This window comes from Erythrolamprus reginae, chromosome 7, assembly GCF_031021105.1.
Source record: "Erythrolamprus reginae isolate rEryReg1 chromosome 7, rEryReg1.hap1, whole genome shotgun sequence".
In the NCBI taxonomy this organism is placed as follows: domain Eukaryota; kingdom Metazoa; phylum Chordata; class Lepidosauria; order Squamata; family Dipsadidae; genus Erythrolamprus; species Erythrolamprus reginae.
The window spans coordinates 80,078,562-80,139,509 of NC_091956.1; the positions used below are offsets into that span (position 1 = coordinate 80,078,562).

The window sequence follows — 60,948 nt, forward strand, 5'->3', positions numbered from 1 at the left end:
TACATTATCTACGCTATAAACTGTATGTGTATGTACACGCACGCACGCACAACTCTTCTAAAATTATACACAGTCAACCTCATTTACTATGATAGGAAAAACATACGCAGAGTCCAGAAGAGGAAAAAAGAAGAAAAATTCATTTTTTTTCTACCAGTTCTGCATACCTGACCGTACCTGTAGGAGCCTATCACTAATTAACTACCATGTCACCTGCTATTTAAAAAATGAAAAATACAGAGCAATAAATGAAGGAATATTGGGGGAAAGGAATCCTCAATCTGAGTATTGTATTGGCAGTTCTGTGCTAGCAAAAACTTCAGAAGAGAAGGATTTAGGGGTAGTGATTTCCAACAGTCTCAAAATGGGTGAGTAGTGTGGTCGGGCGGTAGGAAAAGCAGGTAGGATGCTTGGCTGCATAACTAGAGGTATAACAAGCAGGAAGAGGGAGATTTTGATCCCCTTATATAGAGCGCTGGTGAGACCACATTTGGAATAATGTGTTCAGTTCTGGAGACCTCACCTACAAAAAGATATTGACAAAATTGAACGGGTCCAAAGACAGGCTACAAGAATGATGGAAGGTCTTAAGCATAAAACGTATCAGGAAAGACTTCATGAACTCAATCTGTATAGTCTGGAGGACAGAAAGAAAAGGGGGGACATGATCGAAACATTTAAATATGTTAAAGGGTTAAATAAGGTTCAGACGGGAAGTGTTTTTAACAGGAAAGTGAACACAAGAACAAGGGGACACAATCTGAAGTTAGTCGGGGGAAAGATCAAAAGCAACATGAGAAAATATTATTTTACTGAAAGAGTAGTAGATCCTTGGAACAAACTTCTAGCAGACGTGGTCAGTAAATCCACACTAACTGAATTTAAACATGCCTGGGATAAACATATATCCATTGTAAGATAAAATACAGGAAATAGTATAAGGGCAGACTAGATGGACCATGAGGTCTTTTTCTGCCGTCAGACTTCTATGTTTCTACGTAATATCATTTTGCTCTTTATACATCACCTTCTGTGTTGCTATGTTTCTAAAACATTTTTTCCCAATAAATCCAGAAAAGAAGAAAAGGATAGGCAAAGCCGGTTTTCCCCAATGAAGACTACTGAACTGGGGTGAAAATAATAATAAACTTGTGCATCCTGCCTTTGGATACTATCAGATTTAAGTTCCAGACTGCCTCATCTGAGCCACTATTGCTACTAATTGCTTTGTATTAGAACCGTTGGTTCTAATGAGGTTGAATGCTCTCCAACCCTCTAAGGATGCGGTTGTGCTTGAAAACAAAACTCTTGTGTTTCCTGGGTGGCCTTTTCTGGCTGATTATTAAAAGAGCTTTCCAAGTAATTCGTGTATTGCAGACTCTTAGTGAATACCCCCTTTGTGAGCAAATTTGGCAATGTTAGAAGACCCACGATATGGGCAGTAGTTGTTTTTCATTAGTTTTACAATTTATCGTTTGCTTCTTTGTTTACTTACTTATTTGCTTGCAGAATTTCTTTGCCAATCTTGCCCTTTCGCTGAAGTCAGCAAGTAGCAAAACAAATCTGGCCAACCTATTATTTATGCTGAATCAGGTCAGAATCCACTCCAAATTAAGCACTTTTCCAACTGACCAATGAGAGATTCCAGCCTGCAATTCATCCTTCTGCGATATGTTTACAGGTATTGTGATTTCATCATACCCGCATGGTGTTATACCATATTTTGAAGTATAAGACGCACCTTAATTTTTGGGGAGGAAAATAGGGAAAAGAATCTGCTTACCAGGTATTCATCTGGCTAGCATCCTTAGTCTGGTCAGTTTCAGCACATTTTATTTATCCCTTGGTTAGGGCTTTAAAAAAATTATTTGGAGAGAGTAACAATGAAAGAGCTTGCAAGCCAGTAAGAGCTGGGAACATTGTTAAAACCTGGTTAGGGCTGGAAAGAAACATTTGGAGCAAGTAGTGCAATGAAAAAAACCTGCAAAGACTTAGGGCTTGGAAAATGTTCTTAGCAGACAGTAACAATGAAAGACCTTGCAAGCCGGCAAGAGCTGGGAACATTGTTAGCACCTGGTTAAGGCTGGAAAGAAACATTTGGAGCAAGTTAGAACAATGAAAAAAAAACCCTGAAAAGACAGGGCTTGGAAAACATTCTTAGCAGAGAATAATAATGAAAGGGCTTGCAAGCAGTAAGAGCTGGGAACATCATTATCACCTGGTTAGGGCTGGAAAGAAACTTACTTGGAGCAAGTTAAAGTAATGAAAAAAAAACTCTGCAAAGACAGAGCTTGAAAAGTATTCTTAGCAGAGAATAATAATGAAAGGGCTTGCAAGCAGTAAGAGCTGGGAACATCATTGTCACCTGGTTAGGGCTGGAAAGAAACTTACTTGGAGCAAGCTAGAGTAATGAAAAAAAACTCCGCAAAGACAGAGCTTGAAAAGTATTCTTAGCAGAGAATAATAATGAAAGGGCTTGCAAGCAGTAAGAGCTGGGAACATCATTGTCACCTGGTTAGGGCTGGAAAGAAACTTACTTGGAGCAAGCTAGAGTAATGAAAAAAACTCCGCAAAGGCCTAGAGCTTGAAAAACATTCTTTGCAGACAGTAACAATGAAAGAACCTGCAAGATAAGCGCTGGGAAGACCATTAGCACCTATTAAGGGCAGGGGGGAAGTTTAAACAAAAGCTGCACTCAGAGTATAAGATGCACCTGAATTTTCAGCCTCCTTTAGGGAGAAAATAGGTGTGTCTTATACTCCGAAAAATATGGTAGGTTTTACTACAAAATTTGGTATGGAATCGAAGTCACGAAGCAAAGAAGCAGTTGTTTTCAAATCATCAGCTTCATCTTCCAAGCTCTGTTCCAGTGTTTCTCAACCATTAGCCATTTTAAGATGTGTGGACTTCAATTCCCAGAATTCCCAGTATGCTTTGTACCCTGGAAATTGTATCTTTCCACATCAAAGGATTGAGGCAACCTGAGTCTTGCACCACAAGCCGGTTTTCAGCACATGAAAGAGTTTCTGCAATTCTGCTGACTTCACTAACTTCCTCGTTTAGCTGCAAAGATCGTTTTACACTATTTCCTTTGCAGCTGTGGGTGAGTTGGTTTCCCACTGGCAAACACTCCTGCTTTTTCCTGTCTCCCAGTGTGTGGGATTCCCTCTCCCCTTCCGATGTTGTGGTGTCAGAATAATTTGGCACGGTTTTTTGCCAGTCAGTCCAAAAGGTGATGCGGAGGTTGTGAATGCTCCAATGCTAGAGGTTTTTAAGAAGATGTTGGATAATCATCTGTCTGAAATTTATTTATTTTTATTTATTTATTTACTTTGTCCAAAACACAATGAGAGTTTTAGTGGGTATATATCTATATACACATAGTAAAATACATGATGAAGGTTATAGAGGAGATACTCATAGTAAAATATATCTAAGAAAGAATAGAAAAGAAGATATAGGAATAGAATATATCAATGAAAGAATAGAAGAAGAGATATAGGAATAGAGGAAAGGTATAGGAGATATAGGAGAGCAATAGGACAGGGGACGGAAGGCACTCTAGTGCACTTGTACTCGCCCCTTACTGACCTCTTAGGAATCTGGATAGGTCAACCGTAGATAATCTAAGGGCAAAGTGTTGGGGGTTTGGGGATGACACTATGGAGTCCGGTAATGAGTTCCACTCTTCGACAACTCGGTTGCTGAAGTCATATTTTTTACAGTCAAGTTTGGAGCGGTTAATATTAAGTTTAAATCTGTTGTGTGCTCTTGTGTTGTTGTGGTTGAAGCTGAAGTAGTCGCCGACAGGCAGGACGTTGCAGCATATGATCTTGTGGGCAATACTTAGATCTTGTTTATGGCGTCTTAGTTCTAAACTTTCTAGGCCCAGGATTGAAAGTCTAGTCTCATAGGGTATTCTGTTTCGAGTGGAGGAGTGAAGGGCTCTTCTGGTGAAGTATCTTTGGACATGTTCAAGGGTGTTAATGTCTGAGATGCGATATGGGTTCCAAACAGATGAGCTGTATTCGAGGATGGGTCTGGCAAAAGTTTTGTAAGCTCTGGTAAGTAGAGATTGCCAGAGCAGAAGCTATGTAGGATTAGGTTTACAACTCTTGAAGCCTTCTTGGCTATATTGTTGCAGTGGGCTTTGGCACTTAAATCTTTTGTTATTAGTATTCCAAGGTCTTTAACCGAGTGGGGATTATCTGTGATAATTTGATTATTCAGTTCGTATTTGGAGTTCAGATTCTTCTTCCCAATGTGTAGGACAGAGCATTTGCTACTTGAGATTTGGAGTTGCCATGTGTTGGACCACTCAGAAAAAGCGTCAAGGTCTTTTTGGAGAGTAGTTGTGTTATCGGTGTGTAAATAGTGTAAGGTTTCCTGCCTAAGCAGGGGGTTGGACTAGAAGACCTCCAAGGTCCCTTCCAACTCTGTTATTTGTTGTTATTTGTTACTATTATTTATTTAGGGATGGGGGGAACCCTTAGCAAGGGGTGGGAGAGGGTTGAGGACAAGGGCTGGCTGTATGAAAATTTTTAAAAAGAAAATAAATAGAAAATTAAAAATATGTATATAAATAATTTTTTTTAAAGGAAGTGTGACTGTGTGGAAGTGCCTCGAGCAAACACTGCTGGCTCAGGAAAAAATTGTGACCGGTTTCCGGTCACAATTCAAAGTGTTGGTAATGACCTTTAAAGCCCTACATGGCATTGGGCCAGAATACATCCGGAACCGCCTTCTACCGCACGAATCCCAGCGGCCGATAAGGTCCCACAGAGTTGGCCTTCTCCGGGTCCCGTCGACCAAACAATGTCGTTTGGCGGGCCCCAGAGAAGAGCCTTCTCTGTGACGGCCCCGGCCCTCTGGAACCAACGCCCCCCAGAGATTAGAACGGCCCCCACCCTCCTTGTCTTTCGCGAATTACTTAAGACCCACCTTTGTCGCCAGGCATGGGGGAGTTAGGTTATCCTTTCCCCCTAGGCTACTACAAGTTATGCATGTTATGTTTGTGTGTATGTTTGGTTTTTTTATATAATAAGGGTTTTTTTAGTTGTTTTTATTAATTGGATTGTTCGTGTTGTTTTACCACTGTTGTTAGCCGCCCCGAGTCTGCGGAGAGGGGCGGCATACAAATCCAATTAATAATAATAATAATAATAATAATAATAATAATAATAATAATAATAATAACAATAATAATTTTTAAAAAAATCCGGGAAGGATGTTTCATTCTCAGTTTGCTAAAACAAAAATTAATTTTCGTGATGTTGCCTTGCTAGACCAGGTTAGAGAGAAAGAAAGAATAGGAGTAGGAGGAATAGAAATGCCCGGCAGAAAGTCCTCTCCATTCTGCCCAAACACACAAAGCAGATTTTAAAACAAAATAGTACAAAAATACGAGACAAGCTTTCACCCTCCTGAAATACTAATTAGAACTAATTAGATACTTCACCAGAAGAGCCCTTCACTCCTCCACTCGAAACAGAAGACCCTACGAGACTAGACTTTCAATCCTGGGCCTAGAAAGCTTAGAACTAAGACGCCTTAAACAAGATCTAAGTATTGCCCACAAGATCATATGCTGCAACGTCCTGCCTGTCGGCGACTACTTCAGCTTCAACCACAACAGCACAAGAGCACACAACCGATTTAAACTTAATATTAACCGCTCCAAACTTGACTGTAAAAAATATGACTTCGGTAACTGAGTTGTCGAAGCGTGGAACTCATTACCGGACTCCATAGTGTCATCCCCAAACCCCCAACACTTTACCCTTAGATTATCTACAGTTGACCTATCCAGATTCCTAAGAGGTCAGTAAGGGGCGAGTACAAGTGCACTAGAGTGCCTTCCGTCCCCTGTCCTATTGCTCTCCTATATCTCCTATACCTTTCCTCTATTCTTATATCTCTTCTTCTATTCTTTCATTGATATATTTTATTCCTATATCTTCTATTATTTCTTAGATGTATTTTACTATGAGTATCTCCTCTATAACCTTTTTCATGTATTTTACTATGTGTATATAGATATATACCCACTAAAACCCTCATTGTGTATTGGACAAAATAAATAAATAAATAAATAAAATAAATAAATACAAATACAAGTGCACTAGAGTGCCTTCCATCCCCTGTCCTATTGCTCTCCTATATCTCCTATAGCTTTCTTCTATTCCTATATCTCTTCTTCTATTCTTTCATTGATATGTTCTATCACTATACCTTCTTTTCTATTATTTCTTAGATATATTTTACTATGAGTATCTCCTCTATAACCTTCATCATGTATTTTACTATGTGCATATAGATATATACCCACTAAAACCCTCATTGTGTATTGGACAAAATAAATAAATAAAATAAATAGTGCTCTCCTTATTTGCAGTATAAAACATTTGAGGTCATTTACTGCAGAAAAAAAACCCAGCACTGTAGTCTTTTGTGGCCGGAGCCTCCCAGACAACCTTGTATCTGAACACACAAATGAAAGAGATACATCTTTAGGCAGGGCAGCATATGCTCATAGAACATTGTATATTGTACTAAGCTAAAACGAATAGATCAAGGACAAGGACAAGATTTTTTCCCCCTGCAAATATATACAGAGAGGATGAACCGTTGATATATCTCTTAACCCTGGATTATGAAAAGTTTCCATAATAATAAAAAGGGCACAAAAAGACAGAGGTGTGCAGCCGTTGTTTGTTAAAACAGGAAAGTGTTTTTCACATAACAATTTGCAGGGATTCATTTTTCTAAGTACAGTGGCACCTCTACCTAAGAACGCCTCTACTTATGAACTTTCCTATTGTGGTTAGCTCTGGCCCAGCTCCTGCCCCAAGGACTGTGGATGTGGGGGAGACATCCACATGCTGCAGGCCTGCTTTGCTCCCGGTGGAATCTGCCGATGAAGGCTCCTCTGACCAAGAAGACATGAGTGACAGGGAGGAGGAGAGCGTGGCAGACAGCTCAGAAGGAGATCAATTATCTAGCTCCTCCTTGGATTCAGAACAAGAGTTAATGATACAGCCACGCATGCGGAGAGCGATGCATAGGCAGCAACAACTGAGAGATTATTATCAAAGAAAATGAGGCCACCTGTGGTTGGGTGGGGCTGTGGTAATTAGTGAGGCTGCTATAAATAGCAGCCTGTGGGTTTGGCCATTGTGGAGGATTATCTGATCGTTGTGTTTCGTGCCTGCTTTGCCGACTTTGACCTTTGTGTGCTGATTTTTCCCCACTTTGAAACTAAACCAGAGCAAAGTGTGTTTCACTTTGTGAAAGAAGAAGGACTGTGAATTGCCTCACATCTGCAAGCTAAGTATCACAGAACTGATAAGGGACTTGTACAAATTACCAGTTTGTTTGGAGACGAGTGTTCTTTGCTATACAAAAAGAGTGCTCTGTTTATTTGCATTTTAGGTATAAAGAACATTGTTTTGAATTGTCAAAGGTGTGTGTGTCTGAAATTGTATCTGTGCATTTTCGGGAGGATTCTACCAGAGAGCTCGACAGAACATTTCCTAGATAAGAACCGGGTGTTCAAAAAAAAAAATTGCCTCTTCTCAATAACCCTTTTCTACTTACAAACCCGAGCCTCTGAAACTGTAACCTGAAAAAGGCAGGGAGAAGCCTCCGTGGGGCCTCTCTAGGAATCTCCTGGGAGGAAACAGGGCCAGAAAAGGTGGGAAGAAGTCTCCATGGGGCCTCTCTAGGAATCTCCTGGAAGGAAATAGGGCCAGAAAGGGCGGGGAGAATCCTCTGTGGGGCCTCTCTAGGAATCTCCTGGGAGGAAACAGGGCCGGAAAAGGCGGGGATAAGCCTCCGTGGGGCCTCTCTAGGAATCTCCTGGGAGGACACAGGGCAGGAAAAGGTGGGGAGAAGCCTCCATGGGGCCTCTCTAGGAATCTCCTGGGAGGAAACAGGGCCTCTACCCTCCCTGTGGTTTCCCAAATCGCATGCATATTTGCTTTTACATTGATTCCTATGGGAAAAATTGCTTCTTCTTACAAACTTTTCTACTTAAGAATGAATTAAGTTTAATAAGTAGAGGTACCACTGTACAAGGGTTAGAATTGGAGTCTTGGGAGAGTGTGATGAACACTTGGGTCCTTTAGGATCATATATTACCAATTATGCATTTGTCTTCTGAGATGCTGTGCTAAGTTCCCTTTTCAAGGACTGCTCACTCATTTCCAGGGAGAAATTTTTGGGGGGAGATGTTAAAAAATATAAGCTGCAAGATGTAAATGGAAGTGATTCAGTGATTAAAAATAAAATCCCTATGGGCTCTTTTCGCGTGGCAAAGTTAAAATTCTATCCAGTAGTCCTTAAACCACCAGAATGTATCCCTGCGTAAAATTTATCGTCTCTCTTTTGATGATTCTCATCTTATCTTAGATACAACGGCACCAAATAGTGCTTTTCTTATCTACAGTGTAAAAATGACATTAAGAAAATAAACTGGTAGATTTTCGTCAGCTATATTTTTCTTTCTCTACTTGTGATGGACTCCTAGGTATAATCGGATACGCAGAACCGGTAGAAATATTTTTTTTTCCCCCTTCTGGGCTCTGGGTATGTTTTTCCTATCACAATAAATGAGGTTAAATGTGTATAATTTTAGAAGAGCTGCGCGTGTGTGTGTGTAAACATACACATACAGTTTATCTAGTAGATAATGTATATTTTTGTGTACCTGTGTGTAGTATATATGTACACATATGGCATATATACATAGAATTAAATAGTATATTTTGGATGTTCAGTAATAGTAAATAGATGGGGATACAGTGTTCCCTCAATTTTTGCGGGGGATGCGTTCCGAGACCGCCCGCGAAAGTTGAATTTCCGTGAAGTAGAGATGCGGAAGTAAATACACTATTTTTGGCTATGAACAGGATCACAAGCCTTCCCTTAACACTTCAAACCCCTAAATTGCAATTTCCCATTCCCTTAGCAACCATTTAGATTATTAAAGTTTATTAAAAAAATATTTATTAAAGGTGGACGAAAGTTTGGTGATGATATATGACGTCATCGGGTGGGAAAAACCGTGGTATGGGGGGAAAACCGCAAAGTATTTTTTAATTAATATTTTTGAAAAACCGTGGTATAGACTTTTCGCGAAGTTTGAACCCGCGAAAATCGAGGGACCACTGTATTGTATCTCTTTGAGGTGAGGAAAGGCCAGGCACCCTAACCCAAACCCAAACCCTTGATGTGAGTGACGTCAAGTTGGCCAGTCACATGACATTTAAGCCACCCCTGGTCACATGATCATCAGTATTCCAAATGTGGTCTCACCAGCACTCTATATAGCGGGATCACAATCTCCCTCTTCCTGCTTGTTATACCTCTAGCTATGCAGCCAAGCATCCTACCTGCTTTTCCTACCTTTTTTTGTTTTGTTTTAATGTGTGCGAAAGATGGGCGCACAGGCTGCTGACTGCCGAAGTCAAACTCACTCTTGCTACAGTGCCCAGATTGGTAGATTATTTTGTTTTTCCTGCTAAAGCTGAAAGAGCAATAAATCCCAAGGAAAACATCAGTCACTTTACCTGTAATGAGTGGTACGCTCACAAATCAGGACATCATTTTTCACAGGAACTCAGAAAAGAAATAATAAGAGCAGGGCAGACACTGGAGACAGAAAATGTTATACTCGTGTTTGTTGTGCCAGCCAAAGGAAAAGTAGGTAGCACTTTAATATAAGACACTTCACCAGAAGAGCCCTTCACTCCTCCACTCGAAACAGAAGACCCTACGAGACTAGACTTTCAATCCTGGGCCTAGAAAGTTTAGAACTAAGATGCCTAAAACAAGATCTAAGTATTGCCCACAAGATCATATGCTGCAACGTCCTGCCTATCGGCGACTACTTCAGCTTCAACCACAACAACACAAGAGCACACAACAGATTTAAACTTAATATTAACCGCTCCAAACTTGACTGTAAAAAAGATGACTTCAGTAACTGAGTTGTCGAAGCATGGAACTCATTACCGGACTCCGTAGTGTCATCCCCAAACCCCCAACACTTTACCCTTAGATTATCTCCAGATTCCTAAGAGGTCAGTAAGGGGCGAGTACAAGTGCACTAGAGTGCCTTCCGTCCCCTGTCCCATTGCTCTCCTATATCTCCTATACCTTTCTTCTATTCCTATATCTCTTCTTCTATTCTTTCATTGATATGTTCTATTACTATATCTTCTTTTCTATTCTTTCTTACATCTATTTTACTATGAGTATCTCCTCTATAACCTTCATCATGTATTTTACTATGTGTATATAAATATATACCCACTAAAACCCTCTCCGAGACCGCCTTCTGCCACACGAATCCCAGCGACCGATTAGGTCCCACAGAGTGGGCCTTTTCCGGGTCCCGTCAACTAAACAATGTCGGTTGGCGGGCCCCAGGGGAAGAGCCTTCTCTGTGGCGGCCCCAACTCTCCGGAACCAACTCCCCCCTGAGATTAGAACTGCCCCTACTCTCCCTGCCTTCCGTAAACTCCTTAAAACCCACCTTTGCCGTCAGGCATGGGCGAACTGAAACACCTCCCCCGGGCATGTTCAATTTATGCATGGTATGTTTGTTTGTGTGTGTGTTTGTTTGTTAGTAAATGGGGTTCTTTTTAAATCTTTTTAAATCTTTTAAATTTATTTGGATTTGTCATGATTTGCTGTATCTTGCTGTGAGCCGCCCCGAGTCTGCGGAGAGGGGCGGCATACAAATCTAAATAATAAATAAATAAATAAAATAAATTGTGTATTGGACAAAATAAATAAATAAATAAAATAATTTGTGTATTGGACAAAATAAATAAATAAATAAAATAAAAATAAACAGTGGGGAAGGGCTTAAATCAGGGATTCTCAGCCTTGACAATTTTAAGATGTATGGACTGCAATTCCCAGAATTCCTCAGCCAGTATGTAAGAGAAACGAGTTCATTAAAAGGGGAAAAAACCTCTATTTATTTATTTTATTTATTTATTTAATTGGATTTATATGCCGCCCCTCTTCGAGGACTATTTCTATGGAAATACCGTGAAAGCAATGTATATATTTTTGAGCTATTCTAAACATGTGATTATTGCTAAATAGTCAAGGTCACCACTGCAACAGGGTGTAAGTAGATTAGTGTCAATCACATCCATTGAAATCTAATGACTATAACCAGTGAAGGGCTGTTGAATTTTGCAAAATTAAAATATCCACCCATGTCAAACGATCGTATGGATAAAATATATCAGCCTAGGGGAAAAAATGTCCGCAAATTATTTTTTTTCTGGAAGAACAGTCTACAGCTGAAGTATTAGATGAGCATTAATTTATATTAATTGTATCAGTGGAACAAAAACGTAAAGGTTGCATTGCATTGCATGTGTACAACCAGTTCTGTCCTAGAACAAGAATTGTTCAGACAGTGTGCTGGAGACCCCTAGTGTCCATTAAAAGAAATGCCTTGGCCTTAATCAGTAATAGTGTACAGTATTTCTCTTAGGCTCAAATAATTGCCAACGGATCCCCAGGTTAAAAGCAAGAATTTTATTTATTTATTCATTTGTCCAATACACAATACATATGGAAGAGAATAGACATGAAGTAATATATATAAAGATAATATGTAAAAATAGAAGAGAAGATAAATGAAAGGAAGAAAATATATATGATATATGAAATAAAAGAGAGACAATTGGCAGGGGACGAAAGGCACACTGGTGCACTTATGTACGCCCCTTACTGACCTCTTAGGAACCTAGAGAGGTCAATCGTGGATAGTCTAAGGGAGAAATGTTGGGGGTTAGGGGTTGACACTATTGAGTCTGGTAATGAGTTCCACGCTTCGACAACTCGATTGTTAAAGTCATATTTTTTACAGTCAAGTTTGGAGCGGTTAATATTAAGTTTGAATCTGTTGTGTGCTCTTGTGTTGTTGCGGTTGAAGCTGAAGTAGTCATTGACCGGTAGGACGTTGCAGCATATGATCTTGTGGGCAATACTTAAATCGTGTTTTAGGCGACGTAGTTCTAAGCTTTCAAGACCAAGGATTGTTAGTCTATTTTCGTAGGGTCTTCTGTTTCGAGTGGAGGAGTGAAGGGCTCTTCTGGTGAAATATCTTTGGACGTTTTCAAGGGTGTTGATGTCCGAGATGTGGTATGGGTTCCCGACAGATGAGCTGTATTCCAGGATGGGTCTGGGAAAAGTTTTGTAAGCTCTTGTGAGTAGTGTGAGATTGCCGGAGCAGAAGCTGCGTAGGATCAGGTTAACAACTCTAGAAGCCTTTTTGGCAATATTGTTGCCGTGGGCTTTAGCACTTAGGTCATTCCTTCCTTCTTTTAAGTGTAACGATGTTTTTTCTAACAGTGTAACCTAATGGCATAAAATTATTTTTGGGTTTTTAATGTATGTTGAGTTTCTTTGTTAGCTCATTTGCTTCTGACATTTTTTAACCATAAAAGCAGATCTTATTTTCTCAAGAGCAAAACGATCCCTTTCCCCTCTTCTTCCCACAGATTCTGTTCACTAGGAATACAGGGTATGTTGGCCTTTTGTCTCATCAAGCAAGACTCTGGTAGACAAATTAGAAGACTTAGACTTAAAATAACTTTATTGTCACTTTGAATGTACACTAATCGGTGTCTCCTGTGATGTACATTGTGATAGTTATGATGGTTAACCAATGGTGGATGCTAAATACGGGCAATGTCCATTATGAAATGTATGGTAAAGATGTATCATGTTTACTTCTGGCACATTCAATTATTGAAATGCATTGTTCAAACATTAGTCTTGAGTCCTGAAATACTTCATTGGTCCTATTTTAATACCAACGCTTGGTACATTAAGTAGCATAAATGGAGATACGGCTGGATATTTATTAATTTTTGTTTCTTTTTGTCCTCTACAATAAACTATGCCAAGTCGTATCAAATAAAAAATTCCACAAGCAAATAATATAACGGGGGAACAAGAACAAGAAAATGCACTTGAAACCATGTCCCTAAATAATTCTTGTCTTCAAGGTAGCTGTCTATTCCTGATGTGGTCCAGGAGATTTTGAGCTTCTTGGACCCCGTGATCAGCTGCGACATTTAGGAGTTTTTCGACATCCCTGGAAGAGATTAAATTAGTTGTGCAGAGAATATCAGAGAATGAGCAATTCTGTCCTGATGTAGCTTCTTTATTATTTCTCATACTAGAACCCGTCTCTATTCTCTTATGGAGCTGTCTCTTTGCTGTGTCTCCATTATGTACTGAATTGCTATATTTTGAGAAGCATCACTTGACATTCAGAGAAAAGCAGTACTGTGGTTGAGTCATACAAAGCTATATATGTTTGTTTCTCAAAATCTCTCTTTTACATGAGATGCATTGATACATCGGATGTTATATAAACACATGTCAAACTGAGGCTTGATATTCTAGAAGTATCAGCTCGACTACTGCAATGCTCTCTACATGGGGCTACCTTTGAAAAGTGTTCGGAAACTTCAGATTGTGCAGAATGCAGCTGTGGGAGCAATCACGGGCTTCCCTAAATATGCCCATGTCACACCAACACTCCACAGTCTGCATTGGTTGGCGATCAATTTCCGGTCACAATTCAAAGTGTTGGTCATCACCTATAAAGCCCTTCATGGCACCGGACCAGGGTATCTACGAGACCGCCTTCTGCCGCACGAATCCCAGCGACCAGTTAGATCCCACAGAGTGGCCTTCTCCGGGTCCCGTCAACAAAACAATGTCGTTTGGCGGGGCCCAGGGGAAGAGCCTTCTCTGTGGCGGCCCCGACCCTTTGGAACCAACTCCCCCCAGATATCAGAGTTGCCCCCACCCTCCTTGCCTTTCATAAGCTCCTTAAAACCCACCTCTGCCATCAGGCATGGGGGAGCTGAGATATTCTTTCCCCCTAGGCCTTTACAATTTATGCATGGTATATTTGTTTGTATGTATGTTTGGTTTTACAAATAAGGGTTTTTTAACTGTTTTAGTATTGGATTTACGGTACATGCTGTTTTGTACTACTGTTGTTAGCTGCCCCGAATCTACGGAGAGGGGCAGCATACAAATCCAATTAATAATAATAATAATAATAATAATAATAATAATAATAATAATAAAATAAAATAAAAAAGCATGGCTAGTTTAATGAAAAGAGGGACCAGGGGAGACATGATAGCAGTGTTCCAATATTTCAGGGGTTGCCACAAAGAAGAAGGAGTCAAGCTATTTTCTAAAGCACCTGAGGATGGAACAAGAAGCAATGGGTGGAATTTATGGAAAAAGGGATTAATCTTCATTGGCTATTCTACCTACAAATTAAATCAAAATACAAAGAACATAAAAATAAATTCAGTTTTCAAAAAAATAACACCCTCGATAGGATTCTCCTAGGCCCAGAAGGGAAAACAAATATCCAAAATGTATAATTTTATTTTGGAACATGACACAACAGAAAAAGAATTCAAAGGAACAATGGTCGCATGGGCCCAAAATTTTGGTTATTCAGTTAAACAAATGGGGGGGGGGGGAAATCTGGACTACAAAGTATAAACTAAGAATTGACCTCTCCAGATTTTTAAGAGGTCAGTAAGGAGCATGCATAAGTGCGCTGCGCATGTAGTTTCAGGTATCTTGTGTGCAGGCGCATTTATCCTAGTATGTTTTTGCTTCTGTGAATGTGCAAAAATCAAAATCTTATGGGGGGATGCGCGCGAGAGATTTCAGCATTTTTTTTTTGCTTCCACACATGCGCGGAAGCAAAAAAAACCCAAAATCTCTCGTGCACACACATGTCCCTTCACAAGATTTTGCTCCCTGTGCATGCGCAGGAGAAAAAACATGCTGGGACACATGCACGCAAGATACCCAAAGATGCGCATGCAGCTCAAATTTTACTACCAGTGCGGCATCCTTATTTGTTCCGGTAGGAACCCACTACTGTTCCAATGGGAGGGAAACAGGTTCCCCATTCTTGTTTTTGATGTTATATCAATCAGATTTAGACACAGAGGAGGATCGGTTGGTAGATGCTTGTATGCGCAGGCTCATAGCTAGAAGGGACCAACTGCACAGGTAAATGTAAGATAAATGAGAACACCTGTGGGCTGAGGCAATTATTCAGGGACTCACTGCTCACAGTCACTCATGCCCTCATCACCTCGAGGCTCGACTACTGTAACGCTCTCTACATGGGGCTACCTTTGAAAAGTGTTCGGAAACTTCAGATCGTGCAGAATGCAGCTGCGAGAGCAATTATGGGCTTCTCTAAGTATGCCCATATTACTCCAACACTCCCCAGTCTGCATTGGTTGCTGATCAGTTTCCGGTCACAATTCAAAGTGTTGGTTATGACCTATAAAGCTCTTCATGGCACCAGACCAGAATATCTTCGGGACCGCCTTCTGCCACACGAATCCCAGCGACCGGTTAGGTCCCACAGAGTCGGCCTTCTTCGGGTCCCGTCGACTAAACAATGTCGTCTGGCAGGACCCAGAGGAAGAGCCTTCTCTGTGGTGGCTCCGACCCTCTGGAACCAGCTCCCCCCTGAGATTAGGATTGCCCCCACCCTCCCTGCCTATTGTAAACTCCTTAAAACCCACCTGTGCCGTCAGGCATGGGGGAACTAAAACATCTCCCCCTTGCCCATGTTGTTTTGCTGTTTGATTGATTGTGTGCTTGTTTTTTATATATATTGGGATTGTTTTATGAATTTCTTAACTTAAAATTGTAATTGGATTGGTGGGCATTGGATTTTGTCACTATGTACTGTTTTTACTATTGTTGTGAGCCGCCCCGAGTCTGCGGAGAGGGGCGGCATATAAATCCAATAAATCTAATCTAATCTAATCTAATCTAATCTAATTAGGTTAATGGGGTTGCTGATGAATTCTGAGAACAGAATGCTCACCAGAGCAGGAAACAGTAGACGTACCTGTCTTCAAGCCCAGTTGTCATATTCTTCAGTTTGCCAACAGCCAAATTAAAAGAGGAATGCGGGTGGCCTTTCTCAGCTGCTTGTCTGAAAAAAAGAGGAGGCAGGCAGGTAATCAAAATCTGTATTTCTAAAATGTGGGGTTTCTTTGTACTTCTCTTCAAGCTCCTACTCACTAAGTTGTCATCTCTGGATAGTCAAGAATAATCGAGGGCAGTAATAGAGGCAATGTTTAGTTGTGCTTGGCTCTGGGCCAGCTCCTGCAATGGGGAATTTGGACGTGGGTTTAGGAGAATCCTCAGGTTCCCAGAGACTTGTCTTACGGCCAGCGTCTTCTGATAGTGAAGATACATTGCCAAGGTCAGACGCTGGGGGAGTGGAATCGGACGGAGAGGTGGATGCAGCCAGCCCATTAGATAATGACCCCATTAGTGGGACGTCAGACTCAGAGGAGGATCGGTTGATAGATGCCCGTATGCGCAGGCTCACAGCTAGAAGGGACCAACTGCACAGGTATCATAGAAGATAACGGAGGACACCTGTGGCTGAGGCAATTGGTTAATGGGGTTGCTGATAAATTGTGGAGGGCCAATTTATCCATTTGGAGAAAGATCAATATTTTGATTTGAACTGTCCCAGGACTTACATAGACCTTTTGGATATTTCTCAGTTAAGTATGTCTTGTGGACTCATTTATTTATTTTAATTGATTGACTGATTGATTTTGTCCAATACACAATGAGGGTTTTAGTGGGTATACACATAGTAAAATGCATAATGAAGGTTATAGAGGAGATACTCATAGTAAGATATATCTAAAAAAGAATAGAAGAGAAGATATAGGAATAAAACATATCAATGAAAGAATAGAAGAAGAGATATAGGAATAGAAGAAAGGTATAGGAGAGCAATAGGACAGGGGACAGAAGGCACTCTAGTGCACTTGTACTCGCCCCTTACTGACCTCTTAGGAATCTGGATAGGTCAACCGTGGATAATCTAAGGGTAAAGTGTTGGAGGTTTGGGGATGACACTATGGAGTCTGGTAATGAGTCCCACGCTTCGACAACTCGGTTACTGAACTTTTACAGTCAAGTTTGGAGCGGTTAATATTAAGTTTAAATCTGTTGTGTGCACTCGTGTTGTTGTGGTTGAAGCTGAAGTAGTCGCCGACAGGCAGGACATTGCAGCATATGATCTTGTGGGCAATACTTAGATCTTGTTTAAGGCATCTTAGCTCTAAGCTTTCTAGGCCCAGGATTGAAAGTCTAGTCTCGTAGGGTATTCTGTTTCGAGTGGAGGAGTGAAGGGCTCTTCTGGTGAAGTATCTTTGGACATTTTCTAGAGTGTTTATGTCTTAAATGCGGTGTGGGTTCCAAACAGATGAGCTGTATTCAAGGATTGGTCTGGTGAAAGTTTTGTATGCTCTGGTTAGTAGTGTGAGACTACCGGAGCAGAAGCTACGTAGGATTAGGTTAACAAACCTTTTTGGAGATGTTGTTGCAGTGGGCTTTGGCACTTAGGTCATTTGATATGAGTATTCCAAGGTCTTTTACAGAGTGAGGGTTGTCCTCTAAGATCTTGTTTATTCAGCTTTCTAATTCTTTTTGCCAACGTGTAGGTCAGTGCAAAAAGAATTCTGCCACTCCAGCTCGAGAGCAAACTGACACCTGAAGAATATTAAAGATGTTCTGCCAATAAAATGAGAATGTCGATCCAACCTCTATATCACAGACCCTCTCACACATCTGCCACAGCATTATTGCTGCACTAAAATTTTATTGTCTACACAAGACTGTGAAAGGAAAGGTGTTATGTCTTCCTTTGCAACTCGTCTTCCTACTGGAGCTATTCAATGGTACAGTTAAATAGTTCTAAACTGCTCTCAAACTGTGACAGGATAAATGTTAAATTGGAGGCCTTCCGTTGTCTGTTTCAAGGTGTCTATCTATTTTATTTATTTATTTATTTATTTATTTATTTATTTATTTAGTTAGTTAGTTAGTTAGTTAGTTAGTTAGTTAGTCAGTCCAATACACAATGAGGGTTTTAGTGGGTATATATCTATATACACATAGTTAAATACATGATGAAGGTTATAGAGGAGATACTCATAGTAAAATATATCTAAGAAAGAATAGAAAAGAAGGTATAGTGATAGAACATATCAATGAAAGAATAGAAGAAGAGATATAGGAATAGAAGAAAGGTATAGGAGATATAGGAGAGCAATAGGACAGGGGACAGAAGGCACTCCACTGCACTTGTACTCGCCCCTTACTGACCTCTTAGGAATCTGGATAGGTCAACCGTAGATAATCTAAGGGTAAAATGTTGGGGGTTTGGGGATGACACTAGGGAGTCCGGTAATGAGTTCCACGCTTCGACAACTCGGTTACTGAAGTCATATTTTTTACAGTCAAGTTTGGAGCGGTTAATATTAAGTTTAAATCTGTTGTGTGCTCTTGTGTTGTTGTGGTTGAAGCTGAAGTAGTCGCCGACAGGCAGGACGTTGCAGCATATAATCTTGTGGGCAATACTTAGATCTTGTTTAAGGCGTCTTAGTTCTAAACTTTCTAGGCCCAGGATTGAAAGTCTAGTCTCATAGGGTATTCTATTTTGAACAAAAAATGTGGGTGCAAAGCACTTTGGAACCATGTGGCTACTCTTCAAGATCTGTACTAATAAACATACAGGAGAATTAGGTGTAAAAATTGAGAGAGAGAGAGAAATGCAACATTAGATTGCAAATCAAATTTACCCTAAGTCACTTACCTAAACCATTCCATTGCTTTCTCTTCATTCTTTTCTACACCAACACCTAGCAATGAGATAAAGTCAGAAACAATAATCTATTGTTGTTGCTATTGTTGTTGTTTCTCGTTCCTGTTTTATAAACCAGCGACCGATTAGGTCCCACAGAGTTGGCCTTCTCCGGGTCCCATCGACGAAACAATGCCGTCTGGCAGGGCCCAGGGGAAGAGCCTTCTCTGTGGCGGCCCCGGCCCTCTGGAACTGCCCCCACCCTCCTTGCCTTTCATAAACTTCTTAAAACCCACCCATGTTTCAGCATAATATGTGAAAACAGCCAACACATACATAAATCATAATTATACATTGAATCACAAATTAGGGTAATGAATGAAATCCAAATTTCAATTTTCTAGAATGAATTTAGATGTGAAAATAATTTACATTTCGGTCAGGCCAAGCTCTATATAAAGAAACCAAGGTCTTTCATAGATATCATTTTCACAGATCCAAAGGTTGAAAACCTGGGTTAAGAACTGGTTATTCTTCAAGTCAGATATTATGACTTGGTTGGTTATGACCTATAAAGCCCTTCATGGCATCGGACCAGAATATCTCCGGGACTGCCTTCTGCCGCACGAATCCCAGCGACCGATTAGGTCCCACAAAGTCGGCCTTCTCCGGGTCCCGTCGACTAAACAATGTCGTTTGGCGGGACCCCGGAGAAGAGCCTTCTCTGTGGCGGCCCTGACCCTCTGGAACCAGCTCCCCCCAGATATCAGAATTGCCCCCACCCTCCTTGCCTTTCGCAAGCTCCTTAAAACCCACCTCTGTCGTCAGGCATGGGGGAACTGAAATTTTCCCTTCCCCCTAGACTTATAGAATTTATGCATGGTATGCTTGTATCTATGATTGGTTCTTTAAATTGGGGGTTTTTTAGATTATTTTTAATATTAGATTTGTTTACATTGTCTTTTTTATTGTTGTTAGCCGCCCCGAGTCTTCGGAGAGGGGCGGCATACAAATCTAATAAATGAATGAATGAATGAATGAATGAATGAATGAATGAATGAATGAATGAATAAATTACCTTTCAAATATCTCTGTCCCACAATGTGCTGGGCATTGGGATATCCAAGATGAGCATACATATGAGCCACATGGAAATGGAAGTTTTCATAACACATCACGATATAAAGCAGTAGGAAAATGGAGCCACCAATAGCCATCAGCTATAAAAAAGAAAATAAAAGACTTAATGAACTCAATCTGTATAGTCCGGAGGACAGAAGGGAAAAGGGGGGGACATGATCGAAACATTTAAATATGTTAAAGGGTTAAATAAGGTCCAGGAGGGAAGTGTTTTTAATAGAAATGTGAACACAAGAACAAGGGGACACAATCTGAAGTTAGTTGGGGGAAAGATCAAAAGCAACAGGAGAAAATATTATTTTACTGAAAGAGTAGTAGATCCTTGGAACAAACTTCCAGCAGATGTGGTTGGTAAATCCACAGTAACTGAATTTAAACATGCCTGGGATAAACATAGATCCATCCTAAGATAAAATACAGGAAATAGTATAAGGGCAGACTAGATGGACCATGAGGTCTTCTATGTTTCTATGTTTTATGAAACAGAGGTGGGTGTTTTTTTTTAAACTATCCCTTCATGAGAATACAAATGGAGGAATAGACAGATAGTTCTGTTTTAGGCAGAGTAACTGTGATCTCTTTTCTCCATGTAATAAAAGAATGGGCCATTCACACTTCTTTTGTACAGGTTGTTACTAAATTAGTTTATCACATATTCCCAGGCAGCCTCTGACAATTTATTTGAAGCCAAACAATATCACAGGCAGCAAATCTCCACCTTCCACAATGGTTCAAATGTCTACTTGACAGCCTCTGGGCAAATAAAATTTCAGCTGTCTTTTTAAGCCTGACAAGTTGTGTTTTTTAATCACAGAGTACCTAGTTATTAGCAATCAGCTCTTGCAAAAGAAAACACTGTCCTGGGGGGGAAAATCTCACATTGAATTTAAACTTAATATTTAAACAGATTTAAACTCAATATTAACCGCTCCAAACTTGATTGTAAAAAATATGACTTCAGTAACCGAGTTGTCGCAGCGTGGAACTCATTACCGGACTCCATAGTGTCATCCCCAAACCCCCAACATTTTACCATTAGTTTATCTATGGTTGACCTATCCAGATTCCTAAGAGGTCAGTAAGGGGCGAGTACAAGTGCACTAGAGTGCCTTCCGTCCCCTGTCCTATATCTCCTATACCTTTCTTCTATTCCTATATCTCTTCTTCTATTCCTTCATTGATATGTTCTATTACTATATCTTCTTTTCTATTCTTTCATAGATATATTTTACTGTGAGTATCTCCTCTATAACCTTCATCATGTATTTTACTATGTGTGTGTGTGTGTGTGTGTGTGTGTGTGTGTATATATATATATATATATATATATATACACCCACTAAAACTGTCATCGTGTATTGGACAAAATAAATAAATAAAATAAATAAATAAATAAATAAATAAATAAAAATAAATGAATAGAGTTCTTCTCTGCTTTAAAATAGATTGTAATGTTTCTTCTGCAACTTCTGGATCCCTCCCTAAAGTTGTTTGAGATATAGAATAGAATAGAATAGAGTAGAATAGAATTTTTTTATTGGCCAAGTGTGATTGGACACACAAGGAATTTGTCTTGGTGCAGATGCTCTCAGCGTACATAAAATAAAATATACATTTGTCAAGAATCATGTGATACAACACTTAATGATTGTCATAGGGGTCAAATAAGCAATGAAGAAGCAATATTAATAAAAATCTTAGGATATACGCAACAAGTTACAGTCATACAGTCAACATGGGAGGAAATGGGTGATAGGAATGATGAGAAAAACTAGTAGAAATAAGAAGTGCAGATTTAGTAGAAAGTCTGACAGTGTTGAGGGAATTATTTGTTTAGTAGAGTGATGGCGTTCGGGAAAAAACTGTTCTTGTGTCTAGTTGTCTTTACATACATTCAATCCAGTAATAGCTTGGAATATACACTACTCAAAAAAAAAATAAAGGGAACACTCAAAGAACATATCCTAGATCTGAATAAATGAAATATTATCATTGAATACTTTGATCTGTACGAAGTTGAATGTGCTGACAACATGTGAAATTTATTGTCAATCACGACCTCTTCTGGAAGTGAATTCCATAAACCAACAACCCTCTGAGTGAAGAAATATTTCCCTTTATTTGTCCTCGCTTTCTTACCTATGAGCTTTAGGGAGTGCCCTCTTGTCTTAGTATTATTATTTTCTCTATCCACCTTTTCCATCCCATGCATGATGTTATACACTTCGATCAAGTCACCCCTTAAACGCCGTCTTTCACGGCTGAAGAGACCAAGGCAGACCAGAATATCTCCGTGACCGCCTTCTACCGCACGAATCCCAGCGACCAGTTAGGTCCCACAGAGTTGGCCTTCTCCAGGTCCTGTCGACTAAACAATGTCGCCTGGCGGGACCCAGGGGAAGAGCCTTCTCTGTGGCGGCCCCAACCCTCTGGAACCAACTCCTCCAGGAGATTAGGATTGCCCCCACCCTTCTTGCCTTTTGCAAACTCCTTAAAACCCACCTATGCTGTCAGGCAAGGGGGAACTGATTCCCCTGTGCCGTTCCATTTAATGCATGGTATGTTTGGGATGTATGATTGTTTTTTTATCTTAAGTGTTTTTAAACTGTTTTTCATAATTGGATTTGTACTGTGTTTTATTGTTGTGAGCTGCTCTGAGTCTTCAGAGAGGAGTGGCATACAAATCTAATCAATAATAATAATAATAATAATAATAATAATAATAATAATAATAATAATTTAAAAAAAGAAAGTATGGATCATCAACATCGCAATCCCAGGAGACAGCAGAATTGAGGAGAAGCAGCTAGAGAAATTAGTGAAATACGAAGATCTAAAAATCGAGCTGCAACGACTCTGGCATAAGCCCGTGAAAGTGGTCCCAGTGGTACTTGACATGCTGGGCGCAGTGCCAAAGGATCTCAGCGGACATTTGAAAACCATCGGAATTGACAAAATCTCCATCTATCAATCGCAAAAGGCTGCTTTACTGGGATCGGCAAACATAATTCGCTGCTACATCACGCAGTCCTAGGTGCTTGGGAAGCGCCCGACTGGTGATGAAATACGAAATCCAGCATAGTGATCTCGTTTGCTGTGTTGTACTGACATAGTAATAATAATAATAATAATAATAATAATAATAATAATAATAACAACAATAATAATAATAATAATAATAGTAATAATAATAGTAATAATAATAGTAATAATAATAATAGTAGTAATAATAATAATAGTAATAATAATAATAGTAATAATAATAGTAATAATAATAATAGTAATAATAATAATAATAGTAATAATAATAATAATAGTAATAATAGTAATAGTAATAATAATAGTAATAATAATAATAGTAATAGTAATAATAATAATAATAATAATAATAATAATAATAATAATAATAATAATAATAATATTACAGATTAAATATAAATTTACAGATGGCTTTGGATAAAGAGATTCCCCTATAATATCCACCACAACCTCAAATCCCAACAAAGATCACTCACCTCCCATTTGGTCCACTTAGAGGGTGAAGGTTTCTTAGCCTTCTGGGGAAGATTGACTTCATTGATCCCTCGAAGACCTGGCTGGCTCTCCGTTGCCTGCTTCCGCTGTACCGTTGCTGACTTCATGGTCCTCCCTGCTCTCGCAGGCTTTTAACTCAAGTGAAGAAGCAACGCCTGTCTCATTCTCCTCCTGTGGCTCCCATTCGGGCTTCATGCCCAACCCCTGCTCTTTTCTTAGCAACGCTTCTTGCTCTGATTTATAGCCAGCGAGAAAAATACAATAGAGCGTCCATCAAGGTGGACACAAAGGAAACACCAGATTCATCCCTTCCCTCTTTCCAGCAAGCAAGATTCCTACACCATTTTCTTTCCTCGCAAGGGAAATAAAATTTTCTGGATTTGGGGAAATTCGTCAGGGGATACTTGCTTGAGATAAATGCAAAACGATGGGCATCATCAAATTGTCCTGTCCAACAAAGGAGATAATTTTGCTTTCAGAGAACTTCTAACTTCTCGCCATTTATTAAAGCAAAAAAAGTTTATGTGAGACATTTTTCAACTTTGTTTTTCTTAGTAAATACCAGGCAATCAATTAAATGGTAACTACTGACCAGTTCCTCCAAACCTTTGAAATGCTAATGATGTCCCACTTGAAAACCATCACGGATCCACTATTAGACCTCCTGCAATTTGCATACTGAGCAAATAGATCAACAGATAATGCTGTTAATATGGCCTAGGGCAGCGATCCCCAAACTACGGCCCGCGGGCCACATGTGGCCCACTGAGGCCATCTATCCGGCCCGCCGGTGAGTGACAAGAGCACAGGGAAAAGAGAGAAAGAAAGAAAAGGGAAAGAGAGGGAGGGAAGGAGAAGTGGAGAGGAATGAAGGAGGGAAGGAAGGAAGAATGAAATGAATGGAGGGACAGAGGAAGGAAGGACTGTTTTGGGGAGGGTAATTTTCTTTAATTTTTCTCTCAACATACATTCAAACAACACAGTGTACCACCTAATTTTCCATGAATAAAATGCAGTATTTTGTTAGCAACTAATATCAATCATCAAAAAAGTTGCAAAAGTTTTTTTTTCTAATTTTGTCATCCAGTTACATTCATTTTCTTTTAATTAAATTTCCTCCTTAATGTTCCTTCAAAAAGTGCAACACCAATTATATTTCTAACTTATTAACCATTATGCCAAAGTGCTTCCTTCTTTCTTTATACATTTTTCATAAGCCAAGAAAACCTTGTATAGCCAATCAGATGTCAACAAAAGAAAATTAAAAACAAAACATAAACATATATGAATTTCAGACCTTCTTCCCCCTCTAAATAGTACGTTCCCATTTTGTTTTTTACTTTAAAACAAGGTATGTGCAGTGTGCATAGGGATTTGTTCATAGTTTTTTTTATAGTCCGGCCCTCCAACAGTCCGAGGGACAGTGAACTGGCCCCCTGTGTAAAAAGTTTGGGGACCCCTGGCCTAGGAGGAAGGAATATCAGTTCCCCCATGCCTGACGGCAGAGCTGGGTTTTAAGGAACTTACGAAAGGCGAGGAGGGTGGGGGCAATTCTAATCTCTGGGGGGAGCTAGTTCCAGAGGGCCGAGGCCGCCACAGAGAAGGCTCTTCCCCTGGGTCCCGCCAAATGACATTGTTTACTTGACAGGACTCGGAGAAGGCCAACTCTGTGGGACCTAACTGGTCGCTGGGATTCGTGCAGCAGAAGGCGGTCCCTGAGATAATCTGGTCCGGTACCATGAAGGGCTTTATAGGTCATAACCAACACTTTGAATTGTGACCGGAAACTAATTGGCAACCAATGCAGACTGCGGAGTGTTGGTGTAACATGGGCATATTTAGGGAAGCCCATGATTGCTCTCGCAGCTGCATTCTGCACAATCTGAAGTTTCCGAACACTTTTCAAAGGTAGCCCCATGTAGAGAGCGTTACAGTAGTCGAGCCTCGAGGTGATGAGGGCATGAGTGACTGTGAGCAGTGACTCCCGGTCCAGATAGGACCGCAACTGGTGCACCAGGCGAACCTGGGCAAACGCCCCCCTCGCCACAGCTGAAAGATATTCCCCCTGGCCCTTTTTTTCACTAGAATCTCCATGCTCAGTTCCTACAACCTCTCTTCTTATGTCTTGGTTTCTAGTCCCCTTATCATTTTGGTTGCTTTTTTCTATACCCCTTCCAGAGTTTCTATGGCTCTTTTGAAGTGAACTGAATGCAATACTCCAGGTGTGGTCTGATCAGGGCGTTAGAGTGGACATTAATACCTCCCTAGTCTTGGAGTGCATCCCCCTGTTGATGCAGCTTAAGTTCCCCATTTATGCTTTGTGGATTAAAAACAAAAAGAGGAACACTTCCCGCACTGCAATGAACCTCAAAAGTCAGAGAACGAGAAATATCAGATGTAAACTTTACAGAAACATAGAAGATTGACGGCAGAAAAAGACCTCATGGTCCATCTAGTCTGCCCTTATACTATTTCCTGTATTTTAATCTTAGGATGGATATATGTTGATCCCAGGCATGTTTAAATTCAGTTACTGTGGATTTACCAACCACGTCTGCTGGAAGTTTGTTCCAAGCATCTACTACTATCAATGAGAGATCTAACTGGAAGTTTCCTCCCTGTTGGGAGAATTGTGCACTAAGTCCACATAAGTGCACTAGAGTGCCTTCCATCCCCTGTCCTATTGCTCTCCTATATCTCCTATACCTTTCTTCTATTCCTACATCTCTATTCTTTTTTTAAACTTTATTTAAATTTTCCAATATAATAAAAAGAAAAAAAACCATATACATACAAAGATCATAACCCATTTCTAAATCAATATGCAACAATTTCTGATTTGATTAGTTACTTTCATCAATAAAGAAATAAGATGAATTTCACTTATTATACATTATATATTTGTATATTTCATGTTATTATCTAAATGTTTTGAAATCTCGTCAACTCTTTAAATTATTCTCTTCTCAATCCAGTTGTACCATTTATCCCAAAGTTTGTTTTTTTCATCTGCATTCGTGCCTTTGATGTCTTTTGTCATCTTATCCATCTCCATGTACCTATTTGCTTTTCTGACGGGATTTCTTGACTTTCCCAGTTTTGAGCATAAGTAATTCTTATGGCAGTGATTATGTGCATCATTATTCCTAATAAAAACGCTTTGGGAGAAAATTCTATTTCTATTTGAGTAATTTCTGAGAGCCATTTGTGCAAAGTTCTCCAAAGTGTTTTAGCTTTGGGACAAGACTCCCACATATGGTAAAACGTGCCTATTTCTTTCTTACACTTCCAACAATTTCCGTTGGCGTTTGGATAGATCTTCCCTATTCTAGAGGGAGGGAGGTACCATCTGTAGAATATTTTATCGAACATTTCTTTACAAGCGGTGGAAAGTGTAATTTTATTAGTTGTCATCCAAGTTCGGTGAGATGTATGTTCTGTCCAATATTTTTTTCCCATGCAAGCATGGGTCCTTTTACCTCTTCTCCTATTCTTTCATTAACATATTTTATTCCTATATCTTCTCTTCTTTCTTAGATATATTTTACCATGAGTGTATCCTCTATAACCTCCATTATGTAATTTACTATGTGTATTTATTATTATTTTTATTTATTTATTTGTCCAATACACAATGCCTATTGAAGAGAAATGACATGTAGTAATATATATAAAGAAAAGGATAGAAGAAAAGATATAAAAATAGAGATATATGAAAGAAAAGTACACCCACTAAAACCCTCATTGTATTATGGACAAAATCAATCAATAAAATAAAATAAATAACCGCCTTCTACCGCACAAATCCCAGCGGCCGATAAAGTCCCACAGAGTGGGCCTTCTCCGGGTCCCATCGACAAAACAATGTCATTTGGCAGGCCCCAGGCCTTCTCTGTGGTGGCCCCGGCCCTCTGGAATCAACTCCCCCCAGAAATTAGAACGGCCCCCACCCTCCTTGTCTTTCGCAAGTTACTCAAGACCCACCTATATCTCCAGGCATGGGGGATCTAAGACATCTCCCCCAGGCTTTCTTATATTTTATGTTTGGTATGTATGTGTTGTATGGTTTTTAACAGTTGGGGGGTTTAATATAATTTTTATTATTAGATTTGTTCCATTGTTATACTGTTTTTATTACTGTTGCGAGCCGCCCCGAGTCTTCGGAGAAGGGCGGCATACAAATCTAATAAATTAAATTAAAAATAAATACATTGACCAGTGGAACGCCTTGCCACCAGAAGTCGGGGGTGCCCCATTCAAAGAAAAGAAGGGGCCTTTGCCTGTAATTGGCACGTGGTCTCCTGCTCGAGCAGCCGGTTGGATCAAAAGATCCCAAGTTCCCTTTCAATTGAGTTATTCTAATAATTGAGACCTGGGCCTTGTCACCACAGCTTATATCTTTCTAATAGGAGATCGTGAGGGGGGGGGGAGGGCGCTCGCAAAAGCAACGATTCTGCACGAGTTTCTCCGAACAGTTAACAGTTCGGGGGTCTTTTTTTTTTTTGTTTCCGGCCCCATCCGACTTCTTATTGGTCGACGGGGAGCGCAGGGAGAACCGCCCCTTTGCGGCGATTGGCCGGGCTCGCGAGCAGGGTTCCCGGATGTGGAGACGTTACAGACGGGTATAAAGGGCTTGGGAGAAGGCGGGAGAGGGTGCAGTTTTGAACTGGGGCTGTCGCAACGGTAGCAGCCGCGGTCGTCGAGATACCGCCAAGTAGCCCCCTCTCGGCCGGCCTAAACGGGTTCCCTTCGTTTCTCGTCCCGCGGGCGGACGGACCTCATTGGAAATGGTAAGACGCGGTTCAAAGAAAGAATTGGGGTGGGGAGGGGGGGGGCGCCCGGCTGAGCTGGCTGGTTCTTCTCCATCAAGGGCGCCCTTCAAGAAGCGAGACAGCCGTTTGTACATAAGAGTCCAAGCTTGAAAGAATTGGAGGGGAGTGGGGAGAGAGGAAGCAAAGAGGGCGCGGTCACACGCGCGCGCGCACACACGTTGCACCCTACTGCGGTGGTCGAGCGTTTTTTTTCTTTTAATGCTTGAGGCGCATGCGCTCGCAGCCTGGCTAGGGAGGGTGGTGGGCGCGTGCGCGGCGTCTCTTTCAGCAGCGGGGAGACGTCCCGCGTGATTGTGCTCAGCGCGCATGTCCGGTTTGTCGCGCTTCCCGAGGCTCTCGGTTTAAAATCCCTAGGAACAGCCGCGATTCGTTATCTTGGGGTCTTTTATTATTATTATTATTATTTTTTGCAAGGATGGTCGGTGTAAGAAAGGGCTCCTTTTGCTCGGCGGCGGCGGAGAGGGGAAAATATAATGGTGTTTGTTACAGGCAAACGTTTCGGGTGTAAGTGATTTCCTTTCTTCCTCCCCAGGCTGGAGGAAAAGCCGGGAAGGACTCCGGAAAGACGAAAACCAAGACGGTGTCCCGGTCACAGAGAGCCGGGTTACAGGTGGGTAGGCAAGCTAATTGTTTAGATCAGAGATCTTCGGACTTGGCCACTTTAAGACTCTTGGACTTCAACTCCCAGAATTCTCCAGCTAGCTATGCTGGTTGGAGAATTCTGGGAGTTGAAGTCCACAAGTCTGGAAGTGGCCATGTTTGAAGACACCTGTTTTAGGTCATCTGTCTTTTACAGAGTCAATACCAGTGATTGAGGGGGCAGTGGAGGTGATAAGTTTATGCACTTTTTATTGAATGCTTAATAGTTTTGTCCTTCCTTCTCTAGAACCTTAGTATGATCCTTTTTAAAATAGGAAATAATTAAAATAGTATGTTTTTACCCATAAACACTTTAATCATTTTAATCATTATCTAGAACTGAAATTTTATAGCTATTATTATTATTATTATTATTAATTAGATTTGTAAGCTAAGCGTTTAGGTCAGAGGTCTTCGGACCTGGCCACTTTAAGACTCGTGGACTTCAACTCCCAGAATTAAAGAAAATTGAGCTATTTCCCTAATCTGTTATCATACTGAACCTTGTACTAAACAGTACAAAACTTGTGCTCTTCAACAAATAATGCTGTCTATTGCTTGTCCTTTTTATGGCTATTCAAATAATGTGACTTAATCAACTGAAAAAGAGTGCAAGCACCTATTTGAAAACTTATCTTGGTTGGTGGGCCACTCCCACCCAGTCACGTGACCTTTAAGCCTCCTGTCTACATGATTGTCAAGCCATTTCCACCTGGTCACATGGCTCGCAAGCCACTCCTACTCGGTCACATAACCATCAAGCTACATCCACAAAATAAGCCACGCCCTCAACGTAGTAAAAAAAAAATTGCAGCCCTTCACTGGTCAATATGTCTGTGGAGAGGGGCGGCATACAAATCTAATAAATAAATTAAATAAATAAATAAATTTTCTGAAAAAGGGAGGAAGTTAAAATATTTATTAATCTTTCTAGAACTTAACTAATCGCTGGTTTGTTTGTTTTTTAAGCTACATAGATTTGAAACAAGTATTTAGGTAGAATTGAAAGAGGAACAGTGGTAAATGTATTTAGATGTTGCACTTCTTCTTTTTTCTTGTGTGTGTGTGTGTACAGTTTCCTGTAGGTCGTATTCACCGGCACCTGAAATCAAGGACAACAAGTCACGGGCGTGTGGGGGCTACAGCTGCTGTGTATAGTGCTGCTATCTTAGAGTACCTCACAGCTGAGGTGAGAGCTGGTTGGGGTAAAAGCATTTTACATTATATAACATATAGGCTGTTGTATTTTATCTTTCATCTCAAGTATAGTAGCTGTATTTATTAGATTTCTTTCTTATTGAATTTTTCTGTTCCAAAAGACAAGCTATAGTTATCCCAGAGAAGCATACAAGCAATATAAATCGATGCAAATAAAAACAAATATTGTTTCAAAGGGCCCTAAGCATTTTTCTCTTTGCGTAGCTGATATATCTTGAGGTAATAAAGGAAGAAATTCAGTGGGAAGAACAAAAATGAAATAGGAAAGTGACTGACAAGCACTGGTATGTGAGCTCACAGAGTATGGAACTGTAACTGAGCATAAATTGTTGATATTGGCTATTAAAATCCAGATGTGGTTTTGCCTACTGAAATTTATGTCTACCAAATTGAAATAGAGATAATAGCCTATATTGTCATTGAGTATCATGTACACAATGAAATTGGTTTTGTTGTATATACAGCAAACACTTGAAATTATCTATGTATGTATAGCTCACTCTCACTTTTGGATCTAACATTTTGGATTTTTGCCAAATAGTTCAGGATCAGCCACAATTTGCAAAACAAAAACTAAATGTTTTGGTTATTCAAAACTAGTTTAAAAAGTACAAGATAATGGGCCTAGTGTCAACAAGTTCCCACTGCAACATATTCTGACCATTCTGTTCCTGAACTTCAGTTTCCTTTTGCAATCTCTAGCATCTCCTTTTCCCATTCTTTACTACCCCAAATCACTTGTCTAAAGCAAAGCAGCCATAGTTGGCTTGTGTTTGTGTGCACACACACAACAAAACCAAAACATAACGTGGCGTGCACTACCTGAAAATCACTGTTCCATAGGATGTTCTGCACATTCATATGCTATGAGATCATCCAAGGGCATGGGGTGAGGTATCATCAGTATGCGGATGATACCCAGTTATACATCTCCACCCCATGTCCAGTCAACGAAGCAGGGGAAGTGATGTGCCGGTGCCTGGAGGCTATTGGGGTCTGGATGGGTGTCAACAGACTCAAGCTCAACCCGGATAAGACGGAGTGGCTGTGGGTTCTGCCTCCCAAGGACAATTCCATCTGTCTGTCCATAACCCTGGGGGGGGGGGGGAATTACTGACCCCCTCAGAGAGGGTCCGCAACTTGGGCATCCTCCTCGACCCACAGCTCACATTAGAGAAACATCTTACAGCTGTGGCGAGGGGGGCGTTTGCCCAGGTTCGCCTGGTGCACCAGTTGTAGCCCTATCTGGACCAGGAGTCACTGCTCACAATCACTCATGCCCTCATCACCTCGAGGTTTGACTACTGTAATGCTCTACATGGGGCTACCTTTGAAAAGTGTTCGGAAACTTCAGATCGTGCATAATCAGCTGCGAGAGCAATCATGGGCTTCCCCAGGTACGCCCATGTTACACCAACACTCCGCAGTCTGCATTGGTTGCCGATCAATTTCCGGTCACAATTCAAAGTGTTGGTTATGACCTATAAAGCCCTTCATGGCATCGGACCAGAATATCTCCGGGACCGCCTTCTGCCGCACAAATCCCAGCGACCGGTTAGGTCCCACAGAGTGGATCTTCTCTGGGTCCCATCGACTAAACAATGTCATTTGGCGGGACCCAGGAGAAGAGCCTTCTCTGTGGCGGCCCCGACACTCTGGAACCAGCTCCCCCCAGATATCAGAGTTGCCCCCACCCTCCTTGCCTTTCGCAAGCTCCTTAAAACCCACCTTTGTCGTCAGGCATGGGGGAATTGAAATTTTTTCCCCTTCCCCCTAGGCTTATAGAATTTATACATGGTATGCTTGTTTGTATGGTTGGTCTCTTAAATTGGGGTTTTTTAGATTACTTTTTAATATTAGATTTGTTACATTGTTTTCTTTATTGTTGTTAGCCGCCTGGAGTCTTCGGAGAGGGGCGGCATACAAATCAAATAAATAAATAATAAATAAATGCTGTAGACCGATTATCTTATTGCATTACCATAGCTCAACTGGAGACTGCCACACTCCAAGTTCCTTTCCAGCATTTCTGATACATTCTAGGAGGATGGTCTGTCAAGATAATTGCTGGAATCAGCTTCCTTAACCTCTCTGTAGGTCATTGTATCCTCAGTGAAGGCAAGGTGGTTTGGCATTTTAAACAGGATGCTTTCCAATTAACAATTTGTCTTGTTTTCGTCTCTATAGGTTCTTGAGCTGGCAGGGAATGCGTCTAAAGATTTGAAGGTAAAGCGAATTACTCCTCGTCATTTACAGCTTGCAATAAGAGGTGATGAAGAACTGGATTCATTAATCAAAGCAACAATTGCTGGTGGAGGTATGTGCTAATTTTACTATTTTTGGCATCTCTGGGTGATGTTTTAATGACTGCTTCTGCACACATATCTTGAATAAATCTTTCCCTTTTTTTCTTGCAGGTGTAATTCCACATATCCATAAATCTCTCATTGGGAAAAAAGGTCAACAAAAAACAGTTTAAAGGATTACTTATTAGAACTTTCAAAAATCTATGTTGTCCATTGTTAATGGACTTCATCTGTGAAATACAATTTTGCCTTTCTTTTATCTTGAAGATGGAGCCCATCAAGCTTTTTAACCAAAATTCTGCATTGAAGTCTTAATCTTATTTTAAGTGTTACATGGCTTCAGAGAAGCTATTGTCTGTAGTGGTTTTTGACTGTTTTAGATATGTTGGGTTTTAAATGGGATTCTTGACATTGTTACTAATCTGTAATTTTTAATGCATTGAGTACATTTATTCAATTATACTATGGAATTTAAAACATTTGGACATCAGCATTGCTAATTAAATGAAATTATAAAAACTTGAATGATAAAGCTTTGATATCAATCTCTTGTAGTTAAGAACAAAAAGGTTCCAAAAGAGAAATAACAGCATTGTCTATGTCTTTGTGCAGAATCTTAAGTCTGGTGAACGAGTTAAATGAATGGATTGCTTTATGGCAGTACATTTGAACCAGTTTTAAGTTGCTGAAAATGTGTATGATTAGTTAGGTCAAAATCTTGAAAAGTACTTTACAGTAAGCTATGTATTTATATTGTTTGTTTTAACTATTTGGTCCCCATTTCATGGAAGCTGCTGATCTTACTAAGTGATACTGTGCTAGCACACACATAAATTAAAACCTTTGCAAAACTGTCCCAAGACCAATCACTGCCAAAGGAATCACATTCAATCATATGACTTATATGGTTTTGGATTTAATGTGTAAAGCTAAACATTGTGACTTGTATGCCACATCTGACCTGGGGTACTGTTCATGCTGTGCCTTCTTCAAATGTTAAACTAATCTTCACTAATTGCAGCTGCATTGCTTGAGCTACCAGCTGAAATAAGCATTGTTTAGATAATTCCATCCAGTTCCCACTATACTGAAATTGAACTTAGTATACTCTGTATAAGACTCTCCTCTTACCTACAAATACATGCCTTAGAATGTATGATTTCAAAAAAAAAAATGACATTTCGATACTCGTGATCCGAGTTTCCTGGGAAGAGGGACTTCATTACTTGAATTTACTGTATTTCTGCCTTGTCCGCCCTGTATGTCATATAATAGATTGTTAATTTGTTTACTGAAAAATGTACATTCTAAATTTATTAAATTTAAACCAAATCATACAACTTAAGTATTTCTATAGAACATCAATTAGTTTAGATTAAGTTGTTGCTGATAGACCTTTAACCATGGTTGTATTGACCCCCCCAATTAATGAGTTGGAAAAAATAAAGAAAACATATTACTTTTCTTTCCTATTCTAGTGGGTATCATCTATAATGTACAAATAAAGTGACTGAAAAAAAACACTTGTGATGCTTACTTGGGGAAGCAGACAGCTTTGATTTCATCATAGAAAACTTGTAATGTGGGAAAGCACTGAATTGCATGCAGTAAGTCATACGTTTTGTAGTGCTAGGCGTGGCTTGTTAATGCCAACTGCCTTGCCAAAAAAATAGTAAAGGAAGTATCAGTCACATTAATTGTTTTTCAGTGATGGGAGTTGGTCATAATGGGCCTTAATATTTACTAACAATACTAAATGGAGTATGATTCCTGGAGAAACAAGAATAATAATAAACTGCTTGAGGTGTTAGAAACTTTGCTTTTTACTGCCAAAGCTGCTCCCTGGTATCTGCTATCTTTTTTTAGGGGATAAAAGTTTATTTTTCTCCACTTTTAAACTGCAATATCATATACTGTACCTTCAATACAATACGACGAATTTACATTTGGTATTTATCATCCAACAATATACTGCTTCCTATACTTTTATCACCTGTAAAAGTTGTCAAATAAACTTTCAATATCATTTATCCAAACTTAAAATACTATTTGCTATTACATCTCATCTATTTGCTTTCACTTATCTATTAAATTTTATTACATTTAGACAAAAGTAGTTATTTGCAATTGTCATATACTGTATCCTTATTTACCTCTAAAATTTCTTTACCCTTATATACGAATTGCCCTTCAAATAGAAAAGTTATTTAATCAAATATGCTATCTTTGTTTCAAGAATATGGAATAGTTTTGGAGATACTATGGGAAGGTGAAAAAGTCTGGATAGTAGCACCCTCTTAATACTACTGGTACAATTGAATTCATAGAATCAAGAAGACTGACGGCAGAAAAAGACCTCATGATCCATCTAGTCTGCCCTTATACTATTTCCTGTATTTGATCTTAGGATGGATCTATGTTTATCCCAGGCATGTTTACATTCAGTTCCTGTGGATTTACCAACCACGTCTGCTGGAAGTTTGTTCCAAGGATCTACTACTATTTCAGTAAAATACTGTACTTTCCAACGTTGCTTTTGATCTTTCCCCCAACTTCAGATTGTGTCCCCTTGTTCTTGGGTTCACTTTCCTATTAAAAACACTTTCCTCCTGAACCTTATTTAACCCTTTAACATATTTAAATGTTTCGATCATGTCCCCACTTTCCCTTCTGTCCTCCAGACTATACAGATTGAGTTCATGAAGTCTTTCCTGATACGTTTTATGCTTAAGACCTTCCACCATTTTTGTAGCCCGTCTTTGGACCCGTTCAATTTTGTCAATATCTTTTTGTAGGTGAGGTCTCCAGAACTGAACACAGTATTCGAAATGGGGTCTCACCAGCACTATATAGCAGGATCACAATCTCCCTCCTGCTTGTTATACCTCTAGCTATGCAGCAAAGCATCCTACTTGCTTTCCCTACCGCCTGACTGACAATTCAAGGTAGCTTGCGAATTACCTCAAGAACAAAATAAGTGGTAACAATGACAAAGTCTTAAGTTTCCTATTAAAAATAAGCAGAGTGTGTGGCCTAATAGAAACTGAAATTTTAAAAACGGATTTATAAGTTAAAACTCCGGACGCCTGGCCTAACGGAGCAGGCCCAATTGGCAGGGCTGCTATAACCGCAGGGCCGCGCTCTCGCCGCCGGCTCTTAAAACCAACGGAGCGGCGCGCAGAACCGGCATTTTAATCCGAGCAGTCCCGGCGCATGCGCCAAGACAAGCTCGTCTACCGGCTGCGGAGCTTCCCGGAAGCGAGAGGGAGCAGTAGCGGCTCTCGCTTATTTGTCGGGCCGCGACGTTTGTGGGGCGCCCAGGGAGGGGGGGTTCCTGACGGCGAAGGGCGGGCGATGTGCCGGAGGAGCGCCCTCGGCAGCGGCCTCAAGTGAGCCTTGCTTAAGACCTTGCGACCAAAGAAGCCGCCACCGCGTCAGCACCGGCGCCCGGTTCCCTCGGCGCCCGTCCGGCTGGCCCCGCCGCTCTGGCCCCGTCAGGCCCCTTTTCTCTGCGCTGCGGCGGGCGGAGGCGGCGGAAAGAAAAGCCCATGGAAGGGAACCGGGACGAGGCGGAGAAATGCATCGGGATCGCGCGGGAGGCCTTGGAAACCGGCAACCGGGAACGAGCGCTGCGCTTCCTCAATAAGGCCCAGAAGCTCTACCCGACGGAGACCGCCAAGGGTAAGCGCCGGTCGCCCCTTTAGGCCAGCGAGGGGGGAGCCGGTAGGAAGCATCCCCGCCGCTTGAGATCTGTCAGTCTCGGGTTAAGACAGTGTTTCCCAACCTTGGCCACTTGAAGATATCTGGACTTCAACTCCCAGAATTCCCCAGCCAGCATTCGCTGGCTGGGGAATTCTGGGAGTTGAAGTCCACATATCTTCAAGTGGCTAAGGTAGGGAAACACTGGTTTAAGAGAAGGGCCTGAGGCCTCGGGTGCTGTTTGTCTTCCTGAGGCGACTTGACCGGCAGGATTTGGGGGTCTTTATCCCCCCCGGGATGAAGGGGGAGAGCAAGGAACAGGCCGGAGCTTCTGGCCGGTGCTTTCATCAGTATCTGGTTTCTTTATCTACCTACCTACCTACCTACCTACGCATCTATCCATCTATATCTATCTATCCACCCACCCATCTATCTATCCATCCATCCATCTTTCTATCTATCTGTCTAGTCTTGTCTTGTCTGTCTGTCTATCCATCTATCCATCCAACCGTCCATCCATCTATCTATCTAGTCTGTCTGTCTGTCTGTCTGTCTGTCTGTCTGTCTATCTATCTATCTTCTACCTACCTACCTACCTATCTAATCTATTAATTAGATTTGTATGCCGCCCCTCTCCGAAGACTCGGGGCGGCTCACAACAACAATAATACAATATACAGAGTACAACTCCAATATTAAATAAAAATCTACATTTAAATCCCATAAATATTAAAAACAATTGTTACTGCACAATCAGACCATTCTCATTTATTACAGTCAGAAAAAAGGTGGTGGGGGAGGAAGAGATAGTTAGTCTCCTCCCATGCCTGGTGACATAGATAGGTCTTCAACATCTTGCGGAAGGCGGGAAGAGTGGGGGCAATTCGAATCTCCAGGGGGAGTTGATTCCAGAGGGCCGGGGCTGCCACAGGGAAGCCTCTTCCCCTGGGTCCCACCAAATGACGTTGTTTAGTCGACGGGACCCAGAGAAGACCCACATTGAACCCCTTACTAAGCTATAAAAGTAAACCAAAGCAACAAAAGAGTCCAGGAAGGAGTTGGGCTGCCTATACTGTATATTAAATAAATTAAATTAAACATTTTGGCTTCTTCATGCAATACCATAAGCCAAAAGCAGACTATATTATGGTGTAATGAGGTATATATTGAGGTCCCATCAACTAGACCTGAGGTAGGCAAAGTGGGCTCCTCTAGGACTTGTGGACTTCAACTCCCAGAATTCCTGAGCCAATCATGCTAGCTCGGGAATTCTAGGAGTTGAAGTCCACATGTCCTAAAAGAGCCCATTTTGCCTACTCCTGAACTAGACAATGTTGCTTGGCAGGGCCTAGGGGAAGAGCCTTCTCTGTGCGGGCTCCCGGCCCTCTGGAACCAGCTCCCCCCAAGAGATTTGTACTGCCCCCCCTCCTCACCTTTCATAAGACTCTTAAGACTCATTTTTGTCTCCATGTGTGGGCCAATTAGATCTTGGCCCCTGCCCAACAAATAATTGTATGGTTGTTGTAGGAATGGGTGCGATTGATTTTAATATAGCTAGGAATTTTTAAATAGTGATGTAATTTTAAATTGGATTGGTTCTTATTGTAACTTGCTGTTTTTTATATGTTGTGAGCCACCCTGAGTCTTCGGAGAGGGGCAGCATAGAAACCCATAGTTAATAAATAAATATAATCCCAGGCTTGTTACCAGTTGCTCCTCGGGAGGCATGTGCAGAACATTACATGTTGGTCTCCTTATTTACCACCTATTCTGAGAAGGGTTTGGATCATTGAAGGTAGCAAGTTTTGGGGTTTTTTTGAGAAACCATTCCTAATAATACTAATGCATTCAGTAAATTATTTTAATAGTGGCTAGACTGACTTGGCCAGATCAATCTCTAACAGGCTTTGCAGAACTGCAGGTTTTATCCCAGGGGGTTCTTCAGAGCACCGCTTGAAGCTCTTTAAAGCAGCGTCATCTTTTCCCAGGATTTCATAATTGCTTTAAAGAGTTACAGGCAGGTATTGTATTTATGATCCCATGTGATCCACGGCACGTTTTTGAAGCTGAATTCAAAGACTTTCTATCCAAAGGGAGAGGGAGGCTGAAACAGCTGTTTGTTTTAGACTGCATAGTAAGTTCACATTTGAACTAGGTATTCCCTTGTGAAGAAATTCTATCATGTAATGTTTCATAATTTACATACATGCTCATTAGGGTATTTCCATGTTGAAGTAAGAAAAGTTATGAAAGAGTATGTTATAGCAAATAAAATAAAGTTAAGCCACAGATTGGCCTTCTCCGAGTCCCATCAACTAAACAATGTAGTTTGGCAGGACCCAGGGGAAGAGCCTTCTCTGTGGCGGCCCCAGCCCTCTGGAACCAACTCCCCCCCAGAGATTAGAATAGCCCCCACCCTCCTTGCCTTTCGTAAGCTCCTTAAAACCCACCTCTGCCGTCAGGCATGGGGGAACTGAGATATTCTTTCCCCCTAGGCCTTTACAATTTATGCATGGTATGTTTGTATGTATGATTGGTTTTTATAACAAGGGTTTTTAGCTGTTTTAGTATTGGATTGTCACATGCTGTTTTTACCACTGTTGTTAGCCACCCCGAGTCCACGGAGAGGGGCGGCATACAAATCCAATACATAAATAAATAAATAAGCCATGAGAAAAATAAAGGGGGATATAACTAAATCTAGTTTATCTTAATATCCTTCAGTATACATTTCCATAACTTTGTTTCATTGCAAACAATTTTTCCTTGTACTGTGTCCAGATACTGTTTCAACACCCCCTGTTAAAGTCCTCAACTTCCTGTCTACCCATTTCCTTGTCTACATAAATTTATATGTACAGTATTTGTATTCTTGTGTTTATTTGTATTGGTAGAATAAAGGCCCAAAGCTCATTTGGCTTATAAAATAATCTTCAGTTTAGAGATCATAGCTTGCCTAAAGTAGTATGAGCATACTTTGGGGTTAAATTTGGCTTTGTCTGCAATTGTTGCATATTGCCCAACATATGCCAAAACTGTCTTGGATAGTTGATAGTAGTAATATGTATATTATCTTGTTTTCTTTGCTGATGCTGCATCCTGTTTTCTATGTTCTTGGTTTGTTAATGGTTTATTTCTAATGTCTGCAATCTGCTGACCCTTCTGTAATTCTGTAGCTGCCTTGAGTCTGAGGAATAGGGCAGCATAGGAATCTAATAAATAAAAGAAATAATTGGCTTTCTATTCTTCAAGCCAGTTTCAAATTATTTCTAGAAATGTCTTGTAGAGTAGCAAAAATTATAATATAAATATGCTGTAGGATATTGGCTGAATAGATGAAGTGCAGATGTACAATACATGAAAAAAAATGTTTGTTCAATTTACTGTATGCAGTCACCCATCGTAAATGAATGAATCTGCTTGGGTAACAATGAATTAATAAAGATAAAACATCACAACAAATAAATAATATATACAGCAACTGAGATAAAAATCCATCCAATACTACAAAACTATGATATAGGCTCAAGCACATTATTTAAGAAGGCCCCAGGCTGGGTAGCAAAACCTCTTTCAAGGTCTTATGAAAGGCCTGTAGGGTCAGGGGAAGTATAATCTCCATGGGAATGATATTCCAGAGGCCAGGTGACAAAACAGAAGAGGTGCTCTTCCTGGTTTTCACTGATACTATTTAATAGATGAAACCCAGCACATACCTCTCCTGCTGGATCTAACAAAACTGGTCAATATAACTGGGGAAAGGTGGTGTGGCGGGTGAGCCATTCCCATGTCAAAGGACTTTATAGATTGCAACTAACTCTTTTAATTTAATTTCGAAGCATAACAGGGAGTCATTTAGCTGCATTGGAGTAGTTCAGTTGGGAAGTAACCAGGGTATACCCTGTTTCCCTGAAAATAAGACATACCCCGAAATTAAGGCATGTCAGAGGTTTTGCAGAATTTGCTAATGTAAGGCACCCCCCGAAAATAAGGCGTAGTCAAGTTTACATACGGTACGGTGGAAAAACATACAGTACCATTCAAAGCTGTTCATAGCGGTACCGTAATAATGTGGCGTCCCCTGCTGGCCCCTTCCATCGCTTTGTACCGTCCAGTCTGCTGCTGTCTCACCGCCATTACAGTCTCCACTACAGTGCGTAGACTGTAGCTCCTCTGGTGGCCGGAAGCTGCAATAGCGGGAGTATACTGTTGTACCATATAAGTGCCGTCGTTTGTGTGTGCGGGTGCCATACTGACAGGTACCGTACCGTAATCAGTGTACCGTAAGGTACACTTTCTTTGGGGGTGTCAGCTTTTCTGCCTGTGAATTTGTCTTATTTGAGAAATATAAGGCACCCCCCGAAAATAAGACGTAGCACTTTTGGAGCAAAAATTAATAAAAGACAGTGTCTTATTTTTGGGGAAACACGGTACTGACCATGAAAGAACATCCCAGTCTAGAAACAAGTACACAATTAGCTAAGCAAAAGCCCTTCTAACCAGAATTGCCATCTACTCTTTAAGCAAGAGCCATGAATCCAAGTCAATCTCTTATCATAAAACTCTAAATCAGGGGTCCCCAAGCTCGGGGACCAGTGAACGGGTACCAGTCTGTGGCCTATTGGGAACTAGGCTGCACAAGCTTGTGAAACTTCATTTGCAATTAGGTTGTGCATGCGAAACCATCCCCTCTCTGTTGCTGCCACTGCTGCTGCCATTCCGTGGAAAAACAAAGCTTTGGGACTGCTGCTCTACATTATCATTTTTTTAGAGTTGTACAGTACTTCAGAATTGATTCCTAAGAGGTGCTTCACCATACTTGGGAATGCAAATATACAGTCCTTTAAAGCAGTCCTTTAGAGCAGTGTTTCCCAACCTTGGCAACTTGAAGATATTTGGACTTCAACTCCCAGAATTCCCCAGCCAGCAAATGCCGTCAGGCATGGGGGAACTAAGATAATCTTTCCCCCTAGACTTCTACAATTTATGCGTGGTATGTTTGTATGCATGATTGGTTTTATAACAAGGGTTTTTAGCTGTTGTAGTATTGGATTTTTACATTCTGTTTTTATCACTGTTGTTAGCCGCTCCGAGTCCACGGAGAGGGGCGGCATACATATCAAATTAATTAATTAATTAATTCTGGGAGTTGAAGTCCAGATATCTTCAAGCTGCCAAGGTTGGGAAACACTGGTTTAGACTGTATAAAATGATTGTGCAACCATCTAGGTATTAAATATTACAAATGACTGCTAGGTGATTGACAATACCTACATTTATTGTAAGAGAAGAGGCTGATATTCTTTGTTGTTTCTTTGAAGAAAGAGTCAGCTTGCAAATCTATGCATGCTTACTCAGGGAATAGACTCCTTGTACCCAGTGAAAATTACCTTGCAGTAAACAAATATAGACTTGTGCTAGCAAAAGCAAGTACAGTACTATAATTAGATAAAAGTCAGATTTTTTTAAAAAAATGTATATCCCTATGTTACTAAAGATTGGAGCAGGAAACCCTTCATTCTCAATTTTTATTTTATTATTATTATTATTATTATTATTATTATTATTATTATTATTATTTAGATTTGTATGCCGCCCCCCTCTGTAGACTGGAGCGGCTCATAGCAACAATAAAACAATGTACAGCAAATCTAATAATTTTAAAAAACACTAAAAACCCCTTATTTAAAAAGCAAACATACCATGCATAAACTGTATAGGCCCCGGGGGAGATGTCTCAGTTCCCCCATGCCTGACAGCAGAGGTGGGTTTTAAGGAGTTTACGAAAGGCAAGGAGGGTGGGGGCAGTTCTAATCTCTGGGGGGGAGCTGGTCCCAGAGGGTCAGGGCCGCCACAGAGAAGGCTCTTCCCCTGGGTCCTGCCAACCGACATTGTTTGGTTGACGGGACCCAGAGAAGGCCAACTCTGTGGGACCTAACTGGTTGCTGGTATTCGTGTGGCAGAAGGCGGTCCCAGAGATATTCTGGTCCAATGCTTTATAGGTCATAACCAACACTTTGAATTGTGACTGGAAACTGATCGGCAACCAATGCAGACTGCGGAGTGTTGATGTAACATCGGCATACCTAGGGAAGCCCATGATTGCTCTCACAGCTGCATTCTGCACAATCTGAAGTTTCCGAACACTTTTCAAAGGTAGCCCCATGTAGAGAGCATTACAGTAGTCGAACCTCGAGGTGATGAGGGCACGAGTGACTATTTATTTATAAATAACATACAGTATACTGCACTATGTGTATTTCTATACAAACATTTGACTTTTGTATCTTCTGTTAGAACTGGCATAAGTGATGGAAATATTTGAATGTTTAATTTGCACTTTTTTCTCCTTAGTGTTATTGGAAGCAATTATGAAGAATGGGAGTACAGCTGGAAGTGGTACTCACTGTCGAAAACCAGCAAGTAAGAATGATAAAAGTAAAACTAATACCACGAAGGACAGCAGTGCAACAGGTGAAATTGGGAAGACTTACACCAAGGAGCAAATTGAAGGAGTGCAAAGGTATTGATTGCTCCATAACACTTCATTAATCTAAAAATTAAATTTAAAAACTATTTAAAGAGGGCCCGATTGCAGCCCATGTCGCTGTGTTTTCAGGGAGTTGGTATAATCAAGATACTATGCTGTTTTTAAGCCTGTGCTTTTTTGGGAGGGGGGGCTTTTATTTATTTCTTTATTTTCTTTATTAAATTTGTATGTCACCCCTCTCCATAGACTCGGGGCAGCTCACAACAGTAATAGAAAAAACAATGTACAATACAAATCTAATAATTAAAACTAAAAACTAAAAAATTAAAAGCTTTTATCACCTAAACGCTGCAATGCATGACTTAATTGCATGAATTCATCTTTTGAATGGTCTCGTGGGATTGGGCAAACTAATAATAAAATGTCTTGGTAATATCAGATGAGGCCTGATACAATTTGGAATAGTTTACTGGTCGCAACTAAAGTTTGTGTTTGTATTATGAACGAATTGTGCATTTAAAATACATTTATCAATATGTTAAATGATTTCTTACGTTGAAGGTTTTATTTGGAACATACCTATTTCATAACTGGGGATGCATGTATTTTAATCATTTCATTTTTTGTATGTTCTAAGTTTTTGAACTTTTTATCTATTTGTAATTGCCCTAGTAAAGCTTTATTGAAACTGGACTGGGGTGAATTGTTTATACTTTTAAGTAAGCTCTTTTTAAATCTTGTTGATCACATCTGTCTTTTGCGGTATTTCTGCATTCAAATGAAGGTAGGGGACAACATTTTAAAGTAAAAGCATAAAAGATATATCATAAGCAGAATGCAAATAAATTTTAGATGGTAAAATGAAGTTAATGATAAAGGGCATTTAAAAGTTAATGATAAAAGGCATTTAAAAATGTGCTTTAAATCGTTTCATTGTACACTAACTTGTTTATTCTGATCTTTTTTCAACAACTTTAAGGAAATTATGTTTTGTACAATGATTATTCTAATGTCAGAGCAATTGTAACTAACACAGTAGTAAACAGAATGAAGTTATCCAATGAGTTTCATAACCGAGTAGGAATTTTACTTTATCTGTTGCACTCTTTATTGCCACATCAACATTGATCTGTCTTGTTTTCAAGTTGGAATATATTTTTAGAAGTATTTCAACAATACGAGGAACATATTATGCTTAATCTCTGAACAGTAGTAGTAAGAAATGTAAGAGAAAATAAGGCAGATAATCAATTCTGTGTGCCCGAGTTTAGCCGATTTTGCTCTCCTGCCTTCTAATAATGTGTCGGTAAGCACCCAACATAGGCTTGTTTTCTTCTCTGTCTACTGTGTCCTATACACAAGAGACAGTGCTCCCTTTCAGATTGTTGTAGCTCTTCGACTGAGTGTTGCTCAGTGACAGTTGGACTCAAGTGGGAGCTGGGAAAGATGCAATAGCTCTTGACTAATTGCATAAGTATTAAGCAGTTATGCACGAAGGATAAGGAGAGAGCAAAGGGCTGCTCATAATGTCATAGGAGCTACATTTCATTTGCAGGCTTCTTAAAACCGAGCGTGGTTTTCTAATAAAGAAAAAGTATCTTCACAACTAAATAGTAATTATTTGCTCACTGACTGCAACTAATTCCCTAACCCATCGATTTTTATGAATAAAGCAAAATTTTGTTATATTATAATAAGCTAAAGTGCTCTTTCACTAAGGGATAAAATAGGAAACCTTTCCTTTTAAATTGAGTAGTCGCGCTATCTATCTCTTGGGTGTTCTTTATTTTATAACTTCTAGTGCTTGAAACATCTTTCTTAGTTGTTGCATCACTGACCTGACAATACTTTAATTAATAATGAACATAACTTATTTATTTTATTTATTCTATTTTTATGCCGCCCTTCTCCTTAGACTCAGGGCGGCTTACAACATGTTAGCAATAGCACTTGTTAACAGAGCCAGCATATTGCCCCCACAATCCGGGTCCTCATTTTACCCACCTTGGAAGGATAGAAGGCTGAGTCAACAACTAATAGTATTGATAATATTGAATAATATTAAAAGTACAACTCATGTAACTTTGTCAAGTGACTGAAACTGGTTGTGCCTATTATTTTCTAGATGCTTTAATCTATCAAGAAAATAAATTATATTAAAACATACCTTTTTTGTTTGGGTTGAAATATTTGCAAGTCTTTGGGGGGAAATGGTGATTGTTTTCCAATCAATATATATAAATAAATGTTAATCTCTGAAAAGTGGTGGGGGTTTGGTTTTTTTTGTTAACAGCCACTTGCATCTCAGTTATAAAGATTTGGTATATAGATATCTGCCACAGCACACCTGGTAGAATAAGCATGAAGTCAAAGATAAAAATATCAGCTCTAGAAAGAATAGGAAAGTTATATAACCTTGAAAATTAAACAAGAAGCTTCTCACGTTGTGTTTTGAGATTTAATGTGCATTAAAGTTTGGTCTCTAAAGAATTACTTCTTGTTATTCTGCAGCATAAAAAAATGTAAGAATTACTACGAGGTCCTTGGATTGTCAAAAGATGCAGGTGAAGAAGACTTGAAGAAAGCTTATAGAAAGCTGGCTCTGAAGTTTCACCCTGACAAAAATCATGCACCAGGAGCAACAGAAGCTTTTAAAAGTAATATTTCATTATTCTTTTATAAGAAAATGTTACAAGGCAGAACTGACTGTTGCTGCTGACCTACTGATTACATATATCTTTTAAAAGCAGAATATAACCAGAAATGTATTGTAATGGCAATTTTTTGGGGGGGGGGGGGGGGAGAATCTGTGAGAGGATAAAAGTTCAGTCCAGTTTCATTCTTCTGTTTGCCCAAGATGGCTGGGGTAATTGATATCAATTCTACTATGGGGAAAATTCAGTCAGCACTACTTACAGGAGTATTTGCTGAGTAGCACTTCTGTTGGTTTTCATTCTACTGTTGGATACTTGATTCCATCCAGCATGCTCAGTCTTTGCAAAGAAGCTACTCAGCTTGAGTTGGCAAAAGGAAATTAATTATAAGCTGTATGCTATTACATTTTAAGTTCTGAATATATATGAATGAAATACAGGTAGTCCTCAACTTACGACTATAACTAAGCCTAATTTTTCTTGTTAAATTTATTTATTTATTTATTTAATTGGATTTGTATGCCGACCCTCTCCGAGGACTCGGGGCGGCTCACAGCATATATAAAAAACAGGACAATAATGTAAATCCAATTAATATTAATGTAAATCCAATTAATTAATTATTAATTAATCACCAACACTTTGAATTGTGACCGGAAACTGATCGGTAGCCAATGCAGACTGCGGAGTGTTGGTGTGACATGGGCATATTTGGGAAATCCCATGATTGCTCTCGCAGCTATCCGAGTGTGTGTTGAATTTTTGCTTTCTGATATAAACATATTGACACTGACTTGTTGGACAGTGGTCAGAATTTTTCTTCCTTTTTACATTCTATCTTCAGAAATTGGAAATGCCTACGCCGTGTTAAGCAATCTAGAAAAACGCAAGCAGTACGATCTCACAGGCAGCGAAGATCCCTGCAATCAGCCAGGCAATGGTAGATTTAACTTCCACAGGGGATGTGAAGCAGACATCACCCCAGAGGACCTCTTCAACATGTTCTTTGGAGGAGCCTTTCCAACAGGTCTGTTCAGCGGGCAAATTTTTTTGTTTGGTTTGGTTATCCGTAAAATTGACTGGTATCAAATTAGTTAAATATTATGTTTGTACATTGACAGATTATAAATTATAAAACTGATCTAGGACAAACTTTTTTGAATTGCTTCAGTTCAAACTTTTTTGAATCACCTCATGTAAGAATAGGCATAGAAACATAGAAACATAGAAGTCTGACGCCAGAAAAAGACCTCCTGGTCCATCTAGTCTGCCCTTATACTATTTTCTGTATTTTATCTTAGGATGGATATATGTTTATCCCAGGCATGTTTAAATTCAGTTACTGTGGATTTATCTACCACGTCTGCTGGAAGTTTGTTCCAAGGATCTACTACTCTTTCAGTAAAATAATATTTTCTCACGTTGCTTTTGATCTTTCCCCCAACTAACTTCAGATTGTGTCCCCTTGTTCTTGTGTTCACTTTCCTTTTAAAAACACTTCCCTCCTGGACCTTATTTAACCCTTTAACATATTTAAATATTTCGATCATGTCCCCCCTTTTCCTTCTGTCCTCCAGACTATACAGATTGAGTTCATGAAGTCTTTCCTGATATGTTTTATGCTTAAGACCTTCCACCATTCTTGTAGCCCGTCTTTGGACCCGTTCAATTTTGTCAATCTCTTTTTGTAGGTGAGGTCTCCAGAACTGAACACAGTACTCCAAATGTGGTCTCACCAGCATTCTATATAGCGGCAACATTTGGATTATTTATTTGTTTGTTTGTTTGTTTGTTTGTTTATTGGATTTGTATGCCGCCCCTCTCCGTGAACTCGGAGCGGCTAACAACAGTGGTAAAAACAGCATGTGACAATCCAATACTAAAAACAGCTAAAAACCCTTGTTATAAAACCAATCATACATACAAACATATCATGCATAAATTGTAGAAGCCTAGGGGGAAAGAATATCTTAGTTCCCCCATGCCTGACGCCAGAGATGGGTTTTAAGGAGCTTACGAAAGGCAAGGAGATTGGGGGCTATTCTAATCTCTGGGGGGAGTTGTTTCCAGAGGGCCACAGAGAAGGCTCTTCCCCTGGGTCCCGCCAAACGGCATTGTTTAGTTGACGGGACCAAGAGAAGGCCCACTCTTTGGGACCTAACTGGTCGCTGGGATTGGATAATTAACACTTCTTACAAGATTGAGTATTGCAATGAGCATGAGGAAATGTCATACAGTTTGATGGCAGTGTATTTAGAGTTTTCTCTGCAATTCAGGAACAGAAGATAGCTTAAGGATTTTTAAAATTTCCTTTTTATGCTACACTAAATCTATTTTAAGATTTATGCTATAATTTTCTATGTCTTCTACTTCTAAATAGCATCAAACAGGTTTGACAGATGTTCTTGGAGGGGGTTCTGCAGGTTACCTTTCCTAGATTCAAATGAAAGATTTCTGAAACATTGATTTTACATTTAAGTTCTTGTCAATTCTGTCTGCTTTTGTTTGTAGGAAGTGTACATTCTTTTTCTAATGGACGGTCTGGATATAGTCATCATAATCAGCATCGTCATAGCGGACACGAAAGAGAAGAGGAAAGGGGTGATGTACGTTTCTGCTGAGTTGCTATTTCCTTGGTCTCATATGGGATACCTTTCTGTATATTAAATTCCCTAAACTTTTTTTTTAAAGCACACCTATTTTTTTAAAAGCACACCTATTAAAAACACTTAATAAATGAATGTGCAAATAAACATTAAAAATTGCAATGCTAATTATTATTATTATTATTATTATTATTATTATTATTATTATTTATTGGCTTTGTATGCCGCCCCTCTCCGTAGACTCGGGGCGGCTAACAACAGCAGTAAAACAGTACAACAAAATCCAATACTAAAAAAACGATTAAAAACCCATTATATAAAGACCAATCATACATACAAACATACCATACATAAAATTGTGAAGGCCTAGGGGGAAAGTGTATCTTAGTTCCCCCATGCTTGGCGGCAGAGGTGGGTTTTAAGCAGCTTACGAAAGGCAAGGAGGGTGGGGGCAATTCTAATCTCTGGAGGGAGTTGGTTCCAGAGGGTCGGGGCCGCCACAGAGAAGGCTCTTCCTCTGGGTCCCGCCAAGCGACATTGTTTCGTTGATGGGATCCGGAGAAGACCCACTCTGTGGGACCTAACTGATCGCTGGGATTCGTGCGGCTATAGTCTATGCTAAATTTTGGATTCGTGTGTGTGGTTTCTGAGACATAAAGCTTACCTGGGTTGCCCCCAAGTACCATTGGGAGGTAGAGAGGAGTTCTATTTAATAGAGAGGTTTGAAAAGGACACTTCTATTGCACTTCCTTCCTTTAGACAATTTTTAAAAGATTTTATGTAATCGCCTTAAAACAATGTTATTTTGTACTGTTTTCTCAGTCTGGATCACATTAATTATGGACATAAGAAATGTTCTGATTTCAAAATTCCATTATGTCAAGAAAATGCAACATTTCAGGTTTAGAAGACCTGCAAATGGTCTAATAGTGTTTTGAGTTTGGAATTGTTAGAAATCAGAACATTTTATGTTTGTCTACTTACAAACCGTGAATTGTTGAGATTAGAACATGTATTTTGAGGGAGCTTATTTTAACACAAGGTAATGGATTTTAAATATTTGTAAGTTATAATTAATGTTAAACTTTAAAATAGTATACAGTGATCCCCCGCGTTTTGCGATCCCGATCATTGCGAAAGGCTATATGGCGATTTTTCAACCCGGAAGTAAAAACACCATCTGCGCATGCGCGCCCTTTTTTCTATGGCCACTTATGCGTAGATGGCGCCGCGCAGATCAGCTGCTGGGCGGCTTCCCTGGGTCTTCCCCCTCTTGCTGGCGGGAGGGCGAGCAGCGGGCATCAGCGAGGAGTTTGCGTGGGCGGCAGGGAAACCCCAGTGCCGCTTCCCAGCTGAGTCCTGAAGCCAAACGCGGAAGTTCGCTTCAGGACTCAGCTGGGAAGCGGCGCGAGCGAACGGCGTGGGCGGGCGAAGGGCGGGCGAGCGGCAGCGAGGAGCGAGGAGTTTGTCTGGGCGGTGGGGAAACCCCAGCGCCGCTTCCCAGCTGAGTCCCAAAGCCAAACGCGGAAGTTCGCCTTTGCCTTCTGGCTTCAGGACTCAGCTGGGAAGCGGCGCGAGCAAACGGCGTGGGCGGGCGAAGGGCGGGCGAGCGGCGGGCGAGCGGGCAGGCAGGCGGCGGACAAGCGGCGGGCGGACAAGACAAGCGGCGGGCGCGGCAGCAGCGAGGAGTTTGCGTGGGCGGCGGGGAAACCCCAATCTTCAGCTCCTCGCTGCTGCGGCGGAAGTAAAAACACCATCTGCGCATACGCAGATGGTGTTTTTACTTCCGCACCGCTACTTCGCGAAAAACCGATCATTGCGAGGGGTCCTGGAACGGAACCCTCACAATAATCGGGGGACCACTGTATTATTGATATCACAAGATTTATTAAGATGCACGTATTTGAGAAGGTTTTAAGAAATACAGTTATAGGAATCTGCTACAGGTACTCATTTTCTGTTTAGGTTTTATGGGCTGGATAGTTTCCTTTCGCTTTTTACAAAAAATAACTAAATATCCTGCAATTCTTTTCATTGATTGCTGTCTTGCTTTCCAGGGAGGATTCTCCATGTTCATTCAGTTGATGCCAATTATTGTACTGATCTTTGTTTCTTTACTTAGCCAGTTGATGGTATCTAATCCTCCTTATTCCTTATATCCAAGATCGTAAGTAACAATACTTTTATAATTATCTTTATCCCTCCTACTTTGTTAACAGTCACTGTCTAGAAATAATTCTCATTTATTTCTTGCATCTTCTTTTACCATCCTTGCCTTTTATTTCCTCTTGGGCCCTATCCTTAAGATAACAACTAGGTATAAATTTATTTTTTTGTACTATATTTGATGAACCTGAAATGGATTTTGGTCCACAAAATATATGGTATTCATAAATACTTAAAGTACATAAAATTCTTTGTCCATTTTTTGCAAAAGAGCAAATTGTCTATAAAATTGCTATTTTAAATTCAATCTATTGGTTTTACATTGTTTAGATCTTGTTTATATCAATGTTTTTCTCTCTCTTATATGCATCAAATCAGTAACAATCTTATTTTGTAACAAGGAAGAATGCAATCTTTTCCTTTTGTACATTTTTGTAGATTTTGATCTAAAAACCTGATATGACTAATTAAAAATCCAGGTCTCCTTGGTAGCATGATATCGAGGTAGATAATGCTATCTTATTAAATGTCATGGATAATTTAAATAAGAAATGGAAAAGTTACAAAAGGCATTCTATTATTTTATTATTTATCAAATTTACTAAGTGACTATTGACAGTTCATAGTAAAAGCCATAAAACTATGAAAAGCGATGTTTTTTTTAAAAAAAAACACATTAAAACAGAAGTTAAAGGTGAAGGAACACCTTCAAGTGACCTCCAAAGTTACATGCCACTCTTGTGTTAAAATCAAATGTTCAATTTTTGGAACTGTGTACTACTTGTAATGGTGTTTGTTTGTTTGTTTGTTTGTTTGTTTGTTTGTTTGTTTGTTTGTTTGTTTGTTTGTGACTCAATTCCCCCATGCCTGACGGCTGAGGTGGGTTTTAAGCAGCTTACAAAAGGCAAGGAGGGTGGGGGCAATTCTAATCTTTGGGGGGAGTTGGTTCCAGAGGGCCGGGGCCGCCACAGAGAAGGCTCTTCCCCTGGGTCCCACCAAGCGACATTCTTTAGTTGACGGGACCCGGAGAAGATCCACTCTGTGGGACCTAATTGGTCGCTGGGATTCGTGCAGCAGAAGGCGGTCCCTGAGATAATCTGGTCCGGTGCCATGAAGGGCTTTATAGGTCATAACCAACACTTTGAATTGTGACCGGAAACTGATCGGCAACCAATGCAGACTGCGGAGTGTTGGTGTAACATGGGCATATTTGGGAAAGCCCATGATTGCTCTCGCAGCTGCATTCTGCATGATCTGAAGTTTCCGAACATTTTTCAAAGGTAGCCCCATGTAGAGAGCGTTACAGTAGTCGAGTTTCGAGGTGATGAGGGCATGAGTGACTGTGAGCAGTGACTCCCGGTCCAAGTAGGGTCGCAACTGGTGCACAAGGCGAACCGGGGCAAACGCCCCCCTCGCCACAGCTGAAAGATGTTTCTCTAATGTGAGCTGTGGGTCAAGGAGGACGCCCAAGTTGCGAACCTTCTCTGAGGGGGCCAGTGATTCTCCCCCTAGGGTGATGGAATGGCAGATGGAATTGTCCTTGGGAGGTAAGACCCACAGCCACTCCGTCTTGTCTGGGTTGAGCTTGAGTTTGTTGACACTCATCCAGGCCCCAACATCCTCCAGGCACCAGCACATCACTTCCACCGCTTCGTTGACTGGACATGGGGTGGAGATGTATAACTGAGTATGCAGTAGTAATTGGCAAATGTTGCCGTATTAAAACTAAATTCCATTTGCATCCTGGGATAGTGCCCCTGGCCTCATAATTATTGAGGCAGTGAACAACTAAGGTGATATTGCTGGATTTCTGGACTTGCAGCAATAATTATTTGCTTGGAAATTAAATAGTAAGTGAATACGTTACATTATAGAGTTGAAAGTCTTCTTGCTTCCTTTACTAAATGCAGTCTTTGAAGTATGCCCTCATGCTGACAATCTCTCTACAGGAGTACAGGCCAGACTCTCCAGATGCAGACAGAAAATCTGGGCATTGTTTATTATGTCAACAAGGACTTTAAGAATGAATATAAAGGTCCAAATTTGCAAAAGGTGGAAAAGAGTGTAGAAGAAGACTATGTCTCAAATATTCGAAATAACTGTTGGAAGGAAAGACAACAAAGTAAGTTTTAAGAGCTGACATTGAACACTTTCCCTAAATATAGCTATCAAGAGAGAGTGGGGAAATTTCCTGAGCATTGTTGGGAAAAAAATCCTCCAAATTGTTCAGAATTCTCAGAGATTACACCAGCAGAATTATTCCAGCGCTTCCTTTTTGGCATTTTAGATAAAACTAGAGATTACATAAATTCCATGCATCATTTACAAAATTTCTGGTTCTGTTTTAACTCAGCTATGATCACTTTGTGATTCTTTTCATTTACTCCCCCTCCCTTTTTTTTTCTTCAAACATGAGGATAAAAAATTTAGATTAAATGTTAGCTTTTATGTATACAGTGGTACCTCTACCTAAGAGCGCCTCTACTTAAGAACTTTTCTAAATAAGAACCGGGTGTTCAAGATTTTTTTTGCCTCTACTTAAGAACCATTTTCTACTTAAGAACCCGAGCCTGGAAAAATTTCCCAGGAAATTTGAGAGCGGCACGAAGGCCCGGCCAGTTTCCTGCCATTCCCCCTTTAATCCCGGCCATCTGGGATGCCAGAGGAGTCTTTTGGTGGTGCTTTGGGAATAAACCTCTGCCAGCGCCCAGAGAAAAGAAACACTCCTTTTGCTCTGGGCAGCCGAGGAGTCACCACAGCAAAGGAAAGACGCCGGCTACAAAGCGAGCAAGTGAAAGGAGAGGGGAGCCCTTCAGCATGGGAAGGAAGAGGCAGCAGGTAGCAGCATCAGCAGCCAGTGTATGGGAGGCAGCCTCGCGCCAGGTGTATTGGAGGCGCATGCTCCTTCTCGCCGCCTCAGAGTCCCTCTTTTTTTAAAAAACCTTAAGTTTTGGGGGTTTTAGGTTTAGGTTTATTGGATTTATATGCCGCCCCTCTCCGCAAACTCGGGGCGGCTCACAACAATAATAAAAAACAGTACAGTACACAATACCAAATCCAATGCCCACCCATCCAGTTCCAATTTAAATTAATAATCTCATAAAAAACAGTATATATAAAAAACAGGCACACAGTCAATCAATCAACAAAACAACATGGGCAAGGGGGAGGTGTTTTAGTTCCCCCATGCCTGACGGCAAAGGTGGGTCTTAAGGAGTTTACGAAAGGCAGGGAGGGTGGGGGCAATCCTAATCTCAGGGGGGAGCTGGTTCCAGAGGGTCAGGGGCCCCACAGAGAAGGCTCTTCCCCTGGGTCCCGCCAGACGACATTGTTTAGTCGACGGGACCCGGAGAAGGCCAACTCTGTGGGACCTAACCGGTCGCTGGGATTCGTGTGGCAGAAGGTGGTCCCGAAGATAATCTGGTCCGGTGCCATGAAGGGCTTTATAGGTCATAACCAACACTTTGAATTGTGACCGGAAACTGATCGGCAGCCAATGCAGACTGCGGAGTGTTGGAGTGATATGGGCATACTTGGAGAAGCCCATGATTGCTCTCGCAGCTGCATTCTGCACGATCTGAAGTTTCCGAACACTTTTCAAAGGTAGCCCCAGAGAGCGTTACAGTAGTCGAGCCTCGAGGTGATGAGGGCATGAGTGATTTTTTGATTCCCCTCCCCTCCTCTTCTTCCTTCAGCAGCGACTCTCCTCTTCCTCTTCCTCCCACCCAAATTCCAAGCTTTTATTTCTTTCCTAATGTGTTTGCACACATTATTTGCTTTTACTATGGGGAAAAATTGCTTCTACTTAAGAACCTTTCTACTTAATAACCTGGTCACAGAACAAATTAAGGTACCACTGTATTGTTAATTTGTGTAGAACTGCATGCTATTAATTTTATTAATTTCGTTCTTTGAAAGCACTAGAGTAGTATATGGAGTAATGGAATAAAACCCTTGAGAATATCATATAGGTTCCTCTGAAGCATTGTAACATGCAGTAGCAGCATTGGTGGCCAAGAAGCATTTTCCCCCAATGCTATTGCATCCCTGCAGTCACCTATTAACTTCTCCCAAGCAGCATAGCATTTAATATTTTAGTCATTGTAAGAGTTCAGTGCTATTTTTACTAGCATTTGTCACCGTTTGAACAACATAGTGATTGAACAACATGAAGAAAAGGAGTTATACAGAATTCCATTTGGCAGAAGCTTAATGAATCATGTTCTTCTTCTAGATTAAAAGTCTAATCAAGGTGCTTGGCAAGCCTTACTAGTCACTTTTGGTTTGGCAATTCTGTTTCCCCTCTCTGTATACCAGGGGTATCAAACTCAAGGCCTGCAGGCCAGATGCAGCCCAGAGGGTGCTTAGAACTGACCCACAGGGCCACCCTGGAAACAGCAAAGGTGGTGCCTCTGCCAGCCAAAACATCTGATTTCCTTGCATTTATTTATACTTTTCTATCTTACATATTAAAATTCACACGTTAATGATTACAAAAAAATATTGAATAAGTCCAACCAGAGGTTTCATGTAACACCTAACTCTTTTTTCATATCTTTTTCCAAATCTGCACACGCTATATTTAATTGAATGATAATATTTCCTTCCTCCATTTCTATTTTTAATGTAAACAGAGATAAAAATATTTCACATTATTATTATTATTATTATTATTATTATTATTATTAATTGGATTTGTATGCCGCCCCTCTCCGCAGACTCGGGGAGGCTAACAACAGTGGTAAAACAACATGAACAATCCAATTAATAAAAACAACTAAAAAAAAACCTTATTATAAAAAACCAAACATACACACAACATACCATGCATAACTTGTAATAGCCTAGGGGGAAAGGATAACTTAACTCCCCCATGCCTGGCGACAAAGGTGGGTCTTAAGTAATTTGCGAAAGACAAGGAGGGTGGGGGCCGTTAAGTAAATAGATAATAGATTATGAAGTAGAAGAGACCTTTTTTGTTACTTGGCATTATGTGGAAGAACCTAGACTGGGGGAGAAGCTGTTTAAATTTGATTTTTCTGACATATTTTTTTCATTTATTTTTCAAGAAACCGATTTACTCTATGCAGCAAAGGTTTATCGGGATGATCGCCTACGAAAGAAAGCAGAAGATATTTCCATGGACAACTGCAAAGAGCTAGAACGATTAACCAGCATCTATCGAGGAGGATGAGCTAAATTTTTTGACCTATACTGCTTGAAGTACCTGCTTTCTAAGAAAAATACTGTTTCATCATGACCACTGAAAAGGAGAGATGTAAAAAAATTCACTCTGTAGCTATTTCCAAAAATCTTAACCGTGAAGTTTCAATATAATTTAATAGCCTCTTTATGTAGTCTGAAACATAGGACAAAGATTGTTTACATCGTTGAATTGTCCCTTATGTTTTACTCCCAAAATCTCTGTGAACTTTTCCACGAGAATTTTGGACAAGCTGCTCCACTAAAAAAATATAGATGTAGTGGTTATCTTGTTAAAATATTTGTCATGTAAATATATGTGAGACAATTACTTATATGTATATAAAATGTTACCTTGAAGGCATTTAGAATATTAAAAGTTTTAATCTTAATAAGTGGAGTAAATAATATGCCTACATTATTAATTATTCAGATGTCAGGTATGTGGAACTAAAGAAGAAAATTGTGGTTTTAGGTTTCTCTTTTTCATTTGTTTTCTCATTAACAAAATTAAGATCTGTTCTGGAAAAGAAAAATGTTGTAGATTGAATGTTGCTGAGTTCTTAATAGCAGAATATTTTGGTGTTCCAAAAGAAACCAGTTAAGCGAATGCTGCTTTTTAGACTCCTCTTTAGTTTGTTTTTAATTTTTCTTTTACTTTTAACAAAATAATCATTAAATTATTTGGAAGTACTATTTTTAACCAGCTCCAATTTCTATTTTGCTATCAAAAGTCAGTTAAGAAAGTTGATCTTAAAGTTCAGCCTTGTGCCTTTGTTTTGTGATTATGGGTTCATCTTATTTCTGAATCGTTGTCATTGAGAAGCCATGGTCTTGTTCAAGGATGTTAATTAAAGTAATAATGTAGCAACTTCAGGCCATATGTATATAAAAGGGTAGCACCAGCGATAAAAAAATGATCTGCTTCTAAGTATCATTTATGACATATTGCTTATATAATTTCTTTGGCCAGTTTAAATTTAATGTGATTTTGGAAGAACTGAAGATAAGGCATGGAATTTCAGAACTGAATTTATATGTTTGTAAGCTACCATGTAACTAACATGGAAAAATATTTATTTTTTATTGATTTGTATACTTTGTTCTAATGGCAGCCAATGTGGGATAGATTGGAAAGTAGCTTTCACATGAATCAGCACATCATTGTAATACAAAGATGCCATTTTTAACTGAAAGATAGTACTTACTGACTTATTACAGTGAAGCATCTTGCATTGTAGTCAGCTGCCTACAAAGTTTAGTTTTGAAAACTTGTATTTTTCATAGGTGGCGCTTAAATTTCTTAGTACTGGCTCATAAAGTCACATAACCATTTTTATTACTGCTATGGAACTAAAGCCTAACCAATACGTGAAGGGCTTTTCCTTTAAACAGATAGTTATAAATCCGCATTATTTCAAAACTGCTATTTTAATAGCATTGGAACATTTTTGTAAAAAGAGAAAAATGTGAAATGAGTTTTGGGTAAAATAGCATTTTGGTAACATTCCCTTCAGGACAGTTTTTAGATCACAAGTTTCTTTGTCGTTCTGAATTAATTTAAAAATGAAGTGCAGTTATGAACTTTGCTGGAAAAAAGCAAATCTATTTTCCTTCATCTGCAATCAGATTGTTGGATAAATAGTATGTCTTCAGTTTTATAGAGGAATAAACAATGCAGATTCCCTGTAATTTTAGTTATCTATTTCATATTTTGAAGATCACTTAGGCTTTAGAGTTGTAAAATTATTATTTTAATTTTGTGCTAAAAATACAGGTATCATTATAACCTTAAGTTCCATATGAACACACCAGCCTTGGTGAAAGAAATGGTAAAGACAGAAATAGAAGGTGTAGTAAACATTTTTGTAAAAAAATTGAATATTCAAAATTTTGTATATTGATTCTAAAATCAATTTAGATAGACTAACATCTCATAAATGCTCCTTCACTTAATTCCAAGTAAATATGTTATAATGAATTCAATATTTTCTATAGATTCATAATTGTAAGTGTAGATAGTTTCATAACTTCCACACATGATTATTTTTGTTTGAATTTCACTGACATTGGAACTGCACATGAGCCTAACTAAATGTTGTGTGATAAATTCTGGCAATAACATGTTCAAAAACATTAAGCTAACTTGGACCAATTTTCAAGTAATCTGACGTTAAATGCATTCATGGTACTGGGATTTAACAGATTCTACACAGAGATTGATGATTTGAGAACTTAATAATGCAGCTCTTTTAGGACATATACAGCTATTGAGAATGTTAGAGTGTTCTAGGAACATTTTATATTTATATAAGTCTCTGGCCAGGCAACCAAAGCCTGAACAACATAAACAAGCTAAAATTTAAGAGAGTGGGGATTGATTGATTGATTGATTGATTGATTGATTGATTGAGAAAGCTTTGAATATCTGCAGTTTAACCTGTAAGATGAATGTATATAGGAAACTTACGTGGTTATCAAAAATACTTGGTAACTTTCATTTGGTAGCTGATTTTCAAGATTTCCTTAACGAATCTATGGACTTGGATCATTCTAAACATATATTTTCACTAGGAAATTGTATTTAAAAGTGACTCTATATTGATTCTTTTCACCTGCTGCAGCTCACAATATAATGTTTCATCTTAATTTCTTAAGAGTAGGTGTTTGGAAAATTGCTAGCAGGAGTAATAGGAAGCCTGCTTGTTCAAATTGTGCCTTTAAAATCTAAGCCCAAAGTGTTAAAATGAAATGTTGAAATTAATGGAACTTATTCTCAAATAATATATGAGATTTGGATCTCCAAGGGTGAACTACTAGTTCATAGCCCTATTAGTTTATGTGCAGACGACATACAGTGGTACCTCTACCTAAGAACGCTTCTACTTACAAAATTTTCTAGATAAGAACTGTGTGTTGAAGATTTTTTTGCCTCTTCTCAAGAACCATTTTCCACTTACAAACCCAAGCCTCCAAAACTGTAACCGGAAAAGGCAGAGAGAAGCCTCCGTGGGGCCTCTTTAGGAATCTCCTGGGAGGAAACAGGGCCGGAAAAGGCAGGGAGAAGCCTCTGTGGGGCCTCTCTAGGAATCTCCTGGGAGGAAACAGGGCCGGAAAAGGTGGAGAGAAGCCTCTGTGGGGCCTCTCTAGGAATCTCCTGGGAGGAAACAGGACCTCCACCCTCCCTGTGGTTTCCCCAATTGCATGCATTATTTGCTTTTACATTGATTCCTATGGGGAAATTGCTTCTTCTTACAAACTTTTCTACTTAAGAACCTGATCACAGAACAAATTAAGTTCATAAGTAGATGTACCACTGTACTAGAATCCTTATACTTATGAATTGCATTAATATATCCCTCTGGTCAGGGTTAAGGATGTAGAAAATTATGTTGATTATTTGCATCATACCTTCCTTTATGTTTCTAGAATTGGGGTAATATTTGCTATATATGAAATTGATACATAATTAAGCTTTGATTTTAAGAACATTTATTCTCCTAGAGGTAATTTTCCCTGGGATTAATAAATGGAGAGCATATTAAATAGCATTAGTAATAATTGAAAACATGGACAGTATTTCACTTTAAAAATAGCATTCAACTCTAATTTTAATAGGATCTATGATGACATAACTAAAAGCTTTATCTTCATTATTTAAAAAAAGTCTGCTCTTTAAAGCACCAATTTAATTGGGCTGTGACTTGATTGCCTTACACTTTTTATTTTTACTTGAAAATAGCCACAAGAACTATAAATTTGGTACAGGTACAGAAGCGTTAAATCATTTCTGTGAACTCCTTAAGCTCAATCTACTCACTTTATTACCTTTTTTAAAAAAATTGGAAGAAACAAAGTGGTTTAGATTATAGGACAAAGGAAAAATAATTTTTAAAAGTTTTTCACCATCACAGCCATTCCAGCCAAAGATGAACTTCTTTTGAATGAACAAAAAGTTGGAAGATAAATTTATAGCCCTTTGTCCAATTCTGTTTTCTGTACTACAGGTGACTTTAGAGTTAGTTATGGCATGTTTTATTTCTTTGGCCAAAATATTTCATGCATGAAAGGGTTACTGGCTTCTTTTAATTTGCTTTGATGTGTTCAAAAAGAACAGCTGTAAGCTGTTTTTTCTTCTTTTAGAGCTGTGTTTTTCAACCTTTTTCCTTCAGGGGAATCCTTTGGTGTCGTCAGATTTCTGGCGGAACCCTGGTTGAAAAACACTGCATTAAGCTGTCCATCCTGAAGCTGAAATAGAATTCTTTGATTGGCCAAGTGTGATTGGACACACAAGGAATTTGTCTTTGGTGTACACAAAAAAAGATACATTTGTCAAGAGTCATGAGGTACAACACTTAATGATTGTCACAGGGGTCAAATAAGTAATCAAGAAACAATCAATGTAAACCATAAATATACAAGCAACAAGTTACAGTCATAGTCATAAGTGGGAGATGGGTGATAGGAATGATGAGAAGACTAATAGTAATAGTAATGCAGCCTTAGAGGATGGAGGCAGAATCAGCAAGTGCTGCTACCGCATGGGGGTCCGTGGCTGCGAAGTAGCGGAGAGAGAGAGGCTGCGCCACGTATCCTCAGCGGGAGTGCTGGGCCTGAGTGGGGCAATAAGCGGAGGCCCACCCACTCCATTCCACCCGCTTTCCCTCCCCATTGTTTGGCGGCTGTGGGGCCCGGTACGAGGGTCAGAGTGAAGGCAAAGCTGGAGCAGACTCCTTCCGTTCTGCCTTCCGCTCCTCCTGCCCTCTTAGGCCCCGAGCGTGAGGGAGTAGTAGGGCACGCTCTATTACAGTGCCCTGCGCAGGGAAAAGGGAGATAACGAGTTGGCCGCTTGGTTGTGCGTGGTGGCGTGTATGCAGGCACGGGAAGGAGGCGTGAGGAGGAGCGGGAGAGAACCTTGAGCCGCCTGGCTCTGGCTCCGCGTTGGAGGTGCTGAACAGGCAACCGCTCCCACCTCCTCCTCCTCTTTCTCCGGCCACTGCAGCCTGCGCTTTGGTCCCGCTGCTGCAGCGAGGGGCACTGCTGCTGCTGTCGGCGCCAACATCGCCGCCGCTGCCACTCCTCCTGCTGCTGCTGAGCATGATGATCTGCCAGACATGAGACAGAGGAAGAGGCTGCCCCACTGCAGAAGTGGGCGGGATTTAAGAGGGGGACCTGCCATGCCTTGCCTTCTTATTAAGTCACGGAACCCCTGGCTGGCCCTTACGAAACCCATGGGTTCCGCGGAACCCTGGTTGAAACACACTGCTTTAGAGTGTCAGTTGTATGTATTATGATCTCTGCTTACTGCTACTCTACTTTAAATGCTGCAGTATACAATACTGTTTCCAGTTTTCAAAGAATTAGGGATAACTGCACCAAACAATGTAGCTATGATAGAATAGAATAGAATAGAATTTTTATTGGCCAAGTGTGATTGGACACACAAGGAATTTGTCTTGGTGCATATGCTCTCAGCGTACATAAAATAAAATATACATGATTGAGAATAATAATCTTTAGCAAAACCAAACTGGATTCCGCTATTAAAAAATACAAAATACTCTTATTTCAAAATAATTTAAATCAAATGTTAAAAGCTGTCTTCTAATACGCGGAGAAACAATCCATCAAAATAAATGGAGTAATCGATGGAATTGAGGGACAATCATATTTGATCAGAAAGTAGTACTGTATAATAATCATTTACGGAAATAAAAATTATATTAATAGCAACCTTACATGAAAGT

General features: G+C 40.0%; 2 protein-coding genes across 2 annotated transcripts; both read left to right on the forward strand.

Annotated features, from left to right (window-relative positions):
* Positions 1 to 27,741: 27,741 nt before the first annotated feature.
* On the forward strand, positions 27,742 to 33,856 carry H2AZ1 (H2A.Z variant histone 1). The gene is made up of 5 exons (XM_070757951.1): positions 27,742 to 28,179; positions 28,754 to 28,831; positions 29,936 to 30,049; positions 32,266 to 32,395; positions 32,496 to 33,856. Exons 1-5 carry the CDS (start codon positions 28,177 to 28,179, stop codon positions 32,555 to 32,557), a joined length of 387 nt encoding a protein of 128 aa, XP_070614052.1. The 5' UTR covers positions 27,742 to 28,176; the 3' UTR covers positions 32,558 to 33,856.
* A 1,629-nt stretch (positions 33,857 to 35,485) lies between these two features.
* Positions 35,486 to 55,593, forward strand: DNAJB14 (DnaJ heat shock protein family (Hsp40) member B14). The gene is made up of 8 exons (XM_070757952.1): positions 35,486 to 36,065; positions 42,438 to 42,606; positions 45,085 to 45,230; positions 46,072 to 46,254; positions 47,739 to 47,833; positions 49,891 to 50,000; positions 51,949 to 52,121; positions 55,069 to 55,593. Exons 1-8 carry the CDS (start codon positions 35,933 to 35,935, stop codon positions 55,191 to 55,193), a joined length of 1,134 nt encoding a protein of 377 aa, XP_070614053.1. The 5' UTR covers positions 35,486 to 35,932; the 3' UTR covers positions 55,194 to 55,593.
* Positions 55,594 to 60,948: the final 5,355 nt, after the last annotated feature.

Excerpts from the sequence above, each read along its gene's own strand:
- H2AZ1 (XM_070757951.1), top strand. Across the intron at positions 30,050-32,265 it reads TAGAGTACCTCACAGCTGAG|GTTCTTGAGCTGGCAGGGAA; the intron begins GTGAGAGCTGGT and ends TCGTCTCTATAG. Across the intron at positions 32,396-32,495 it reads AGCAACAATTGCTGGTGGAG|GTGTAATTCCACATATCCAT; the intron begins GTATGTGCTAAT and ends TTTTTCTTGCAG.
- DNAJB14 (XM_070757952.1), top strand. The coding sequence starts at position 35,933 with ATGGAAGGGAACCGGGACGAGGCGGAGAAATGCATCGGGATCGCGCGG. Across the intron at positions 42,607-45,084 it reads CAAATTGAAGGAGTGCAAAG|CATAAAAAAATGTAAGAATT; the intron begins GTATTGATTGCT and ends GTTATTCTGCAG. Across the intron at positions 46,255-47,738 it reads TGGAGGAGCCTTTCCAACAG|GAAGTGTACATTCTTTTTCT; the intron begins GTCTGTTCAGCG and ends TTTTGTTTGTAG.